The sequence below is a fragment of the Schistocerca gregaria genome, chromosome 1 (assembly GCF_023897955.1).
Source record: "Schistocerca gregaria isolate iqSchGreg1 chromosome 1, iqSchGreg1.2, whole genome shotgun sequence".
Classification (NCBI taxonomy): Eukaryota; Metazoa; Arthropoda; class Insecta; order Orthoptera; family Acrididae; genus Schistocerca; species Schistocerca gregaria.
In genome coordinates this window covers 256,874,708-256,946,796 of record NC_064920.1, presented here as the reverse complement: position 1 = coordinate 256,946,796, position 72,089 = coordinate 256,874,708, and the positions used below count along the sequence as shown (strand labels likewise).

Here is a 72,089-nt window from a genome sequence, read left to right as displayed (position 1 = left end):
CATTGTTGGATAAACCATTCGCAGAAGTGTACCCGTGGAGGCCAATCAGCTGCTGATAGTGCCTGCACACGCTGTACATGGTACGGGAACAACTGGTTCTCCAGTAGCACTCTCCATACAGTGACGTGGTCAACGTTACCTTGTACAGCAGCAACTTCTCTGACGCTGACATTAGGCTTATCGTCAACTGCACGAAGAATTGCCTTGTCCATTGTAGGTGTCCTCGTCGTTCTAGGTCTTCCCCAGTCGCGAGTCATAGGCTAGATTGTTGCGTGCTCCCTAAGACGCCGATCAATAGCTTCGAACGTCTTCCTGTCGGGACCCCTTCGTTCTGGAAATCTGTCTCGATACAAACGTATCGCGCCACGGCTATTGCCTCGTGCTAATCCACACATCAAATGGGCATCTGCCAACTCCGCATTTGTAAACACTGCACTCACTGCAAAACCACGTTCGTGATGAACACTAACCTGTTGATGCTACGTTCTGATGTGCTTGATGCTAGTACTGTAGAGCAATGAGTCGCATGTCAACACAAGCACTGAAGCCAACATTACCTTCCTTCAATTGGGCCAACTGGCGGTGAATAGAGGAAGTACAGAACACACTGACGAAACTAAAATGAGCTCTAACATGGAAATTAAGCGTTTCCGGACATATGTCCACATAACAGCTTTTCTTTATTTGTGTGTGAGGAATGTTTCCTGAAAGTTTGGCCGTACCTTTTTGTAACACCCTGTATACAGTCTATGTTTTTAGAATTTAAACACAGCAAATGTTAAGTGTCTTTTGCTTAAATCATGTTCATACAAATGTTTCTCGTGATATTTTATTTCGATAGTTTTGGCAAATGTTTAACTTCGACAACGACATATTCGTGGAGCGGCGTGAAGTAATTGTTGCACTGCGCTCGGCGCTCTCGTCGTGTCGCTCCCCACTGAGGTCGATGCCCGCGGTGTTGACAGCCAAGGCGCGGAGAGGCGTGGCGCTGTCGCATCTGCTTCGTGCCGCCACGGTCACTGCGGGATCGAAGTTACCGCAGACGCGTGTTGCAGTCCAGACTCCCAGCGTGCCCTCTTCTTGTGGTGCTCCATCAAACATGGAACAAATTCACACGCAGTGTACTATTCTTACTGATATTAAGTTTTAGCTGTGGGAGAGAAAGCACGCGGTTAGCAGTAGCTATCCCTGAGTAGGCCTTCACTGATCTGGTTTGCACAATGTTGTGTTCACTGGGCACACAATATCCCTACAATGTCACGACTCTGTCGTCCGTCACACCCAAGTCTATATCACACTATAAATATATCTCCGCAGTCAATGCGCTGCCACAGTATCCCCTGACATACAAAGAGTTTCTTAGACATACAAAGAGTTTCTTAGAAGTAGATACCTTAGGGGTTGCGAAGCAACTCAAATCGCTTGATACAGGCAAGTCTTCAGGTCCAGATTGTATACCGATTAGGTTCCTTTCAGATTACGCTGATACTATAGCTCCCTACTTAGCACTCATATACAACCGCTCGCTCACCGAGAGATCTGTACCTACAGATTGGAAAATTGCGCAGGTCGCACCAGTGTTCAAGAAGGGTAGTAGGAGTAATCCATTTAACTACAGACCTATATCATTGACGTCGGTTTGCAGTAGGGTTTTGGAGCATATACTGTATTCAAACATTATGAATCACCTCGAAGGGAACGATCTATTGACACGTAATCAGCATGGCTTCAGAAAACATCGCTCTTGTGCAACGCAGCTAGCTCTATGTTCGCACGAAGTAATGGCCGCTATCGACAGGGGATCTCAAGTTGATTCCGTATTTCTAGATTTCCGGAAAGCTTTTGACACCGTTCCTCACAAGAGACTTCTAATCAAGCTGCGGAGCTATGGGGTATCGTCTCAGTTGTGCGACTGGATTCGTGATTTCCTGTCAGGAAGGTCGCAGTTCGTAGTAATAGACGGCAAATCATCGAGTAAAACTGAAGTGATATCAGGTGTTCCCCAGGGAAGCGTCCTGGGACCTCTACTGTTCCTGATCTATATAAATGACCTGGGTGACAATCTGAGCAGTTCTCTTAGACTGTTCGCAGATGATGCTGTAATTTACCGTCTAGTAAGGTCATCCGAAGACCAGTATAAGCTGCAAAGCGATTTAGAAAAGATTGCTGTATGGTGTGTCAGGTTGCAGTTGACGCTAAATAACGAAAAGTGTGAGATGATCCACATGAGTTCCAAAAGAAATCCGTTGGAATTCGATTACTCGATAAATAGTACAATTCTCAAGGCTGTCAATTCAACTAAGTACCTGGGTGTTAAAATTACTAACAACTTCAGTTGGAAGGACCACATAGATAATATTGTCGGGAAGGCGAGCCAAAGGTTGCGTTTCATTGGCAGGACAGTTAGAAGATGCAACAAGTCCACTAAAGAGACAGCTTACACTACACTCGTTCGTCCTCTGTTAGAATATTGCTGCGCGGTGTGGGATCCTTACCAGGTGGGATTGACGGAGGACATCGAGAGGGTGCAAAGAAGGGCAGCTCGTTTTATATTATCGCGTTATAGGGGAGAGAGTGTGGCAGATATGATACACGAGTTGGGATGGAAGTCATTACAGCATAGACGTTTTTCGTCGCGGCGAGACCTTTTTACGAAATTTCAGTCACCAACTTTCTCTTCCGAATGCGAAAATATTTTGTTGAGCCAAACCTACATAGGTAGGAATGATCATCAAAATAAAATAAGAGAAATCAGAGCTCGAACAGAAAGGTTTAGGTGTTCGTTTTTCCCGCTCGCTGTTCGGGAGTGGAATAGTAGAGAGATAGTATAATTGTGGTTCGATGAACCCTCTGCCAAGCACTTAAATGTGAATTGCAGAGTAGTCATGTAGATGTAGATGTAGACCTTTTATTCGGTTCACAGACTCTGTAAATGTTGCTGTTAGACACTAATTTGTTTCATCGTCTCCTTACGAATCCCTGTTTGTGTCTTGTGGATTACTTATTTCCCTATGAACACTGCAATGACCCAGTTTTCTTTTGATTTGCATTAATAATCTCGCGACGTATTGCTCTAGTCTTAACAGTCACTATCTGTCTCTGCTACACAACACTTCGTTCGTTCTCATAGGTCTTTGGGTACAATGTCCATTATGCCATCTTTGTAACAGTACAATTGTAACTTAGTTATAGTAAAGGTGTGTGACATTTACATACATGGTCACATTTCCAGTATTTTTCCTTTCTCAGTTTGCCCGGTTATCACCCATTTTATTCTTAAGCAGACTTCACTTGCGCATCCCAGCCGGATTCAGGCGTATTGTTCAATAACATAAACAACATCACGTTTCATTTACAGGTTCCTGCATGACTACAGTGTAGTTTCTGTAGGGGAAGGCTGGTTTCATAAGTTTTGGCTAGCTAGTCTTACGTGTTCAATTCACACGTACTCCAATTGGAGCTTTAATTATTCGTGACTTTATGTTACCTCAATGGGGTTTACTGCCATTGAATTTGTCTCCAGTGGTGTACTCAGATCACTATTGGTTGCATTACTGCCTTTCATAATAACTTCAAAACATACTTGTCTCAAGGTTTCTTAACACTAAAATCGTTCTGGGTTTAATGAAAATCTAATATCTTACATCTACACACACATAATAGAAACATTGTTCCAACAAATGCTTTAGCTTTTTACACATATTAAATGTTGTCCATCACTTAAACTATTTACTAGTGAATTATTTATTTCGACTGTCCTCCTTAATATCTTTACACAACAAACTATTGCACCTTGACATCAGCTTAGCTTTGTGCAATCATTTAGAGCATGTCAATTTTATCATCATTCAAACTAGAAAAACACAAATAATCCTAGAAAAAGGGAAACACAAACATATCCTTATAGCTAAATATTTCTACACTCTAGTACAGGGCTTCCCAGGCTTTTCAGCTGGCGGACCCCTTCTTCAGTCGAAAATCCATGGCGGACCCCTAGTCAGTCAAGAGCATAGTAACTTTAAATCAATAGTGTTTGGTTTAGAGATGAATGAAAACAACTTGAAATTAACGATCCAATTTGAATTCCCACTGTATCCAGACACTTACTAGTGGATTTAACCCCCTTGTTCAACACACTACAGCCCGATTAAAATTACTTGGTAATTGAAATTTCACGCGTTGGAGCTTCCTTCCTCCAAGAGCAATCAACGTCACGTCCAAACTGTTTGCTGTTGACAAGCTGCCGCTTGTGGTCTGTTCACTTTCACTGTTTGGCTACTGTTGTGTAAGGAGCATGCGTATTTCGTAACAGTCGTGTGTGTGTGTGTGTGTGTTAAAAAGTATGTAATGTCTACGGGACTAGTCTTACACACTATTAATATAAGTTTTAATCTAAGTTTAACTCCCGCTAAGGACAAAATACACACACACACACACACACACACACACACACACACACACACACACACACACACACACACACACACATGCCCGAGGGAGAACTCTAACCTCCTGCGGGAGGGGCCGCGCAATCTACACTAAGACTGCGCGGCCAATTGCGCGAGGGAGTGGAAGAAAAGAGGCACACCCATGATTCGGGATACTAACACATCACGAAAGAAAAGAGGCCAAGGAATTGCCTTTAAAGGACTATTGTGGCATCTGTTGTGCAATGTATGGGAACACATTCATCCAGTTTAAATGCGTTTCCAAAACTGGATTTCGTAAGACGATGTCCCAGTTCCGCTTTTTGTTGGTCAGGTAAACACTTCAAAATCGATCCTGGAAATCGGCTTTTATAAAGTCGTTTTCCAGTTCCTCTGTCGATTTTCGGGCCCATGTAAACAGATCGGAAAGTCTAGTTATTTCTAAGTCTTTGCGTATCTACTTATCGGCAGCTGTCAGTCCATAGCCGGCAGCTAGCAGGCTGCGGTCCAACAGTGTACTGTTAATTGCTGGCTGGCAACTGGCAAGCGGCGTGGCTACAGTTTAGCCACAGCTGACAACTTCAACTACCATTTGGACACTGTATCGTGGCAGTCAGCCTCGACTGTAAACAAATTAGGAAAACAAACAAACAGACACTCTTATTTCTATATAAGAAGACAAAGCATATCACAGAACGGAAGATTTTTTTTCTCAAAGGAAACAACTCTGGCAGAGGACGTTTTCCTAATACAAGGTGGCACATGAAAAGTCCTCATTTGTTTACGCTCGCAGCCAGTTGCCACAATATAGTGTCAGAGTAGTAGCAAGAAATTTTAATTGAAGTACAGACAGGCCATATTGATAACTGAGAGGACGGAATATATTATAAAGAAAATAAATTAGCTTTAGAGATCATTTTAATTTTCGTACCAAAAATATCAATGCAAACAGAATTCCATTAATAATTACTTTGTAAATCATAGAAGACAGAAACAAAAGTCCTAAGAGTTTATAGTTCAGGTACGTTCACTGAGCATCTAGGAAGAGAACTATAGATGAGTCTGTAGGAATAATAATGGAATCCTAATGTGGTCGTTGAGGGTGCTTCTGCTGACACAATTTTGAAAAGTTGGGTTCAGTTCTTGACAACTGGAGATGGATGTCTGGTTCCGCATCTAGACAGCTTCAGCACTTAGTTTCGTGGGCAGCATAGATAGAGAATCCAGATTCACACATGTATGTTTTGGCAAACGGAAGAAGTACACGTCTTGCTTTTCAACAAAGGGGTAGTATTTCTTGTTATCCGAACGGATCCAAAACTACTTCATTTCAAGGTAGGGTCTGTGGCAATTTCTATCAACAACACATATTCATTCGATAATAGAATGTTCAGGTTTTTGGATACAGTGAATGTGTTGACCACCTATTCGTATTTCTGCAGCTTCTTATCTTCAGCTGTTGGGAAATAATGCTCCAACAATGAAATCAAGCTTTGGAGATGTTCCAGGATTTGATGAAACAAATTCTTCCCAAGCGCCAATGTTTTGTATTTCAAAAAATCCTTGAGAAGAGGAAAACAGTATCTCCCGCTCCTCGACACTCTCTGCTCAAAAATTGATTTTACTCTTGAATGCTCGAACTTTGTCGATAGCAGTGACCTTTGTTTCACTTTGCCATTGGAGTGAAGTATACATTTCGTCCATTTTGGATAAATATCTGACAAATAAGTATACACTGCTAATTTTCATCATTAACTAGGACTGCTAATTTTCATCATTAACTAGGACTGCTAATTTGGTGTTACGTTCCAAAAGGAAAGCTAAGACTTCCAATCTTAATTCGTACAACCGAGAGAGTGCATTCCCACGTGAGAGCCCCTCACTTCTGTGTGAAGAAACAGGAAACGCTGAAGGCTTCCCATATCTTCACACAATATTTTGAAAAGTCTTGCTTCAACGGCCTTGATCTTCTGTAGTTAATTATTGGAATGGGTTCGTCTAAAACTTTCTTGAACGAAACAGACATTTGTTTCTTAGCTAACGTGTATCTGTGAAGAGCACAATGACAACTGCTGCAATTCTTCCAATACACGGAATATTTCAGCATCTGTTGTGTTGGCAGGTAGTGGTCTGCAGAATAAGAGGTCCTCTTCAAAACATCCAGAATATTCATAACGGACAAAAGCCAATAAAATTGCTAATCCTGCAAAATGAATTGTGTTCGATGCGAGAAACAAGAGTGTCTTTCACATCATTTGACATGTCAACAGTGTATCTTTTGACAGTATTGTTTGATAATGGCACCGAAGATACAAGCTTTACTGCCTTTTCGTCTAGCATGCAAGAAACAATATCACATGGCTTTATGAGATTTTCTGCAATGGTATGAGATTTGCCTGTTTTTGTCACTCGATAACTAACCAAGAAAGAAGCTTTTAATGAATTTTATTTAATTGTTTTTGCACCAGTTTTCATGCAATGCTGAGAAGCAGCTAGTTCAGCAATCTTCCTTTTAAGAAAATCGATGTCTTTAGCCCGGAAATCCGGGTGAGTACCTTCAAAATGACGGCGCAGTTTAACTGCAACCATTGAACTGTTCGGAAGGACTCATTCACAAATTACACACTGAGCTTTGTCTCCATGAAGCCCATTTCTAAATAGCTTCCGTTGTACTTAAGCTTCTTGGTTATTCCACTTCCACAGAATATTGCAACCAATGCAGTACTTGCAACGTTTTCACATAATAAATCCAGCTGTGGAGCTTCTGGTGATTGTTCTTCCTTTGGTCGTCCTCCCTTCTCATTCATTTCAACTTGAAACTTCCCTTGTTGTGAAGGCGATGGAGAAACTGCACCCCTCTTCAATGCCACCGATCCATGTTAGAAGTAATAAACTGCTCAAAAATCGATTTATGAAATAAGTAGTGCACTGACAAGGAAAGTTTAACAGTTAATGATGCCTGGAGCCGCATACGTGCCAGCGAGCGCTGTGGTCGACAAAGCTCGCTCCGCGCACGCGTAAAATGCCGTGAGCCGGCGCACAAACGACCCCCGTATTGTTGCGAAACAGTCGATCAGAGAAGCCGCATTCTCCGGCACGAAACTGTGTATGCGTTCTCACTTAGGAACGCAAAGGCTGCTTGGGAATACGACCTGAAGTAAAAGTACACATGTTTTCCACACGAAAAAAATAGTGATGGATTTGATTTGCACATTTTTATTCAATAATTTTACTCATTATTTTAGACGATTTGGTTAAAGGTGGTCGCGGACCCCTAAGGGATCCGCGGACCACACGTTGGTAAGCTCTGCTCTAGTATATGCTCTATACACATTATATATTTCTACTGGTCATTCATTGTACGAATAATTTTACATCCTTTCGAGGGTGCAGCCCCAGCACTTTCCCTGACTGAGGATCTGCTAATAAGTAACTACACTCATGTGGCACTGATTATTTTAAAAGGTGCAGTATATACTAACTGCCTCTTGCCGTTTCTTTTTTTTCTTTTTTTTGTGGCTACCTCTCTCTCTCTCTCTCTCTCTCTCTCTCTCTCTCTCTCTCTCTCTCTCGGACCAAGGAATGCAATACGACGCACGACAGTATGTTTCATGTGGTTTCACTTCGATATTGTAGTGATACCCTTTTACGATTCCAGGTCGGTCAGAAAACACTTACGTGTAGTCAAATAACAGCTGTACTAAATCTCCGTGCCGTGCTAAATTTAAATTCTCTGATTGAGTCACTTTATCCATAGGAGCGTCTCCATTTGCAGTGAATTGACCACTTTGTACATCCGGATAATAGAGACCCCTTCTTAGTGAGTGATTATCTAAATGTAGTATCCATTGATTCCCACATTTGACAATCTCATTACGGCTGGGCACAAGTACCTCCTCAGATTTCAGCATGGGAAATTCCACTCTTCTACCTGAATTCATTAAACTTAATTATCCCAGAGAAAGGTCAATAACTGCGCCCCTTTCTATCAAGAAATCTACACCCAAGATGCAGGCTACCTTCAAACTCTTTACTTTTAAGAACGAGCACGCTATGGCTTCGCTTCCTATATACATTTCCACCCGCGCTTGTTGTTTGATTATCTGTCCCTGTGCACTAATGGCTCCAGTGATTCTACAATTATTTACGGGAGAAGTCGGCATATTCCTCTCTCTTCCCAGCATCTTGAATAACTACATGCTCATAACGCTGACAGTGGCACCTGTATCCACTACAGCCTTCACTTCAAGTCATTGATTTTGAGCTCTAGTGTCGCCTGTACCTTTTCATTATGTTCTCTTGAACATATGTGTTTCAATCAATAGCTCCTGTCCCATCTGTATTCCGTCACTGTATTTTAGGACATAGATTTCAGGTATGTGGTATTGCGTTGAATTGCTCTAGCTCCATTCCTCGGCCGAAGATGGAGAGCGAATCTCGGCCACACTTAGTTTGTTCGATTGCTGGTTGTCGACGTGCAAGGTCGTTCCGAGTCGTTGACGTCCACTAGATGTACAGTCTGGTGCGCCGGCCGCCACGGTTGCGCAATTGGCGCATTTTGTGTTCTCGGCCTGCAATTTTCGAATAGCTCGCCGTTTTGCCGCTCCGGGCTAGGCCTGCGATTCTGTTGCCAGGTTCGGTTTCCGTCACTGTAATTATTGTTATTTCATGGCCCTCAGGAGTTTTTAAACGGCTATTTCCTTGGTGTCCAGCTTCGTACCGGTCATCGAACCTCCGTTTCCTATCGTTATCATTGCCGTTTCGGTTTTTCTCATTATTCCCGTTCTGCACAAATTCTTGCCGTTTATTGTTTCCTCCGCCGTTTCCACAATTAGTGTTTGGCGTATTATTATTTCGGTCATTTCTGTATCCGGATCCGTTATTTCTCGACTGATCAGATGCTGCCTTTACGTCTTATTGAATAAGGTCAATGGAGTCAAGAACGGACAAAAAAATGCTCCATGTCGTTTCTGGCACATGTATGAGTTTTTCTTTTACATCGATTGGTACGTGCGACTTTAATAGTCTTATCAGATCTCTTGCTGAATTTGGTTCATCCCAGTAGCTGGTTTTATTTATATATTTTTCGAAATATTTCCTTAAATTTCCTAGGCGTGGGGGATATAGCTCCGGATTGTAAACTTCTTTACGCATTCGCTCTTGTATGCATGCTGACCAGTATTTAGCCAAAAATGCTTTCTCAAATTGTTCGTAGGTTGTGCAGTTGTCAGCTGCTTCAGTCGCCCACAATGCGGCATCCCCTTGTATATATGATATCACTTACAGTATTTTTTGAGCATGGCTCCATACACTGGGTAGGATGTTTCTAAATCCCTTTGTAGACACGACGGGGTCGACAGATTTTTTTTGTCTGTGGTAAAGAACTGAAACTGTCTGTTCTTTATGAGACTTTTTTCGATCACCATTTTCGACTGATACTTACTTACTTCACCCGCGTCAGTCGCCTGCTCCATCTCGCAGTCATGTCTTTTCGCTTCAGTATTTAAATTCTCGCCAGTACAGGGCCTTGAAATCGTACGTACAGTTCCGTACGCGCTCGTACTCGTCGAATGACCTTCGCAAGTTGCGTTTGTCACACTACAACCGTTCTCTCTCGAGTTCATTCACATGTCTGCTGTTATTCCACTGCCATTGTGTATTAACATTGTGCTGTAATCGTTTAAGGTTCTGCACTTCTTTATTCTATCCTAAATCGTTTCCTTCTACTGCTGCTTGTATATATTCATTTTTTTGTCAATGTCAGTATCTTTCGTCTCTAACCACGTATTAAATTCCTTTTCAATTTTATTGGCTGGTTCACACAGTTTTTATTCTATGACGTGTCGTGTCTATTTCTAGTTTCTCCATACGGTTGGCCAGAACACCTATATCAACAGCTATGCTGGTGTTGGCCACCTGTAGGTTATTAACGTTTTCGCCCAGTTCTTGTTCGGCTTTCTGGATTGCTTCATAATTCTGCATGAAGCTAGCAATCTAGTTCTGCATAAGTTCTAGCGACTGCATTAGTTGCAGGTCTCTCTCTTGTTGTTTCCGATCACGTTCTGCCTGCTTTTGGATAAACTCAGCTATTTCTTGTTCATATTCAGCCAGCTTAGCGTCACGCTCTGCCTGTTGTTGGAAAAACCTAACCTGAAAATTGAGCATGCGTTCTAACATTGCTTGTACCGACGGCCCCTCTGACTCACCACTCTCTGGTTCGTGTCCTGTTTGCGTAGGTGGTACAGTTTCTTTACTTCCTACTGGAGCTCTGGTAGGCAGTGGCACCGTTCCTAGGGCCTCTGGCCCCAGATTCTCACATTATATATCCTTGAATAAATTGCTAGTACTACACAGAGCCCCACCTACTTCAACATCACTGCTTACTGATTGCTGTTCCGAATCCATACTGACGTTCCTTTGGCTACGTAACTTAACCATAGTCAGGTAAAAATTAACTTAAATATTCTGACACTCAGATTTGAAGTGCCTTATCACACACAAAAAATGGTCATTCCTTGTAAACACACTACACACTAAGATAACTAATTACTTTCACTTGGTCCTGTTGAATTCACTGTTCACAAACTACAAGCACACCATTAATAATTTGAGAACACTGCACTGGAGCTACTACACTACCAACAGGACAACTACACCGTAGTCGTACCTTTCGTTGATTTATCTTCTGGTGCAGCTGCCCCCTGGTACTGTGGTAGGTACTATTTCTTAATGGTATGAGATCTTGTCTTCAGCCTCTCTCTCGATGTTGATTTTCCCGCGTAAAAGATCAGTTACACAGATTACCACGCCGTATGGGTTTATTAACACAGAGAACACATTTGAAAGCAATTAATCTTTTTACAACAAACTTCAATCGCAACGATTCCCAAACTATTTCTCCGATATTGTGGCCACTGCATACTCGGGTGCCATGGTGGGCCCAAGTTTAATGCAATTCTGTCTGTTTTAATTATTCGGGAGTTGACCGTCTGGTTTTAAACTTTCTTTGCTTTTTGCGTTTAATTTGATCGGGAAACCGTTGATACTGAACTTAACATGTACATGAATGAACATGAGACATGAAAGGTTGCAATAAATTTTTCATCTGTGATTATTACTTTATGAAATATTCTGTTGCAGATTAATAAAAATGAATTTCTTTGAATATTCAAATATAATTATTCAAGTTTTACTTTTATTCAGGTACTAAAGCTGTTTGTGCAAGAATGAAATATCGAACTTAGCAAACATTTTCACGTTGCAGCGGATTTTTGTTTAACTGGATATACCCCGACTAGCTTTGAAGCATAAGACTATCCTCATTATATGAAAACGTTTTCTTTTTTTATTGCTAAGCTCTCATGGAAATTTATCACTTTTTTGAATGAAAATTTACAATTTACAAAAGCTGCAGCTTGTATCCGCCTGTGAATGCACAAGATAAAATCTACTATCTCTTTTTATTCTGCGTCTGGAATGCTGTGAAAAGAAACACTTTATTATTTTTGTTCGCCTCTAGCTGTACCCTTTTTGGGGTGTGGTCGTTATTGCGATCGTATGTTTAAATCTGCCGCTGCTGCAGACTGCTCGCTCGCGGCGCAGCTCCACACCGCCAGCGATACCCAATAAAATGCTAAAATTTCTTAAATAAAATGGCTAATGTCCGGTGCAAACATTGCAGTAATTGTGACAAAAAGATTTTACTAGATAAATGTATTTGAACAGAAACAAAATCTTTACACACCTTTTACAGTCTCAGCTACAAATGGCGTCGATCACCGACTTATGACAAATGAAGACTACGTAAGAGCCTAATGCAACGTCACGGGCTCCTCTCCCATTCAGTCCGAGCTGAAGACAAGCGATTCTATTGCCTATTTATATCTTAAATAATTCTTGTACAGTCTTTGCCTGTTTTGACTACAGATCGTTTCTTCTGTGGTCGTTTTCATATCCTCCGCCACAGATAGTATTTCACACTCTCTGAATAATCATTTATAATAGCAAAATTCATAATTACCGTTTTCCTCAAAAATTAAATGTCCATTTGAAATTTAATTAACAGAAATACATATAAATTATTTTTTGCAGTGAGCATTATACATCGAAATGTTCTTTTAACTTTCACTTTGGATGCGTGCTGCCAGAGATCGTTACAACTACCAGAATCTCCAGTAGAGTAAAATTAACCCTGAAACCACGAAAGAATATAGATCCATTTAATATAACTGCTTGGGCTGTTCCATTTCCTCCAAGTTTATTCTCGAGGTAGACAGGGATGCGGTGGCGCCGTTGACACGTCGGCGAGGCATAGTGCTTCAATGCTGTTGCAAGTAGAGCTCACAGCGGAATGATTCCGCTGGCGTGCAATGCCCGCTTGTATACAAGAGGAGTGACCCTGACTACGTAACATGCTGATAACGGACTTAGCCTCTGCAGGCACCAGCAGGAGTGGGATATCCCGTTCGCGCGCAGTAGCCTTGGTTCCAGCGCGCTCCGCCGGTGCAGGGGGGGGGGGGGGGTTCTGGTACCGAGCCAAGTCGGGCGGGTTGCGTCACCGACTCGCTAGGGGACCCTAAGACGCAAAGCAAACCCAGTTATGTGTATAGTAATATACCATTAACTTTGTATATGCGCTCATGTAGAAAAAGTTAGTAATGATGAAAAAATACATGTATGGATGAAGGGCCTTGGTGTACTTGCTGAAAATGTAACTAAAATTATTAATAAAGTGTGATCCCTGACTTCTGTAACCGGGGAGCGTACATCGCGAACCGGAGGCTCAAAGATGCAACAATTTTAAAAAAATTCTTCAACATACTGCCGCACTGCCCGAACTTTCATGAATTTGTAGAGACATGCTACATGGCAATGGTGTATGGAACGACGTAACTGGGGACAGGAATGGCTTCAGATAGTGTTTTCGGACAAATTCAGGTTCTGTTTGTTTCATAGTGATGGCCACATTTTGATTCGCCGCAGAGAGGGAGAGCGGCGTCACAGGGACTGCATTGGCACAAGACATACAGCGGCAACTCAATGCCTTATGGTATGGGGTGCTATTGGGTACAATCACAATTCACAACAGATGCTTGTTCAGGGCACTGTGACCTACTTGAATGACATGCTGCGACCTGTAGCCACATCATGTTTGCACAACACCCCAGACAACATTTTTCAGCACAACAATGCATGACCACCTGTTGCCGCACGAACATGCACCTCCTTGGTGTCACAGGATGTCAGCATTTTGCCCTCGCCCACCAGATCACCTGACTCGTCGTCAATCGAAAACGTGTGGGATGTAGTGACACGACGGGTGCAGTGCTGTGACCCAATGCCAACCACCGCATATGAACTTTGGAACAAGGTGAATGCAGCATGGATGGCTATACCACAGGATGCCTTTCCGCATCTGATATTCGTTGGTGCCATCACGCATGGAACAAGTTATCAGGGTCCTCTGCTGACCCTGGGCCTAGGAGGCAATAGGACATGTCGAATCAAGGTGAAAGAAATGTTAATCATTTCTGTAGAACGTAGTAATTTATATGCCCTGTGAATATGAACGTCTTATCTCTAGTCATGCAAAGTGTTCTGTTTTTACTTAGTAAATATTAACTAAACTAAACGCCATCCGAAGAGGTTTTGGGAAACCCTAACAGAGCTTACAACCGCTGTGTTATTCTCAGTCTGTAGGCGTCACTGGATGCGGGTAAGCAGGGACGTATGGTCAGCACACCGCTCTCCCGGCCGTCGTCAGCTTTCGTGACCGGAGTCGCTACTTCTCAATCAAGTAGATCCTCAATTTGCCTCACAAGGGCTGAGTTGCCTACGCTTGGCAGCAGCATTCGGCAGCCCGAACGATCACCCATCTAAGTGTCAGTCAAGCTCGACAACGCTTAACTTCGGTCATCAGACTGGGATCTATGTTGCTTCTGGCATTCAACCCTTATACTGTTAAATAAAACAGCAGAATTTATTTATACATTTATTTTATATAAAAGAAAAAACGCAGCAAGTATCAGGATAAAAACTTCACCATTCAAGACATATTTTACTTAAGAATTAAATCGTGTGGGTCTCAAGATATGGTACAGAAAAAACGTTATTAAAGCTGTAATACATGTGTGGTGGAATAGAACACGAAGATCACTTGAATAGATTGAAACAATTTACCCATTGATTCATTAGATCATCAATAAACTGCAGTAACATTTATAGATCATTAAGACGCATTTATCTAGTAAACAAACATTCTCTATTGAAAACTCTTTTCGCCGCTTAATTTGCCATGATCTGGCTGGACAAAACCGCTTTGCCACTGGAATGGTCCCATGAACATGGAACGAAAGATTCAAAAAGGTAAGTGAATGTTTTATTTACGTGACTTATTTCATACCCTGTGTACACCCAATAATGAAATGCTTGTTGGTGATGTTCCTGTATTGTCAGTAGGCGGCGCTTCGTTACAAGATCGAATATTAGTCTCCCTCCTCGTAAAAGTTTCAGTTAAGTTCGTTACGTTAACATAAAATGCTTAGGTGGTTTGATTGCTTTATGAAATCGAAGATATGAAATTTAATGGGCAAGAGTGTAACGGTTCATGAAGAACATGATTTTATTGAAGGTTAATTGTAAGCGTCTAGTTTAGCTATGTATTTGTGTATGACTCAACACTTCTGAGAACCACGAAAATTAGCTCCAAAGTCTCCAAATTGATGAGCTCCTAAATAGGCATTTCCCATTTACTGAAAAGACGGTATAATGTTCTATTTCTCTTTAATTCAAAGTTCACTTCCGTAAATTTAGATCTAGAACTAAAGATAAATTCCAACATCACAGATCATCACATTAGCACGTTCCCTTGCACACTCCATACTCAGTGATTAATGACACATATCCCCAATACCGCCTCTGAATTGTGGGTTTGTATCATTCGAGTTTTGGAAAAGTAGATCCAGAAAATGATGACCCAAGAACAACTAATGAAGTTTGATTTGAAATCGAGACTATACTCAAAATATATCGATGAATAATGCACAGTTACACATGAACAGAAACATTACATAAATGTTTAGGATTTTTTTTGTTGGTAACGCCACGTAGTGCTCTGTATGAAAATCACTGACTGATGTGTGCAGTCTGTGGCTGCTTGGACTCATTGTTGTGATATTCGCTTGTTTAGTGTTGGGCAGTTGGATGTGAACAGCGCGTAGCATTGTGCAGTTGGAGGTGGAGGTGAGCCATCAGCAGTGGTGGATGCAGAGAGACAGATGCCCGAGTTTTGAGAGTTCACTATAAGCTGACGACCTGGACGTGTATCCGCCATAAAAAGGAAATTTGTAAAGATGGATGTCATAAATTGATAGGTACATGTATGATGACTTTTGAACATTATTATGGTTAATACATTGTTTGTTTTCTATCAAAATCTTTCATTTGCGAACTATGCCTATCAATAGTTAGTGCCTTCAGTAATTAGAATCTATCATTTAGCTGGCAGTATTGGCGCTCGGTGTATTGCATTAGTTCGAGTAACGAAGATTTTTATGAGGTAAGTGATTCATGAAAGGTATAGGTTATTGTTATTCAGGTCCATTCTTTTGTAGGGATTATTGAAAGTCAGACTGCGTTGCGCTAAAAATAATGTGCGTCAGTTTAGTGATGATAAGAATAAGTTACGTCTGAGTACATTCAGTTTTGGTCAGCTGTTTGAAAATCAAATAACGTAAGAGGTTTACCATCACAGTGTTTCCTTAGTTTGAAATAGTTCTGAAAAGGAAAGCAGAAATTGCCGAGAAGAGAAAGAGGAATCTTAGGATGAAACTCCGTAAGCAGTCCTTTCACACTGAGACGTAAGGATTAGGACCAAACCATCCACATTACAATTTTACCGCCAGGCTAAAAGCCGGAGAACAAACTTAACATTCTGTATACAACCATAAGAAAGAACAATCGCAACCACACGTTAAACATATACGGAAAACCCACAACAGACGCCATACAGAATGGAACCTCAAAACACCTACAGACTCACTAACATGCCGCCTCAAGATACATGTTAGACATAGTAAGGTTTCCCTAAACACATAATTTTCAAAACGAACTAGTCCCTACAAACAAGCTTAAGACAAACGAAACAAGAAACCAACAGAAGATGCAAAGAAACCACACAAAAGCAGACATACTAACGTACTGAAAATACTTAAACAAGCTATCACAACAGTAAAACGAGCAACACAATGGTACGAAACTGGAATACAATGATCAACCACAATAAACTCACAATATAGGTAACATATTAAGATGCGAGGAATAAAGGTCACGTACAAACTCGTAATTCGATGCAGAATACATCTGAAAACTAAACTACACAGATACCAACAATATGAAATCTACTGGCTCACTTACAGAGAATGTGACCAAATCTACATCGTGGTCATTGATACACTCTTCGATGAGTTGTTAAACTTGTAAATACCGTACAAACCTTTCCACATTTTGAAGACCACCTGATGGAAGAATGCCAAAGGCCAGCCACAATACAAAAGTACACCAGCATTATAAAAATCAGTAAGAACTAGTATCTAATAATTCAAGGAAACTACCATATTCACCAAGAACACATACACATCTCATTAATGATAATATAAATGTTGGAAACTATACAGAGAATTAACCGACTCTGGTAATGGTACACTGGAAATATCACGAAAAACGTTTCGAGAAAAGGAAATTTGTCAACATCTTACTACTAGTAATAAAAGGAGGCCAAAATAAGAGAGGCCACATGTCCTATACACAACATACAGGCAATTCACTCGTTTATTGTAAATAAAAATAAATGAAAGTTTTGAGGTTCGCCGATGACATTGTAATTCTGTCAGAGACAGCAAAGGACGTGGAAGAGCAGCTGAACAGAATGGACAGTGTCTTGAAAGGAGGATATAAGATGAACATCAACAAAAGCAAAACGAGGATAATGGAATGTAGTCGAATTAAATCGGGTGATGCTGAATGAATTAGATTAGGAAATGAGACGCTTAAAGTAGTAGATGAGTTTTGCTATTTGGGGAGCAAAATAACTGATGCTGTTCGAAGTAGAGAAGGTATAAAATGTAGACTGGCAATGGCAAAGAAAACGTTTCTGAAGAAGAGAAATTTGTTAACATCGAGTATAGATTTGCGTCAGGAAATCGTTGCTGAAAGTACACTCCTGGAAATTGAAATAAGAACACCGTGAATTCATTGTCCCAGGAAGGGGAAACTTTATTGACACATTCCTGGGGTCAGATACATCACATGATCACACTGACAGAACCACAGGTACATAGACACAGTCAACAGAGCATGCACAATGTCGGCACTAGTACAGTGTATATCCAACTTTCGCAGCAATGCAGGCTGCTATTCTCCCATGGAGACGATCGTAGAGATGCTGGATGTAGTCCTGTGGAACGGCTTGCCATGCCATTTCCACCTGGCGCCTCAGTTGGACCAGGGTTCGTGCTGGACGTGCAGACCGCGTGAGACGACGCTTTATCCAGTCCCAAACATGCTCAATGGGGGACAGATCCGGAGATCTTGCTGGCCAGGGTAGTTGACTTACACCTTCTAGAGCACGTTGGGTGGCACGGGATACATGCGGACGTGCATTGTCCTGTTGGAACAGCAAGTTCCCTTGCCGGTCTAGGAATGGTAGAACGATGGGTACGATGACGGTTTGGATGTACCGTGCACTATTCAGTGTCCCCTCGACGATCACCAGAGGTGTACGGCCAGTGTAGGAGATCGCTCCCCACACCATGATGCCGGGTGTTGGCCCTGTGTGTCTCGGTCGTATGCAGTCCTGATTGTGGCGCTCACCTGCACGGCGCCAAACACGCATACGACCATCATTGGCACCAAGGCAGAAGCGACTCTCATCGCTGAAGACTACACGTCTCCATTCATCCCTCCATTCACGCCTGTCGCGACACCACTGGAGGCGGGCTGCACGATGTTGGGGCGTGAGCGGAAGACGGCCTAACGGTGTGCGGGACCGTAGCCCAGCTTCATGGAGACGGTTGCGAATGGTCCTCGCCGATACCCCAGGAGCAACAGTGTCCCTAATTTGCTGGGAAGTGGCGGTGCGGTCCCCTACGGCACTGCGTAGGATCCTACGGACTTGGCGTGCATCTGTGCGTCGCTGCGGTCCGGTCCCAGGTCGACCGGCACGTGCACCTTCCGCCGACCACTGGCGACAACATCGATGTACTGTGGAGACCTCAGGCCCCACGTGTTGAGCAATTCGGCGGTACGTCCACCCGGCCTCCCGCATGCCCACTATACGCCCTCGCTCAAAGTCCGTCAACTGCACATACGGTTCACGTCCACGCTGTCGCGGCATGCTACCAGTGTTAAATACTGCGATGGAGCTCCGTATGCCACGGCAAACTGGCTGACACTGACGGCGGCGGTGCACAAATGCTGCGCAGCTAGCGCCATTCGACGGCCAACACCGCGGTTCCTGGTGTGTCCACTGTGCCGTGCGTGTGATCATTGCTTGTACAGCCCTCTCGCAGTGTCCGGAGCAAGTATAGTGGGTCTGACACACCGGTGTCAATGTGTTCTTTTTTCCATTTCCAGGAGTGTATTTGTATGGAGTGTAGCCATGTATGGAAGTGAAATGTGGGCGATAAATAGTTTAGACAAGAAAAGAATAGAAGCTTTCGAAATGTGGTGCTACAGAAGAATGCTGAAGATTAGATGAGTAGACCACGTAACAAATGAGGAGGTATTGAATAGAACCGGGGAGAAGAGGAGCTTGTGGCACAACTTGACTAGAAGAAGGGATCGGTTTATTATTATGAAAAACAACGTAGTGAACATTGTCTTGGCCACTCCGTAGTAAAGATACGACGACAATAGCAATTGAAACGTTGTGCTGTAACAGAATGAAGATTGGATGGATGGATCGGGTAAGTAATGTAAATAATGGGGATGTACTGAACGGAATTGGAGAGGAATACATGTGGCATAACGTGTCTAAAAGAAAGGATCAGTTGCTAGGAAACATTCTCTCACATCAAGAAATTGTTAGTTTAATACTATAGAGGAGTGTGGGAGGTATAACTTACAGACGGAGACCAAGGCTCCGCTACAAGACGCAGTAAAAGAGTAGGAACTTTAATGAGTAGGTTGCAGTGGTAATACTGAGTTACAGGCTTGCACATGGTAGACTACCACGAAGAGTTTATTCTGACAAGTCTTCCGACTGAATACCACTACAACAACAAAAGTTCATCAACAGAATACCTAGTGCTTTCAATTGCATACAGTTACGAACAAATATGTGGTTTTCGTCGATATTACCAAACACGTAAAAACACGGTAAACTCCGTGGTCCTATACGTTCAGCTTTGAAAGTACATTAATGTATAAGATTCGACGTATTGTAGGCTGAAATGTGTGGAAGTTGTTTTTAAAAATCTTTGAAACAGCTTCTGCATTTGAAGTAAATGATGAAAAACGCATTTTTGGTCTGGAATTGGTATATCTGTAAGGAAGTTCGTCGTGTGGTTGCAGTACATGAATGTTCAGAGATTGCAGTCCTGTCGGAGCTTCCAAGAGATTTCGCCAGTAGCTTATTTTTGTCTGTAACCCTGTATTGTGAGCCAGAGTTTTTATTCAGGATTAATAGACAGATTAGACAGAATATCTGTGGTAAAATTGATTCAAATTTCATCAAAATCTAGTAAAAATACTGGCACAAAATCGGTTTTTTTATGAAGTGATAACTAGCAGAACTTGCAAAATACTTTAAGTGAGGTTATATTCACCCAAAAGAGAAACATTCTGTCTCAGAAAAAGAAAGCTGTAGCATGTTAACAGGACAGACAGAGTGTACACGTATTTTCATTGACTATCCAAAGCCACGAGGTCATAGCTGTACGAGGTTTGTGGCAGAGAGTTGACACTGCGAACGGTTGTTGAATGCATTTGATTTATAGACTAAACGTAGTTCCATCTGAGTGAGGTCATGAATGAAGGAAACTAGACATTTTGAAATTCCGAAAATCCCTTCTGTGTGAAGCGAAATCACTGTACTCAACCAAAGTTAGTGTTTGTGCTGCGGTGTACAACAGAGGGATTACTGGCACTTCTTTCATACTGAAAAGTATCGCTAGTGAACAGTCTGTATCCACATAGTTAGTGTTGGAAGACCGCCCAGGTACCAAGTGATTCATGGAGCATGGGGCCAGACCACATAGCACTGAACAGGCGTTTCGCTTTCTTGCGGAATACGTCGGGAACAGATTTTTTGCAAATTTATTGGCGCATAGATGGATTGGACTGCATGTTCGCCCGATGTGATCCTTGAGGCTACTTTCAGTGGGGTACTGTGAAAGATACTGTCTCCAGGAACCAACCCATCATGCTGAAAGTGTTTGAATCGATTTCCGTTGAGACATTGCAAGGTGTTGTGCCAGATTCAGTTATTCATTTGCGCCACCGCCGTGTGCCGCTGGTGGTTTCGGAAAGACTGTGATGGGATTGCAAAGACAGCTTGCAGAGGGCGAGTTTAATTATACTCGTCGAGAGTGTACGAACTGCACAGCGTGTAGCTCTATCTGGTAACAGCTTTCCGAACTATTTCGATTCTTTTGTGTGACTTCTGTATAAAGTTCTTGTATATTTCACAACAAACATACATCTTTAACTGCATGAAATGTATTTGCAGTTGCGAATATGGACAATCATTAGCTGTACAGTAGTTGACAATGTATGGAAGTTTAGGTCTGGCCGTGAAGGACTCACCACTCCGGGTTTGAGTCCCAGTGCAACACAAATTTTCGTTGGAATTTCACCATTCGCAAATGTGAATACATTTGTATGTCCGAATGGACACTGCATTGTACGTCTGAATAACAGAGGTCCTACAGTATCGTATTTTGTTGAACTAGCCTGTCGATCTTCTCTGTCGAGATATTTATTTTGAAATCAAGTACTTCTTCGTTGGGCAGCCCGTATTTCCGAAAAACTTTCATCCTTATAATGAGCACAATAGTGCTACAGATTTTACCACACTATTCTCTCACAGTCGACAAAATTAAAATTAAGCTCATTCCGAGTTCCTTAACAAAAGTAAAACAAGTGTAACGGAATCAAGTGGAATCAAATCAGGCTATGCTGAGGGATTTAGATAAGGAAACGGGAAACTAGAGGTAGTAAGACGATTTCTACTATGTGGGCAGTAAAAAACTGATGATGGCCGCAGTAAAAAGGAATAAATTGTAGATTGGAAATGGGAAGAAAAGCATTTCAGAAGAGGAGTATTTTCTTATATCATATATATATATATATATATATATATATATATATATATATATATATATATATATATATATATATATATATATATATATATATATATATATATATATTGAGACACGAAGAGAATAGAAGCTCTTGAAATGTCATGCTACGGAAGATTGCGGAAGAATAGATGGTAGATCTAGTAAATAATGATGAGCTACTGGACATAACTGGGAAGAAATGAAACTTGTAGCACAACTTGATTAAAAATGGGATCGGTTATAGGACACATTATGGAACATCGAGAGATCGGAGATGAACACAGTAAGCAGGTTATTTGGAGATCAAGAGGCTTGCACAGGGTAGTGTAGCATGAAGAGCTGCATCAAAACGAAATGTCGCGCACATTTTAAAGCTAGACAAGAAATGGTCACGATTAGTGTGGACAAAAATTTGTAATTGGTAGCCATTGAAATAACATCCATATGAAAATTATTCTTTGTATGGACCTGTCACTTTCTTCAACAAATTAATCTAAGTCACGGTAAGTCTAAAGTTTCAGAACTGAACACAAGGGGTACATGAGACATGAGTATTTACACAGATGTTAGGGGTGGAACGAGTAATAACATTGCGAACGTTGTACACTTTTCATGTGACACTAGTGATAAAGGCTGCTACTAGGCTACCAAACAGCTCAACATCAGCCTTAGACAGTATTCTTACAGATGTCAACAAGAAATGCAATCTTCTCCTAACGTGAAAATTACTTACGGTAGCCCCCAACACGGGGCTTAGCTTCACGTTTACGAGCCTGAAGTTGATACAAGGGGCACAGCGGTATGGTCGTGATCCAGGGGTCACCAGTGGGTCTCATTATGTGCTGCCAGTATGTGCAAAGCTATATTCCATAATATTACTTACTCAGAGCAAATGGTTTGTTAATCACATAATACTATACAACCGAATGAGTCACTGTTAAGCCAGTGACCTTGTTTTCGGGAGGGTGGTGCCTGCTCTATCCAGAAACTTGATTTAGGTTTTCTGTGGTTTTCTTAAATCATTTTAGTCAAATGCTAGCGTAGTTCTTCATCAAGGCCACAGCTGTATGTTCTATCATCATAAAAGCTTATATATTCTGTTTGTATGTATACCTCGATCTATTTATTTTCATTTTATTGTGATAAATCCTTCATCACTGAAATAATCCCTGGATAAAAAAAAATCAAATCAAACGTGTTTGAGATATGAGCCTTACAACAAAAGAACGCTTGCTGTCACTGACAACACGAAAATATCAGGAAAGTTAAGTCGGACTTACGGACCTGTATGGGAACAAAGGACTCGCGGCCGGAAATGTTATTAACGCTTTCTACCACATTAAAAACTAGGTAAAACCAGATTACATTTTGAATATAAGAGTTTACATCAAGAGCGAGTGTGTATACATGAACTCAGCGATGTATAGAGAGAGGGATAAAAGGCTGCCACCTTCCAATCTAAGCAAAAATAGGGCAACACTACAGTTCAGATATAAACTTTGACGTTTGTAGCTACAGTAATTCTATCAGTGACGAAAATAATCGCAAGAACAGTTGAATAGAATGGATAGTTTCTTGAAGAAAGGTTAAAAGATGAACATGCTGAGGACATCAAACTTGTAACAAATGTGTATTACTACTTACATAGGCAAATAACTGAACATCGCCGAAGTTGAACGGTGTAAAATGTACAGCAGCAACAGCAAGAAAAGCATTTCTGACTAAGCGAAATTTGTTCAACACGAAGATAAATGTTAGGAAATTATTTTGAAGATATTTGTCTAGAGACTGGCCTTGTACGGAGGTGAAACGTAGACGATAAATAGTACAGACAAGAAAAGAAGTCTCTGAAATGTGCTGCTGCAGAAGAATGGTGAAGATTGGAGGGGATAAATGATGAATGATACTTAATATAATGGAGAGAAAAGAAATTTATGAGAGAACGTGATTAAAAGAAGGGGCATGTTGACGGGACACAGCCAGATTCACAAGGAAATAGTCATTTCGGTAATCGAGCGAAGTGAGGGTGAGGATTAACTTTGTATAGGATGTACAACAAGGTTCCAAGAGATGTAGGATGGGCCATCTATGCGAAAGTGAAGAGTCTTGTTCAGCCTAGCTTAGAACTACATCGAACCAGTCTTCGGACTGAAGATCATCACCATTAGTACCACCGACAACGACAACGGCAACAACAATAATAATACAATAATAAACAAAACACACGGCTGACATTTACAAGTGGAACATACTCACCAGAACATCCTACTCATACCGACTATAGTTATGTTTGTAACTTGTTATAAACGAGGATGACACGAAGAAACTGAATAATTAAAAAGAAAATTCAGGCATGTAGCATACCTAACTCTCTTTACTTATGTTTCGTATACCGTATTTACTCGAATCTAGGCCGCACTTTTTTTTCCGGCTTTTGTAATCCAAAAAACCGCCTGTTGTTTAGAATCGAGTGCAAAGTAAGCAGAAGTTCTGAAAAATGTTTGTAGGTGCCGCCACAACTAACTTCTGCCGTCGAATATATGTAGCGCTACACAGGCATGCTTTGCAGGCACAAAGATAAACACTAGCGTGCCAAAACCTCTGCGTCAGTAAATAAATTTAAAAAAAGGTGGACGACGCGCTTTTTTCTCCGTCCGAAGTTTCGTCCACTGCATTTTCATACATTATCCAACGAAGTAAATACAAAATCCGTATTGTTCATCTTCGAATGTTGCAGCATTTCAATGTACTACCAAAAAACGACTGGCAAGGCTTTGGGATGTTTGTCAATATGGCCAACTCGACGGTCTGTATTGTTTCCTACCTATGAGAAGAGATGGTTGCTAATAGGAACTTTTATGAATTGTTAATCACATGCAGTATTCTCTTCACCATAAGAATAATACGAATATAAACATTTGGTCTTTTATTCTTTTGTGTTTGCTGCTATCTCATTTAAATCCTGTCTGCTAATAAACTACGAAACTAGAGTGAGACAACAGCAAACGCGGAAGAATCATGTCATGTTTATATTCGTATTATTCTTATGCCTAATAGTGATAGAGTCAAAAATGAAGCCCGGCAATTGACTAAATTTTTAAATCTAAGATGACTAATTTCTGTGCAGAATGTAATGTACTAAAGAGGCGTCTGCAAAGATTTTCAAACGGAGAAAAATTTTCGCCTAACTCAAGTTCAGAACATCTATCATACACAGTCTATTATTTGGTTCTTGTTGATCATTATCAAAGAAAGCAGCAGTGAAAGTAACAACAATTAGCAGTCTCTTTTCAATGTTTCACTAATTAGACAATACCTCTTTTTATTGTAAGCGGCGGTAGCGCACACAAAAACTAGCCATGCCGCGAGCGACTACAGGTCGTAAACACTCATTATCAGAATGTGACAAACAATGCATGACAGTACAGTAACGCATTTTCAGCTTAGAGTGACGTAAACACCTATAACAAAGAGAACGGCACTTATAAGATCAAAGAAAAATAAGCGAACAATTCAAACCAGACGAAGCACGTAAAAAAGGAAAGGTACCCGTATAAATACGGACGGAGCGCCTGACGCATAGCAATGGCTACCTGGTAAAGCTTAACTGCTAAGCTTACGACTCGAACCAAACTACTGTAGCCGTATTGTCATTCATTCGACCTAAATTGTGTCTCATATTACAATCGACCAACTTTGTTGATTTGGATATGCGGCCTAAAAGTTTTCTCTCCCCTTGAATTTTGAGTCTCAAATTTCAGGTGCGGCTTAGATTCGAGTGAATGCGGTAGATTTGTGAATTCTTCATCAACAAGTAGTTCCACGACACGAAGCAGTACTTTAACGCAATCTTAATAAAGAATACACTACTCTCGTCTAAAGAAGTCCTAATGTCCGAAACAGAGTGTATAAACTTGAAATCTTCGTCCACTTTACGCGAAATATGAAAATAGTTCTTAGAAGCGAAATCCGAAAAACAAAATCTCTTGTGTGAGGTCTCCTAATTGTAATGTTATTGAACATAGAAATATTGCAAGTATCCAATTCTGGTAAAAGTTATTTACCGCCCGGTCCTTCCTCATTGCAGTTTCCATAGTTTACGTAGACAATATACACCAAAATCCGTATTCGATGGATAACTATTGTTTCATAGAGGTTTTCAGAATTTACTCTGCCTTAGTAGCTACAACAAAAATCGCGTGATATACGGTGTTGACTCAGACGTCAGGCAACACTACACATAAAAATTATATAAAAAAACACTTATTTCCCATTCATTTTTGTTGATTCCGACGAACAACCAAATTGTCAATTTCTGCCCTAAAACAAACTTCATCCTACGATACAGATCACCAAAACAAAGCAACTGTATTTAGTTGGTAGTTGTTTTTCTGAAGTACAATGCAACGAAAGTGATCTGAAGGGAGGGTAGGACTTTCAGTTGATAACTAAATCATAAAAGACGGAGCATAGTTTCGCATTGGAAGGAAATCGATCGTACCCTCTTAAAGGAATCACCTTGGCATTTGCTTTAAGCGATTTATGAGGAGAATAAGCTGAGAGGGATACGAACATCCGACGTTCCAAAAGCATCATATCACTGTTACATCACAGTCGGTAAGTAAAATATCAAAGAAAACCAAGTTATATCACACCCCTCAATACTCTTTTGAGTAAATCTCCTTACGTTAAATAACATGATACGTTCCATACCTAACAAAATTCTTCACATCTTGTTCGAGCTAACCTTTCATGTCTACTCAGATTCACATAGCAAACGACTAATGGTGTTATATAGTATGTCGGTGCAAAACACCACATGTTTTTACAGTATCAAGCGACAGTTCTAAATACCAGAAAGAATAAGATAGAAAACCATAACTTATCCAATTATCCTCACGTTCCAGACACGTCAGCAGAGTAACGTCTAGACAGCTAAGAGTTTTGTATTACAACTCCTAGTATTGAAATAGATCATTAGGAGCATCACATTTTTCGGGCACTGTATACTACATTTTGTCAAAAGGGCACCTGACACCCAGACTTTTAAGGAACAAGTACCGGTGGCCAACTAGACCTGAAATATGTCTTACTAACACTGAACTTTTAGAATTCCCTTCAGATCTGTGTAACTAACGCAATTACTCTGCGTTTACATCTAGACTCCAAGAAATTCTCGCCTGAAGTTCCTAGCAATATAAAATCTGCGTTTCCTCAACGAAGAGGCTTTTCTACTGGGGAAGTATACACGAAGTGCTACCTGGAAACGGTTGGCCATTATCACTTTTCCTTTAGCGTGTAGCACACGAAATTTTTTCCGTGATGGATAGTTAACATCTGCGGCTGTTTAAATGCACTTCCAACAAAATCTTCCGTTGCATCAATGTATGCTACCGTAGAAGACTTATCCAACACTCCGCGATACCTTTTTCAGCCGCTTCTGCTTCAATTGTTATACATATGCCCATCATAATATCTATCTTGTACGTTACACTCTGAATTGTTTTACTAGAAACATTTATGAGTACGTAAGATGACACGTGGAAATGAGTCCAACAATTTCGAAATTCTGGATCGCTACACTATCTTCAGCACAATTAATGGAATGACTGAAGGACTCACACTTTAATGAAGACATCACTATGCGTTTACCTACGGCAGCCACTAGTGTGGGAAGTGGCAGTGATGTCTACAGTGTGATGACGTCACCAACCGCGACGCTAGTATAAGAGGTCACTCAGCGGCAGAGTTCGCCATTTGCTCGTTGACTGTGGAGTGCACCAGTAGTAGTCGAGTGTCGCTATGGAGCCATTCTACTCGCTGCTGTGTTTCGTGGGATTGTCTAGTGTTTGTCCAAGCCCTGGAGCGTTGGACATCGTTGGGATGCTCCCACCAGAGATAGCCGTGATGATTCTCAGGTACGTTTCCCTCAAAGTGCTTAGCCTGCCGATAATTATACGTATAGCATTCTGGCCAGAGTGTGATACCTAGGTTGTGGTGACAGACTGATGTGTGTCACCTAAATTACCGTTATATTTTTCAAAGTTTGCCATATTGCATGCAGTGTTAGTTATATAAATCAGATTTTCTCCGCCAGTTCTAAATATTTGTATTAGATAATGGCTAAGTCTCAGATAAGTATTTGGATGCCTGTAGAATAATGCGCGATGGAGAGGGATGCTCACTCGCCGCTGTCATTACGCCTTAGTCTGAATCTATTTGTTCCTACATATATTAAGTAGCGTAGTTCATGGAAATTTTATCCAGGAGTTACGTTATAAGTAATTCTCTCAAAAGAGCTATGAATTTTTAATTTTGGTAGCGATTGCAAGGAAATACTTGCGGTCAACATATTTTCTCTACTTGCCTCTCCATTAGGAAGAAATAAACTGTCCACAGTAATGTCACTAGAGGAAAAGTTAGCTATTCTTGTTGCATGATGCATTTATTACTACGTTAAACAATGCGTTGCTATTCAGTGCGTCGAATTACACGGCAAAGTTGATTTTTCTGAAACTGTAATTCTTTTCTACGATTATATGGTTGGCGCTGCTAGTGTTCTGAGGAACCCAAGTACACATGTAATTCGCCAGAGGTTATAAGCTAAATAGTAGCTGCTGTTCTCGTAATAGTAAGTTGCTGTTAAGGGAGCAATTCAGAAGTGAGCCAAGTATGCATACGTTGTAAGGTTGAGTAAGATGCTGCGCTTGTGTGTATCCTTCCCACTGAACACTTCAGCTCTTTGAAGTGTAGCATTTCGGATACTGTCTCTAGAAATACGTAAACACACGGTTTTCATGCATGCTTTTGGTATTAGATGCTACTGGAGTTCTGATTTGGTATTTGACAAAATTCATTACTGAAAAAGACAGCTCATATTTCTGTGTACTACATTTGAAAGAAGTGACGAATGAAGCCAGACTCTATACAGTTTATACACGCAATGTTCCCTGTCTTTTTTTTTTTTTTCTCGTTAGCTTCAAATAAGTGTATAAATTATATTGGATGAAGTTGCTCGTTAACGCGATGTGGACATTGCGGGATGTCTGTTTTCGTTTGAAGCGATAGATACTATTGGAATGCCTATATAAGCAGACACACAATGTGCTACTTTTGACGATTATCATATGAACAGTGATTACTATATGTTTCATTTCACGATGTGTTTCACTGATGCCCTCGTTTCAATTGGAACACCGTGATTACTGGGAGAATATGTGAAGAAACTTACCCTGTATCCCGTCTTATGGATTTTGCGAAGAAAAATACTTACTATGAACTAAACCAAAATTGTAGAAACTATTGCTTATGAATCGGTAATTTGGCTTGCTTTGCTTTTTAGATGGTGGGGGAGCCATTCTGAAACGTTTTCTGTATGATACTGATGTGTGTACAATGGTTATATTAATAGTAATCTGACGCATTGCAGTAGACATGGTTGTAATCTTACTAATGGAAGTCGAGAAAATCTCAGTAAGGAGTAATTGTACGTTCTGTACATTGTGTTCAGATGATTTACTACTGAAGACACTTTTTCTCGATAATGTTACACATTCAGTCCAATGTTTAGAAACAGCAGGTGTGTTTAGTAAGATGCTTCGTGGTTTAATGTGTAGCAGAAAGGCTGTGATTGTTATGAACGTTTTCTATAGTTCATGGATGATCTTGAGTCGGTTAGGAGAGTGTCTTAAAGGGGCACCTGTTTCTTGCACTTACTAAAAATAGGATGGAATACGAAACAAATGAATCTAAATCGTTTATCGTAATTTAACATTACTGCTAGTATTTCTTCAGTGCATATCCGCATTTCCTAATTTATTTTACGTGACTAGATGACATGATGTATTTTCCGTGGGGTATTTGCGTGTACGCTGTTTGGATCATGTAACGTAACGTTACTATTGACTTCAGGAAGGAAAGCGGCTTTGATACAGCTTTCTACGCTATTTCCATCTAGTAATAAGTACAACTTCACGTATCCTCTAGAACCTGCTTACTGTAATCATTCGTTGATTTCCGTCTACGATTCTCCCCGCGCCCACCACAGCTTACTTGCATTATCAAATTCACATTTTCGTGGTGTCAGAATGAGTTCTATCAATCGTTCCCTCTTTAAGGCATGCAATAAATTTTTATTTCTAATTCTGTTCCCTTCTTGTCTTGCTATACAGTTACCATTTAATGTCCTCTCACTTTCCTGCATAAATAACTAAACATATCTAGCACCTTTATTGGCGTCCCATTTCGTAATCTAATTCTTTCAGCTTCGCTTGATTAATTTGACTAATCTTATTGACATTTTTCATTAATTAATGCTCATTTTATTACCTCTTTCCAAGACACTATCTATACCGTTAGGATGCTCTTAAGTCGTTGCTGTGTCTGATATTTAGTGTCATTGACAAACCCAAAATTTTTTCTTTTCCCTGAAATTTTCTTTACCTCCCATTACAACTTGGGAACTACCATTAAGATGGGAACACTGATAAAATTTGAGGTGCAGAAGTTGATGTATCTTACCGTTATTCATTTTGAAACTGATGTGCGGACAGCAGAAGTGACTTTCCTTCCTTCTTTACACATTTTATGTGCTTCGTTCAATTTATTTCGGCGTATATTCAGGTGACTGTGATACACATGTTGAAGTACATATTGATGATTCTTTTGTTATGCATACACCAGAGGTACGTTGTGATGCAGTGCGGTCGTAGTAGTGTGTTAATGATTACCATAACGGACCAGAACACTGTTAAGTCAGTAAATATCTACGAATTTCTTGACGTTGACGGTAATCTGTGAGTAGGAAAGCGTTATCATAAGCTGAGGCATGTCAGATGTCCATGATGTTTAAATGGATGTTGCTGAAATACTGCGTCGATATAAATTGCATTTCCCAGCTGTGCTCATACGTTTTGCTTCAGTCGTCTTTATTTCTGCGACTGTGGTTTGGCATATCGTTAGTAACTATTTCCTCGTGAAAGTATGTTAGGGTAAGAATGCTAAAAGAAATGACTGGTGAAGACACGTAACTGCGTTCTTATGTTCAGTCCCTGTGTGATATTACAGTGCAGTGAACTTCGAACTATAACGCATGTGCTGTGAGCGTACTTATTATATGGAGACCACAGACCGTAGTAACAGCATCGTATTGTATGGGTTTGTGGAGGGTATTACGGGCGGTCGTGCGGCTGTACACTTGACCTTCCACTGAACTAAAGTTTGTTTTACTTAAGGTACCGTGAGATATGAAATTCCTTATTGTGCTATTTATATATCGACTGTCCTTGCAGAACCATGTTAATTTGTTTGGAATTACATCAAGCATAGCAAATTTCCTAGCTATAATTGTAAGGTTACATTTTCGATCATGCTGTGTAGATGTCAGACAAGGAGCTGTGGTCATCTTGGATATTCGGGAACCCAGCCGGATGTTCGCGTCCAGTCTCAGATAGCACCTGAAGAAGACAGTGAGGCACGCTGTTGAAATATCGTGCGAGAACGATGCGAGCATCCGGCTGGATTCCCGAATATCCAAGATGTCAACAGATCGCCGGGAAAGCATGAAGAATTACAAGGAGCTGTGGTGTTACATTTTGTCACTGTTGGTGTGCGTGTATTACCTCTTTTTAATTATTTCATGTGGAATAACTTGGTTATTGGAATACACAGCGTACATTACAATACGACATAAGCAGTGGTTACACATTCTATGCGTACTAATCTAAGGGGTAGTTTTGCAAGAAATTTTTTAATGTATTTCTCAGTCTTGGGTCAAACAACTAGTATTTTAAAGGGTAAGCCTGTTGGGCTTCATGTCACTGCTTGCTCGCTCTTGGCTTGTTAGCTTCAACAGTCGTTTCATTCTGGTTGCTTTCTGCGCGCTTCAGACCGCTAACTACCAGTTGGTAAGTCGTTCACTGCGTCAGCACTTTGGCCTCACCTGTCCTAGTGCAATTTCAGTTTACCTTCACCATAGTTACGCAATGTATGCATGCTACTGACATTTTGTGAACCAGCTTTGCCTATATCTGTAGCAGCACACTGTGTATGTGAACATCCACGAAAAGCTGTCTCAGCAATTTCTCGCATATTCATTTCTATATGAGCACAAAGCATAATTTTCTTGATCTGTGCTGCTGAATCTTTACCTAGTGTTGACAACATGTTTTGTCTTACATCCTGTGCGTATCAGTAATACGTCATAAACGGAGTTTTATCCGAACATCAAGCCACAAAATGTGCTGAACCTAAATACCTAGGGGCATGAAATGTTGGGATAGATCGTAATTGCGTATGTGGTGCATTTGGTATTAGTTCTTATTGGACTTCTGTTGTTAGTAGCCTATATATGGACGTTTGAGAATTAAAGTTGATAAAATCTTAAATATTAATATTTCGTAACAAAGTGGGTACATAAATTCTTCATAGGAAGTATAGGCTGTCGAGACTTGATGAAACACCTTCAGACGTAGGAGACTAGTGGTTGGTCTATAAATTTTACTTTCACAAACATGTATATTTCTCAAATTTGTTTCTGTACTTAGTGTCTTAATGGTTCTCAATTTTGTATTTTGCTTGGTTGTAATCTTCTATTTACGATTCAAGACTTACTGATGCACGATGTTTCAAGAATCCGCCGAGTAATCACAGAAAGCTGTAATGTTTGTGGCGAGTACTATCTCACGTACTAATCTGGTATAAATTGCAATTTAGCCGTCCAGTATTTTAGTGTATCCCCTTCTCTTTTCAGAGAAATCATCTGACGACTTGCTTCTAAGTTGGAACCGGTCATTATATTTGTGTGTCGAAAGGCTGAGAAACAAAGTACAAAAATATTGCCTCGCACAACTCGCATTTGGTTGTGCTGGGACAAACTTGCCGACGAGAGTAAAATTATCCCGTTATAAATAACTAACAGAAACTGTAACCACATGTCAAAGGCTTCTGCTGCTGGTGGGCATTTTTCAGACGCAACACCGGGAAACTGGAACACATTCAGCTCAGGTCATCAGTACGACTGGCGCTGTTCCGCATTCCTGTCATTCCGCCCAAGATGTTAACAAGCTTGGAGATTTCCTCACACGGTATGTATATAGCCTGGTCTGATTAGGTAACTTTGGTTAAACAAAGGCTGTCTGTTGGCATACGTTACATTTTCTCCTGTAATTTTAGACTGTTAATTATTGTTGGGTTCTCAGAGTTCTCCGTTAGTCGCAGGCTTTGATTCATGTTTCGAAAGTTCCCAAATATTTCAGCGTCACATTGTGATTAACATCTAATTCCTTCTTTGAGATTTACTATCAGAATAATTAGGTTAATCAAAACTAGACATGATTGTCTTAATGGCATTTCCGCGATCGTTCTTTAAATAAAAATATGGCATTTGTCTTTGATCGCTATTTTTTATTTTCTATTACCGGTTTCAGGCTAGCTGGCCATCTTCAGATCATATATTACCGTTACAGAGTAACTTGACAGTACAGAACTATCAGTTCACTGTCATAACACAGTACTGACAAGTTACTTTGTAACTGCAATATTTGATCTGAAAGGGGGGGGGGGGGGGCAGCTAGCCTGAAACCGGTAATTGAAAATAAAAAATAGCGATCAAAGACTGAAATGCCATATTTTTAATTAAATTAAAACTAGGGCAGTGATTTTATAACTACATTTTAGTTTCTTAAATACTGAGTGTTCCTCAAATCATATTAAATTGATTTTATTTGTGCTCATTGAGTTTATAGATGTGATGCCGAAGACAGTTAAAAAGTTATTCTAATAACAATTTAGGTGATAGATCAATTTTACTTCTTGTCGATTGCTATTTTCGTAAATGCTGTAATTGTGTTGTATACATATTTTTGTGCACGTTCAGTAGGAGAAATTTAAGGTTTGGGCCGTTATCTCGTTTCTAAGTTTCTGTTTGACTGTATTGCAGAACATCCTATATTTGACTAGTTAACACTTAAAGTAAATTTTATCTCGTGAAAAGTAAGTATCTTGAATGAAAACCTCTTCCGAACGGCAATCTTCTATCGAAGGGCGCTGTCTGTTGACGAGGAATATCCAAGGCTATACAACTGAATGTTCACTCAGTATGTTACACAGAACCACAAAGTGGTCTATACTTCAACGTGAGAAGATAGCCAGTATTCGCAGCTTACAGATTAACGTAAACCTTGCATTCACGATATTTCCCAGCTACCTTACAAACCAGTTTCACTCGGAAACTGGCTATATTATAGTGTTATTTTTTTCGGAACTCTTGAATGACCTTAAAGAAACGGTAGTTTATTTTTCTGGGAAAATCCACATGATTAACGATAGGTTCATTTGCATAGTGCCACTACCTATTGTCGTTCGGTGTGTGTTGTCGTTCGGTGTGTGTTGTCGTTCGGTGTGTGTTGTCGTTCGGTGTGTGTTGTCGTTCGGTGTGTGTTGTCGTTCGGTGTGTGTTGTCGTTCGGTGTGTGTTGTCGTTCGGTGTGTGTTGTCGTTCGGTGTGTGTTGTCGTTCGGTGTGTGTTGTCGTTCGGTGTGTGTTGTCGTTCGGTGTGTGTTGTCGTTCGGTGTGTGTTGTCGTTCGGTGTGTGTTGTCGTTCGGTGTGTGTTGTCGTTCGGTGTGTGTTGTCGTTCGGTGTGTGTTGTCGTTCGGTGTGTGTTGTCGTTCGGTGTGTGTTGTCGTTCGGTGTGTGTTGTCGTTCGGTGTGTGTTGTCGTTCGGTGTGTGTTGTCGTTCGGTGTGTGTTGTCGTTCGGTGTGTGTTGTCGTTCGGTGTGTGTTGTCGTTCGGTGTGTGTTGTCGTTCGGTGTGTGTTGTCGTTCGGTGTGTGTTGTCGTTCGGTGTGTGTTGTCGTTCGGTGTGTGTTGTCGTTCGGTGTGTGTTGTCGTTCGGTGTGTGTTGTCGTTCGGTGTGTGTTGTCGTTCGGTGTGTGTTGTCGTTCGGTGTGTGTTGTCGTTCGGTGTGTGTTGTCGTAACAGCGAGTAAAATTGCTTCACAAAATAACATTATTTACTATGTCAACTGTCTCAGTAGCTTTAGCAAATCACACTGCACTTTGAACAACTACTCTCTAAACACACTCTTGTTATTAGCAGGCGTATGTACCCATATAAAAACCATGTATAATATACATTCAATATTTAACCTAAACCTGGTAAGTAAACTGCTTTTAATTAAGCACTATCCAAGGCTTTGACCGGTCTACTACTCGAAACTTCAGGCAACGTTACTTTTTTCTCTGACTTCACGCGAGCTAAGACCGCAAAATTAAACATAATTTATCAAAGTAAAATACATCAGTTACGTCCTTAACAATCAATTCTACCTGTATTGCACAGAACTGTACTGTCATTTAATTACATTCGCTAGCAGTCATCCAGCAAAAAGTCGCTTCACTGTTTATTAAATCTGCTGAATCTCCAGATTCACATACCGTCTGTATGTAGTCAAACAGCTGCAGGTCCCTCTGTCCTGTGGGTCGACGCACTGTAGTACGGGATAGTCGTGCAGCGACTGACGGATGCCCTTTCGATCTCCGCGTCGTCCGAGACGCTGCCGGCTGCTCGCCACGTGTGTCAGCTGTTACCAGGGGCAGCGTACTGCTCGGCTCCGTGCCCCCGTCTCTTGGTGACCCCGCAGTTAGTTGCAGACAGCCACGCTACGTTCATGACTGTCAGGTCCCTCTAACCCCCCCCCCCCCCTCTACAGTACACATGTATCTATTATGGACACTGATGTGAGAAGCGGCGGTAGTATCGCGTAAACAATATATAAAAGTGCAGTCCATAAGCGGAGCACTCAATTGTATTAACGTGATTCAGTTGAAGACGTTACCGAATTGGTTATGGCCGCAAGGCGAGAATTAAGACTTCGTATGTGGAATGATAGTTAAATCTGACGCATGAGACATTCCATTTTGGAAATTCAGGGAATTCAGTATTCCGAAATCCATAGTATCAAGAGTGTTCCGAGAACAGCAAATTTCAGGCATTACCTCTCTACACGGATAACACAATGACAGAGTGCCTTCACTCAACGACCGAGAGCGGCGGTTTTTGCGTCGGGTTGTCAGTACTAACCTACACACACTGTTTGTAACAAGGGGAAAAATCAGTGTCGGATGTATGACGAACGGATCGTATGGTGCAGGGTAGCGAAATTACCGTTAATTGGCACACCACGCACACATTTTTATACGTTAATGGGTTAGGCAGCAGACGACCGACACGAGTGGCTTAGCTAACAACACATCACCTGCACCTCCTCTTCTCGGGTCATGAAGGTTTCTTTCGGACGCTAGGCGACTGTAAATCTGTGGTACGGTCAGATGGGCACCAATTTCAGTTGGTAAGAGCTGATGATAGTGAGCGTATTGCGTAGACAACACAAAGCACTCGATCCAGGTTGTCAACAAGGCTTTGTGCAAGGTGGTGGTGGCTACAACATGTATGCTGTGTCTGCATGGAATGCACTGGGTCCTCTGGACGTTCGGGTACTTAAGACTATTTGCAGCCATTAATGGACGTTATGTCCGCAAACAGTGATGTAACTTTTATGGATGACAATCCACCATGTCAGTGCGCCACAATTGTTCACGATTGGTTTGAAGAACATTCTGGATAATTCCAGCGACTTATTTGCCACCCGGATCGCCCGACGTGAATTCCACCGAACATTTGTGGGTCATAAGCGAGAAGTCAGTTCTTGCACAAAATGTTACACTGGCAACAATTCCGCAATATGAACGACTGGAGATCATGGCTCAATATTTCCGTGGGGGACTCCCAATGGCATGTTGAGTGCGTACCATGGCGAGTTGCTCCACTGCACCAGGCAGGCGGTCTGATGCCGTATTAAGAGCTGTCCCAAGACTTGTCGCCTCAGTGCAGACCGGCTGTTTACCTTCTGTGTGTCTGAAAAACAGCCGAAAAATGCTCCTCGATCTAGCAATGTCGGTACTTCGACACGGCTTGCACATGGAATGGCCTCTGTCATATTTGCAATATTTGGCTCATATTCCCTTGTGTATTATGGCTGAAACGTTAGTTTCGGTGAGAAGTTTTATAAAAAAAATTACGTTCTTTACTGATATTGTAACGCAGTAGACGATATGTCTGATAGTTAAGAAATCTCAAAACTGTTTAATTCGGAAGAACTTCGAGAAAAATTTGGCAAGTGCTGGATACCATGTGCTTATCTAGTAAAGATAGATCAGTTTTCAGAGTTAACAGCTGTCACTTTTCTTTTGCAGGAAGCTGGACGGCCCATCGCTGTTAGCAGCAAGTGGAGTCAGCTCCCGCTGGCTGAGCCTCGTGCAGTCGGACAGTGTGCTGGCGCGCAGACTCGGCAGACAGAAGAAGATCGGGAGGCGCCTCCGCGAGGCCCGGGTGTTCGCTTCCGGCTGCCAGCCGCTGAGGACGCCGGGCGCCGTGCAGAAACCGCTCGCAGACCGGAACGGCCGATTCGCCCCCACAAGACCTGACAGTGGTGAGTACCAGACGCGTCCCAGTGAAATCCGTGATTACTTGGAGCGGGAGTCCGCATCTCCATCATTGCCTTACTCTGCATGGAAGGTGAACGCGTTGTAAATTAGTTGTACTTTTGAAATGAAATTACTTAAGTAAATCATTGCTCAAGAAGGTGCAGATTCAATTTAACCTGTCATCTTTCAAACATGAGAATTGTGTATCAGGAAAATGCAAGAAAAACGGTGAGATAGTACCTGGAACTTAATATCGTATATTCTGAGTGTCATTCGTTTAGAATTCGTCGATAATGGGATGCATTTAACTTAATTACAAGAGTGCCAAGATGTTTTACAGCGATAGTATATTACCGCGATTGCGTCCTATATGTACCGACTGCACAAATGCACAGAGCGTCGTCCTCTTAAATCACCACAGTTTTTTCTTAATTCTAAAATTGCATTTAATATCCTCATTTTCCAGAGAGCACAGAGCTCTTTTGCAATAGCCTGTAGTATGTTACCGCTGGTTGCTCACAACTGCGAAGACTACCATTACATAAAGTAAAGGATTCTCAAATTTTCAACATAACTTATACCTTTTCAGCTTCTTCACATACAAATCAAATTTATTGGGAAGGCATAGAGCAGTAAAGGGATAGCTTAGTGGTTAGACACTATAAAAAACAATTGGACGTACTGCAGAGTATTTATGGTAGGGCGAAAGAAATGACAACACTTTTCATCTCTAGAAATTGCACATCTTATCTGCAGCTGATATTTCACTGTAGTTTCTTGGAGTTGATGGGGGAAGCTTACATTGCTCATGCTGTCTACAGCCATGAAGTCAGTTATACTCTCATTTCGATAGTACTTGTTGTCTCGGTGATCTACGTGGCCACAGTACGGTGTGATGTGGTTCCCGCCAACGCGGGAAAGATCAGCAGGTTGGTGTGTGCTGTGCTTCCTTTGGATTCAATGAACCCATATTCACGGTGCATGTCGCTAAACTATACACCAGTCAACAGAGACACACGGAGCTTTCCATACCGCCACAGACTGTGAACCATGTATTGTATCGTAGCCTGTTTCGCCCCCAATTCATGGTCGGCTGTGTATATTAAACCGCTAGGTAGCTCCTTTTCCAATTTCCTGTGAAGATGTGACCCAGTCCAAAACAATGGACTATACTAGATACATGATACAGAGTTTTACCAGTTACGTGGCAGGGGCAGCGAAATGAAAGTAGTCCACATGAAAGTAAAGAGTGATCACCAAGGATCGGAAATACGCGAATATGTTAGAGGATAAACGGATCGAATCGTATACGAGAAACATATACATCTACGAGAATTCATGGACTGTAGTCTGCACTGGGCGTCAGGAACGTCATCACAAGGATAGTATTTATTTATACTGTAATCACAGAGCTGGAATTTCGTTATGTTTATTTTAGAGGCCCTAGGTGTAATTTTGAGTCGGCCGATATGGCCGAGCGGTTCTAGGCGCTTCAGTCCGGAACCGCGCTGCTGCCACGGTCGCAGGTTCGAATCCTGCCTCGGGCATGGATGTGTGTGATGTCCTTAGGTTAGTTAGGTTTAAGTAGTTCTACGTTCTAGGGGACTGATGACCTCAGAAGTCCCATAGTGCTCAGAGCCATTTGAACCATTTCTGTAATTTTGATGCTGGCTTTCATTACGATTAATTCTTGTTGATGTAGAAAGCTTAAGCTTTATATTCTGTCAATCAGTAGCTGAAGTATAATGGCCTCAAAAAATAATTTTTAGTAAGAAGGAATAGTTGAAGTCATGTTCTTAATTTTCAGTTGCTTATGAAAACCGATGTCGGTAATATTTGTACATTAATAATGTATCGTCATAACCATTGTATGTGTAGTGATGTGTGGCTTTATTGTTAGAAAATCCGTGTCGTAAGATGCGCTGACTGATTCACACATTCTGTGCTGTTTTAGGTGGTGTGCAGCTGCTGGCCGCGCCGCTGGGGGTCCACAAGGCCGCCAAGAGGAAGAGCTCCTGCACCCTGCAGTCGGCCAAGCAGAGGTTTGCAGCGGATCGCCGTGCTGTGACGTCAGACGTCACGGTGCAACCTGTGAGGAAGGCGATGAGGATCTGACAACTCTGTATTTTCTGTGGCCAATAAACTGTTTTAACCAAATAATGTTTCTTTATTTCTATAGCCTCATCCCATATAACTTTTTCAGTACATAAACTACGGATTCAGTCCCCTTCCTTTCGGGACATCTGAATACAACCTCCTCCTGAAATTTGGGTAATAAACTACATGTAAATACTGCAGTGCTGCCAGGTACATTGTTTCTGCTTTGTTATAATAGCAAGTTTTGTATCAAATTTTACATATCACTATTTCGAACTCGTAAAGTTCGATGAAGAGCCTCCAAACTGCCGATCCCGCAAACAGGCAGTTCTGAGTTACCGAAAGAAGACCATATACTGTTCCTCCATTTCTGCTAAATTCAAAATTCATCCGTATTAATTTATATGTAAGTACACACCTGCAACATTACACATAATTATTGTACGTTAACTTGACAGCACACACAGTGAATAGAATATCTGCACAGATCTTTTCTTTACCATGCTTTGTTTGATGTCAAAAATCTAAATGTTTTGTCATCAGCATTCACTCGGGCTAAGTGGATTCTACAACAACCATATTATAATTAATTTCTCTTACCAAAAATGCATTTGTAATAGGGAATTCTTTATAGATTCATTTCGGTCTGCAGTGATAAATGTGAGTAAATTGCGGCAGTTGGTTCCGATAGTACGCTATCGCAGAATTGTCTCCAAATGGGTTATGTAAGTGTTGCTTATTAATGGCACTAACTGATCTCTAGTGAGGAAGTACCGAAAATCTGGCCAGTAAATATAAAAGAATACATTTACAATCAAATAGCACAAATAAACTACGTAAATATGGCAAGTCAATGTCCTTAGTTTTTTTGTTTTTTCAAGTAACCCTGGTAACTGGAATCGACAAAAGTTAGGGATGCTCGAGAAAAATCAAGAAAACACCCAAAACATCTACACAAAGACACAAAGGGGAACGAAAATCGTACATTTGGACCACAATGCCTCCTTGCTTCGGTTTGGTTCCCAACAAGAAAGCAGACACATATGGAAAGAACAGAAAATCTTCAGACCAAAATCTTTAACCAATCCGTAAAGGATAACTGGTAATGAATAAGATGCAAGTGTGAATACAAATGTTTTGCAGCCATTCCAAAAGAAGCCCGAAAATAACCTTCGTATATGCAACCGTAACAAAGGATAGTCACAACCCCACATTTGACAGACACACGAAACCTTCAACAGCTGACAGCATAATGAATGCAATCTCGAACCACCCACAGAATCACAAACAGGACGTCTTCAGGTAAATAATAAATTGACTCTGTAACATTCTTGTAAATATATTTCATTATGAAAAAAGAGCCACTACATAAGATAACATTTAAATCGATACAAAGAAACAGAAAAACAAACAAGATTAAACAAAGTAAATCACACCAACACAAACATGCAGATACACTGACATCACAGATACGAATAATGTTGAAACTAAAATGGGGTTCAGAATAGGTAATATAAAAACATACAAGGTATAAGCATCACATACACAAACTTAATAATTTATTCAATGTAGAAACGCAGAACTAGAAGAAGACATGGAAACAATATGAAATACACCAGCTTAGTTTCAGGACTGACAAACTGTTCATCGAAAAGACTGGCAGACACTGCCACAGTGCATAAGGAAAACACCAAGACATGAAAATACAATACAAGCCTCTTGTACCTTGAAGATCACTTTAACCAGGAATGTCATTGGGGAATCACAATAGAAAAGGATTTTACCATCCTATAAATCAGTAAGACATCTCACTTTTCAAGAAAGCCACGACATACACGAAGCAGTGACACACAGCTGGTTAGTCACTGGATAAATATCGGTAATAATACAGAAAGATAACTGTGGTCTAAGTAAACGGCCACCATAAAGAAATTTGTCTTTGAAAGAGGGAAATTTCACATTGAATATAAATTTACGTTTCAGGAAGACGCATAGTACAGATAAGAGATGAGAAGCTATTTAAATGTGGTGTTGCAAAAGAATTCGGAAGATTATATTGGTGGAGCAGGTAACTAATAATGATGCACTGGGTCGCACTGGGGAGAAAAGTTGATGGTATAAAAGAAGGGATCAATTGTTCAGACACATTCTGTGACAACAAAATGCACATATAGTAGTGAATGCAATGTATGAAAGAACCAGGGCTTGACTAAAGTAAGAAAGTTAAAGAGTAGGTTGCAGTAGTAATATTGAGAACAAATAAGAGTTCTATAAAACAGTTTTGAGGCTGAAAGCAACACTAATATGCATTCATCAACTCAGTCGCATATAATTTAGAATAAGTACGTGTATTTAATTGATGCAACGATACATCTAACATCATGACAAACTCTGTCACCCGGAATGTTCAGCTTGTTATTGTATCGAGGTATTACGTATGTCGACTGAAAAATGTGAAACGTACTTTTAAAAACGCATGAAAAAGTTCCTGCATTTGAAGCAAACGCATTAAACACATGGTTATGGTACTGGAATTGGCTTAACTGTAAGATGTTTCGTCGTGTAGTTTTAACTAATGGATATTCAGTGATTACCGAGTGAGGCGGCGCAGTGGTTTGCACACAGAAGGCGCATTCGGGAGGAAAGGCTTCAAACACGTGTCTGCCATCTAGATTTAGGTTTCTCGTGATTTATCTAAATCGCTCCAGGCAGATACTGGGATAGTTCCTTCGAAAGGGCACGGCCGATTTTCTTCTCCATCCTTGATATAATCCGAGCTTGTGCTGAAGTCTCTAATAACTACTATGTCGACGAAACGTTAAACAAATCTTCCTTCCTTCCTTATCCAGTGATTGCAGTCCTGTCGGAGTTACCTGAAAATTACTCCCATACCTAATGGTTCTGCTTATAACTTTGTGTTTCTTGTTGTTGTTGTTGGCATTCAATCTCGATAGCTAGCTAGCCTTTTTTTTTTAAAAAAAAGAATTAATTTTGACGGAATGAAAATACTGACAAAAAAAGAAAGGTTTCCTTTTGGCGACGACTAATAACAATTGAAACGTAAGTGACGTGACATTAAATTGTTTTTAGAAAAGGGAATATTCAGTATGAAGTAAAGAAAGCTGGGGCAAATTAAGTGCTTGTTCTGACAATCAATTACGTTCGTTAAGTTTCTATATAGTAGTTGAAAATTATGTACCAAATACGAAGATCATTGAATGCTACTTTAACGTTGCAGTAAGTGAACTTGAGAAAAGACGAAGGCAACTGCTAATCTAATTTCGCTTCCAGACTCATAACCCACTGTAAAACTTATTGACACTCAGGAAGCGAAAAGACTATAAAATAAAGTTGGCGAATTCGTGAAACTTAGTGAGTCCAAAATTATTGGCATCACCCTAACAACCAAGTAGAAACTATGAGAAAGAAAATAAAGGCAATAAGATTTAACTACTGCGATGAACATAGAATGCATGTGTTTTTATCACAACTACTGCTCATCGGGTTTCAAAACTAAACCAGACTTCGTCCGAAATGGTCTCAGAAGAGACTAAAGATACTGCCCGACCGCTGTGTCGGCCTGCAGGCGTCACTGGATGTGGATATATATGAGCGTGCGGTCAGCATACCACTCTCCAGAGCCGCTACTTCTCAGTCAGGTTGCTCAACACTTTGCCTCACAAGGGCTGAGTGCACCCCGCCTGCCAACAGCGCTCAGCAGACCAGAGGGTCACCCATAGAAGTGCTAGTCAAGCCCGACAGCGCTTAGCTTCGGTGATCTGAAGGGAGCCAGGGTTAGGAGTGCGGCAAGGCCGTTGGCTATCGGATTTCAAAATCTGAAATTCGTGAAAGGAAGGAATGTCCGTGAACTTGCCTACGAGACAGGGAAACGAGACAACTGGGTACGAATTCGCGCCCTGATTGACGACGACTGGCATAGCTAATAAGCCAGCTAAAACACACGACACGCAAAAAGTTAAAGAAAGATCAAACAACCTCAGGTGACGAGCTGAAATTCAGCACACAAGTGGGTTCCGACCTGAATTCCCTTCATTTCAGTGCACATGCACCTATTACGCGTGCGGTCTGGACTGTATAGAAGTATCAGCTCAGACTGTCATATTAACGCTCAGCCACAGAACAAAACTACCACGGCTCACAGACGGATGGTGTTCACAGCTTTCTGTATCAGATTACTTTTTTTTTAATGCAAAACACACACTCGTGGTCAGACAAAGCAAAACACATTGGACGACTAGAGATAGGGTTTTCATATCCACAGGACATGCACATTAGTATGTTCTACAGAAATGATTAGCATTTGAACCACTCAGGCCCGCGGGTTCAAGGGTAACACCGATATTACAATGCAACACCGCTTACAGGTAACATCTACGTGCAGCTCTGGTCCCTAGCAAGCGAAGGAATTGGATTAGTGTGACTTGAGCAGACGTATGCACGAACCCTACCGTCAAATTAATGAGTTTGAAAAAGGGTGTGTCATTGGCATGAGAGAATCCACCCAGGACGTGGCAGAATGGTTTACGGAAGGCCGTCGAGGACGGCGAGATGGGTCAGGTCACACCGCCCAGATCACCCCGAGAAGATCGACATTTCATCCGAATGGTATTGCAGGTGAGATCCGCGTCTTCTTCGGCTTTTCCGCAACAGTGGAAAAGTTTAACACATCGTACTCTATGAGGGGTGACAGTCCAACGCTGTTTATTACGGTATGGGCTACCTGTGCGTCGTCAACTTCTAGAGACACGTATCATGAATGTGCAGAGACATGCTACATGGCAATGGTGTATGGAAAGACGTCACTGGAGACAGTAATGGCTTCAGACAGTGTTTTCGGACGAACTCAGGTTGTGTTTGTTTGCTAATGATGGCCTCATTTTGGTTCGCCACAGACAGGGGAAGCGTTGTCACAAGGACTGCTTTTGCACAAGACATATAGCGCCAACTCAATGCTTTATGGTATGGGGTGCTATTGGGTACAACCAAAAATCACACCTGGTTCGTGTCCAGGGCACTGTGACCTGATTGAATGATATGCTGCAACCTGTAGCCACACCCCAGCAGAACACCTCAGACACCATTTTTCAGCAAGACAATGCATGCCCATCTGTTGTTGCACGAACACGTACCTTCTTGGTGTCACAGGATGTCAGCATTTTGCCCTCGCCCGTCAGATCAACAGACTCGCCGTCATTTGAAAACGTGTGGTATGTGGTGACACGACGGGTGCAGCGCTGTGACCCAATGCCAACCACCACAGATGAACTTTGGAACAATGTGAATGCAGCATGAATGGCTACATCATAGGATGCCTTTCGCATCTTATATGCGTCGCTGCCAGCTCGCGTGGAACAAGTTATCAGGGTTCTCTGCTGACCCTGGGCCTAGGAGGCAATAGGACATGTCGAATCAAGGTGAAAGAAATGCTAATCACTTCTGTAGAACGTACTAATGTACATGTCCTGTGAATATGAACGTCATATCTCTAGTCATACAAGGTGTTCTGTTTTTTTTCTGAAGGTGAGATGCGAATTACCGTACGTTGTAAATATTAACTAAACTTAGCGTCATCCGAGCACGTCGTGTCATTATGAGCCTGTAGGCGTCAGTGGAAGCGGATATGGAGGGGCGTACGGTCAGCACACGGCTCTCCCGGCCGTTGTCAGATTTCGTGGCTAAAGTCGCTACTTCTCAATCAAGTAGATCCTCTATTTGCCTCACAAGGGCTGAGTTCACCCAAATAGGCAACAGCATTCGGTAGCCCGAACGGTCACCCATCCAAATGTTAGTCCAGCCCGACAAGGCTTAACTTCGGTGATCTGACAGAAATCTGTGTTGCTACTGGCATCCAACCCTTATACTGTTAAATAATATAGCAGAATTTATTTATACACTTGTTTTATATAAAAGAAAAAAAAAACGCGGAATGTGTCAGGATAGCCGGCCGCGGTGGACTCGCGGTTCTAGGCGCGCAGTCCGGAACCGTGCGACTGCTACAGTCGCAGGTTCGAATCCTGCCTCGGGCATGGATGTGTGTGATGTCCTTAGGTTAGTTAGGTTTAAGTAGTTCTAAATTTCGAGACACGTTTTACTTAAGCTGTAAATCATGTAGATATCCAGATATGGTGCAGAAACAACCTTATTACAAGCCGTGGAATAAAGCACGAAGAACATTTGCATAGATACCAGAATGAAACAATTTTCCCATCCTTCATGCACTGATCAATATACTGCACTGACATTTATAAATCATTAAGACGCAAACAAATATTCTAAATTGAAAACACTTTTCCCCGCTTCATTTGCTACGATTTTCCTGGACAAACAGCTCTACATGACTCCGCAATGGTCCAATGAACTGGGAATGAAAATTGCAAGAAGATAAGTAAATGTTTAATTTACGTGGCTTATTTCATACCTTGTGTACACCCAGAAATGAAATGCTCGGTCGTGCTGTTCCTGTAATGTCAGTAAGTGGCGCTCCGTTACAAGATTGACTATTAGTATCCCTCCTCCTAAACGTATCAGTGAAAATCGTTACGTTAACGTAATATGCTTAGGTGGTATGATTGCTATATGAAAGATCGAAAAAATGAGATTTAATGGGCAACAGTGTAACGGTTCAGGAAGAGCATGATTTTATTGAAATTTAATTGTAAGCGTCCAGTTTGGCTGTGTATTTGTGTATGATGCAACATTTCTGGGAACCACAAAAATTAGCTAAAATGTTTCCAAATTGCTTAGCCCCTACATAGGCAAATCACATTTACTAAAAGGACAGTATACTGTTCCTCCATTTCTCCTGAATTCAGAGTTCACTCCCGTAATATTAGATGTAGAATTAAAGATACATCTCCAAAGTTACAGCTCATCACGACGACAGCACGTACCCTTGTACACTCCACACTCACTGGTTAATTACACGTATCGTCAATACCGCCTCTGCATTGCAGGCTTATATCATGTGGGTTCCGGAAAAGTAGCTCCAGAAAATGGGGTCCCAAGAACAATTAATGAAGTGTGATATGAAATCGAGGCTATACTCAAAACATTTCGATGAAGACATGCACAGTGAAACATGGAACACAAACATTACATAAATTTCAGAACAGTGTTTCCTTACTTTGAGATAGGTCTGAAAAAGAAAGCAGAATTCGCCGAGAAGCAATTGAGAAATCTTAGGATCAAAATCCGTAAGCAGTCCGTTCACACTGATACGTAAGGATTAGGACCAAACCATCCACATTACAATTTTACCGCCAATCTAAACGCCAGAGAACAAACTTAACATTCTGTAAACACCATTACAAAGAGCAATCACAACCACACTTTTAACATATACGGAAGACCGACAAAAGACGCCATACTGAATTGAACCTCAGACCACGTACAGACTCACTGATATGCCGCCTTCAGTACATGTTAGACTTAGTAATGTTTCCCTTAACACATAATTATCAAAACGAACTAGTCCCTACAAACACACTGCATTCAACATGGATTCGAAGAAACACTAAACACTGGAAGAAAAGCTTAGGAGAAACGAAACAAAAAAATCACAGAACACTGCAATGAAAAAGCCACACATGATGACGTACTGAAAGTACTTAAATGAGTTATAGTAACAGTTAAACGAGCAACATAATGGTACGAAACTGGAATACAATGACCTGCCACAATAGACTCACAATATAGGTACCATTTTAAGATGCGAGGTATAAATGTCGGGTACAAACTCGTAATTCGTTCCGGAACACATCTGAAAGCTAAACTAGACAGATAGCAACAGTATGAAATCTTCTGGCTCAGTTACAGGGACTGTGACCAAATCTACATCGTTGTCACTGATACGCTCTTCAATGTGGTGTTAAGAACGCAGAGCATATAAATACCGTACAAACCTTTCAATATTTTGCAGACCACCTTATGGAAGAATGCCAAAGTACATCAGCATTATAAAAATCAGTAAGAACTGGGATCTAACGTTTCAAGGAAACAACCATATTCACCGAGAACTAACACACATCTCGTTCGTAATCATATAAATGTTGGAAACTATACAGAGAATTAATTAAATCTGGCAGTGGTACTCTGGCAATACCACGAAAAGCGTTTCGAGAAAGGGAAATTTGTTAACATCTTATGACGATTAATAAAAGGTGGCCAAAATGAACAACATACAGAGAGATCACTCGTTTATTGTAAATAAAGAATACAGAGTAGAAAATTGTTGTGAAAAACAACGTATTGAACATTGTGTATATCAATAGTTCACAGGAAGTACCGGAAATGTTCACCATAAACATTGAGTTTATTCTAAAACGTCTTCCGACTGAATACGATTACAGCAACAAAAATCCGTCAACAAAGTACCTCTTGCTTTCAATTGCATACAGTTCCGAGCAAGCACGTGGTTTTCATCGATATTACGAAACACGTAAAAGTACTCTAAAAGTTCAGCTTTGAAAGAGCATTATTGTATGAGGTCCAATGTATTGTATACTGAAAAGTGTGGAAATTGTTGTTAAAAATCTTTGAAACAGTTCCTGCATTTAACGCAAATGTTTAAAAACGTATTTATGATGCTCGAATCGGTGTATCTGTAAGAAAGTTCGTCGTGTGGCTGAAGCACATAGATGTTCAGAGATTGCAGCTCTGTCTGAGCTTCCATGAGGTTTCGCCAGTAGTTTATTGTTCTGTCTGTAACATAATATTGTGTGCCAAAGTTGTTATTCAGGATCAATAGACAGAATACCGGTGCTAAAATTTATTCAAGATTCAACGAAATCCAGTAAAAATACTGGCAATCAGGTTTTTTTATGAAGCGATATCTAGCGGCAAGTGCAGTATACATTATGTGAGGTTACATTTATCCGAAAGGGAAACACTGTCTCAGAAAAAGAAAGCTTCAGCACGTTAACAGGACAGACAGCGTACATGTATTTTCATTGACTGTCCAAAGCCACCAGGCTATAGCTGTACGAGGTGTGTGACAGAGAGCTGACACTGCGAACGGTTGCTGCCTGCAGTTGGTTCACATGCGAAACGTAGTTCTACCTAAGTGAGGTTCTGAATAAACAAAACTAGCTATTTTGGAGTTCCGAAAATTCCCTTTTGTGTGAAGCGGAATCATTGTACTCCACCAAAGTTACAACAGAGGTATTATTGGCCCTTTATTCATACGCAAAAGGATCTCTAGTGAACAGTTTGTACCCACACAGCTAATGTTGGAAGATTGATCAGTTACCAAGTGGTTCATGGAACATGGGGCCAGACAACATCGCACTGAACAGGCGTTTCGCGTTCTTGGTGAATACGTCGGGAACGGATTATTGTAAATTTACAGGCGCATAGGTGGATTGGCCTCCGTGTTCGCCAGATCTGATCCTTGTGTTTACTTTCAGTAGGGTACTGTGAAAGATACTGTCTCCAGGAACCAACCCATCATGCTGAAAGTGTTTGAATCGATTTCCGTTGAGACATTGCATGGTGTTGTGCCAGATTTAATTATTCATTTGCGCCACCGCCGTGTGCCGCTGGTGGTTTCGGAAAGACTGTGATGTGATTGCAAAGACAGCTTGCAGAGGGCGAGTTTAATTATGCTCTTCGAGAGTGTACGAACTGCACAGCGTATAGCTCCATCTGGTAATAGCTTTTCGAACTATTTCGATTCTTTTGTGTAACTTCTGTATAAAGTTCTTGTATCTTCCACAATAAACATACATCTCGTTGAACTACATGAAATGTATTCGCAGTTGCGAATGTGGGCAACCGTTAGCTGTATAAAGATTGACGATGTATGGCCGTTTTGGTCTGGCTGTGAAGCGCTTACCATCAGAGTTAAAGTCCGGTTTCGAGTCCCGACCGAACCCAAATTTTCGTTGGAATTTCAATATATAGCTAATGGTTGTCACCATTCGCAAATGTGAATACATTTGTATGTCCGAACGGACACTGCATCGTACTTCTGAACAACACAGGTCCTGCAATATCATATTTTGTTGAACTAGTCTATCGAACTTCGCATTCGAGATATTTAATTTTGAAATCAAGTATTTCTTCGCTGGTCAGCCCGTATTTCCGAAAACCTTTCATCCTTACAATGCAGCACAATAGTGCTACAGATTTTACCACAACGTTCTCTCACTATCGGCAACCATTAAAATTAAACTCGTTCCGACTTCCTTAACAAAACAGGGAATCAGCGATCACAAAGCGGTTACTGCATCGATGATTGCAGCTGTAAATAGAAATATTAAAAAAGGTAGGAAGATTTTTCTGTTTAGCAAAAGTGACAAAAGCAGATTACAGAGTACCTGACGGCTCAACACAAAAGTTTTGTCTCAAGTACAGATACTGTTGAGGACCATTGGACAAAGTTCAAAACCATCGTACAATATGCGTTAGATGAGTATGTGCCAAGCACGACCTTAAGAGATGGAAAAGAGCCACCGTGATACAACAACCGAGTTAGAAAACTGCTGCGGAAGCAAAGGGAACTCCACAGCAAACATAAACATAGCGAAAGCCATGCAGACAAACAAAAATTACGCGAAGCGAAATGTAGTGTGAGGAGGGCTATGCGAGAGGCGTTCAATGAATTCCAAAGCAAATTTCTATGTACTGACTTGTCGGAAAATCCCAAGAAATTTTGGTCTTATGTCAAAGCGGTAGGTGGGTCAAAACAAAATGTCCAGACACTCTGTGACCAAAATGGTGCTGAAACAGAGGATGACAGACTAAAGGCCGAATTACTAAATGTCTTCTTCCAAAGCTGTTTCACAGAGGAAGGATGCACTGTAGTTCCTTCTCTAGATTGTCACACAGATGACAAAATGGAGCGTAGCGTTCCAAAGGATTGAAAACGGGCACAGGTCATCCCCGTTTTCAAGTAGGGACGTCGAACAGATGTGCAGAACTATAGACCTATATCTCTAACGTCTATCAGTTGTAGAATTTTGGAGCAAGTATGTTCGAGTGTAATAACTTTTCTGGAGACTAGAAATCTACTCTGTAGGAATCAGAATGGATTTCGAAAAAGACGATTGTGTGAAACCCAGCTCGCGCTATTCGTCCACGAGACTCAGAGAGCCATAGACACGGGTTCCAAGGTAGATGCGGTGTTTCTTGACTTCCGCAAGGCGTTCGATACAGTTCCCCACAGTCGTTTAATGAACAAAGTAAGAGCATATGAAACATCAGACTAATTGTGTGACTGGATTGAAGAGTTCCTAGATAACAGAACGCAGCATTTCATTCTCAATGGAGAGAAGTCTTCTGAAGTAAGAGTGATTTAGGGTGTGCCGCAGGGAAGTGTCATAGGACCGTTGCTATTCACAATATACATAAATGACCTGGTGGATGACATCGGAAGTTCACTGAGCCTTTTTGCAGATGATTCTGTGGTGTATCGAGAGGTTCTAACAATGGAAAATTGTACTGAAATGCAGGAGGATCTGCAGCTAATTGACGCATGGTGCAGGGAATGGCAATTGAATCTCAATATAGACAAGTGTAATGTGCTGCGAATACATAGAAAGATAGATCCCTTATCATTTAGCTACAATATAGCAGGTCAGCAACTGGAAGCAGTTAATTCCTTAAATTATCTGGGAGTAGGCATTAGGAGTGATTTAAAATGGAATGATCATATAAAGTCGATCGTCGGTGAAGCAGATGCCAGACTGAGATTCATTGGAAGAATCCTAAGGAAATGCAATCCGAAAGCAAAGGAAGAAGGTTACAGTACGCTTGTTCGCCCACTGCTTGAATACTGCTCAGCAGTGTGGGATCCGTACCAGATAGGGTTGATAGAAGAGATAGAGAAGATCCAACGGAGAGCAGCGTGCTATGTTACAGGATCATTTAGTAATCGCGAAAGCGTTTCGGAGATGATAGATAAACACCAGTGGAAGACTCTGCAGGAGAGACGCTCAGTACGGGCTTTTGTTAAGGTGAGGAGCTATTAGGCAGAACTGGGAAGAAAAGGAACTTGAAGCACAACTTGACTAAAAGAAGGGATCGGCTGATAGGACACATTATGAGATATCGATGGATCAGAGATGAACACTATAAGCAGGTTCAAAAGGATGTAGGATGCAGTAGCTGTTCAGAGATGAAGAGGCTTGCACAAGATAGAGTAGCATGAAGAGCTGCATCAAAATGAAATGTAGCACACATTTTGAAGCTAGGCAAGAAATGGTCACAATTAGTGTAGATAAACATTTTTGATTAGTAGCCATCGAAATAACATCCATATGACATTTATTCTTTGTGTGTTGCGCTCACCTTCTTCAACAAATTAACTGAAGTCACGGTAAGTCTCAGGTCTCAAAACTGAACAGAGTAACATGTGGAGACATGAGTATTTACACAGATGTTACGGCTGGAACTAGTAATAACTTCCCGAGCGTTGTACACTTTTAATGTGACACTAGTGATAAAGACTGCTACTAGGCAACCAGACAGTTGTACATCAGCCTCAGACCGTGTTCTTATAGATGCCGACAAGGAAAAGGGAATCTCTCCGAATGTAAAATATCACTTAAGACAGTGCGCCGAACACGGGGCATATCTTCATATTTACGGGCCTGAGGTTGGTACAAGGGGCACAGTAGTGTGTTCGTGATCCAGGGGTCACCAGTGGGTCTCATTATGTGCTGCCAGCATGTGCAAAGCTATATTCCATAATATTACTTAATCAGAGCAAATTGTTTGTTAATCACATGATACTATACAAATGGAAGTAACCGAATGAGGCACTACTAAGCCAGTGACCGTATTTTCGAGAGGGTGGAGCTTGCTCTATCCAGAAACCTGATTTAGGTTTCCTGTGGTTTTCCTAAATCATTTTAGTCAAATGCTAGGGTGGTTCCTCATCAAGGCCACTGCCGATGATCTGTTCTATCCTCATAGAAGCATATATATTTTGTTCGTATGCATACCTTGAGTTATTTATTTTCATTTTATTGTGATAAATCCTTCATCACTGAGATAATCCCTGGGTAAAAAAAAAAACAATCAAATCAAACGTGTCTGAGATATGAGCCTTAAAACCAACGAACGCTTGCTCTAATTGACAACACGAAAATATTAGGGAAGTTAAATCCGACTTATGGACCTACATGGCAACAGAGGACTCGCAGCCGGAAATGTTATTAACGCTTTCTACCACATTAAAAACTTGAACATATCAGATTAAATTTTGAATATAAGGGTTTACACCAAGGGCGAAAATGTATGTATGAAGTCAGCGAGAGAGGGAAAAAAGGCTGCCATCTTCCAATCTAAGACATAAATCGACAACACTACAGTTCAGTAATAAAATTTGACGTATGTGGCTACTGTAATGCTATCAGAGACGAAAATAATCGCAAGATCATTTGAATAGAATGGATACTTTCTTGAAGACAAGTTGAAAGGTGAACATCAACAAAAATATAACTGGGCTAATGGAATGTCATCTAATCAAATCATGTGATGTACAGTAGCAACAGGAAGAAAAGCATTTCTGACTAAGCGATATTTGTTTAACACAAAGATATACGATAATGTTAGGAAATCTTTTTGAAGGTAATTGTCTAGAGACTAGCCTTGTACGGAGGTGAAACGTAGACGATAAGTAGTACAGACAAGAAAAGAAGTCTCTGAAATGTGCTGCTGCAGAAGAATGGTGAAGACTGGGGCGGATAAATGATGAATGATACTCATTCGAAACGGAGAGAAAAGAAATTTATGACACAAGGAGAGTAAAAGAACGGGTATGTCGAAGGGACACAACCTTACTCATAAGGAAAAAGTCATTTCGGTAGTCGAGCGAAGTGAGCGTGAGGATTAAGTTTATGTATGAAGATCAAGCGGGTTTAAACAGACGTAGGATGCGTCATTTATACAGAGGTGCAGAGTCTTTGTTGAGCATAGATTAGAACTGCATCGAACCAGGGTTTGGACTGAAGATCACCACCACTAGTGCCAACGACAATGACGACGACGATGACTACAACAACAACAAAAACAACAACGACAACATTAAGAACAAAACACAGGGCTGACATTTACAACTGAAACATACACACCAGAACATCCCAGTCATACCGACTATAATTATGGTTGTAGCTTGTTGTAAACGTGGATTACACGAAGAAACTGAATAACTAAAGAGAAAATTCAGGCATGTTGCATACCTAATGCTCTTTGCTTAATTTTCGAATACATTTGTGAATTATTCAGCAGCAAGTAGTACGACGACACGAAGGAGTACGTTAATGCACTCGTAATGGAGGATACACTACTTCCGTCGACGAAAGGCCTCATAATGTCCGAAACAGTGTGTATAAACTTGGAATCTTCGTCCACCTTATGTGAAATGTCAAAATGATTCCTAGAAGCGAAATCTGCACACATAATCGCGTGCCTGGGGACCCTTGATTGTAGTGTTATTAAACTCAGAAATAGTTTAAAGTACCCACTTCTGGTAAAAATAAACGGCCGCCCGGTCCTTCCTCATTGCAGTTTCCATAGTTGACGTGCGAGGCATGATGAAAAACTAATGTTTAACAGCGGTTTTCAGAGTTTACTCTGCCTAAGTAACAATAACGAAATGTGCGTAATATATGCTGTGGACTCAGATATCAGGATACGCTACAGATAAAAATAACAAACCCTTATTTCACATTCATTATTGTTGATTTCGCCAAACGACAACCAAATCGGTAATTTCTGCCCTAACATAGACTTCATCCTACGATACAGATCACCACAACAAAGTAGCTGTATTTAGTTCGAGGTTGTTTCTCTTAAATACAAAGCAATGAAAGCGAAGTGAACGAAGGGGCGGGGTGGGGGGGGGGGGGGTGGGGGGTAGGGACCTTCAGTTGATAACTAAATCATTAAAGTGGGATCACTGTCTCGGATTGGAATGAAATCGGTCATACCCTCTTATCGGTTTCATCCTAGCTTTTGGGGGTTGGGGTTGTTCGAGGGAACGGACCAAACGCCGAGGTCACCGGTCTCATCGGATTAGGGAAGGATGGGGAAGGAAGTCGGCCGTGTCCTTTCAGAAGAACCATCCCGGAAATCGCATGGAGCGATTTAGGGAAATCACGGAAAACCTAAACCAGGATGGCCCAACGCGGGATTGAACCGTCGTCCTCCCTAATGAGGGTCCGGTATGCTAACCACTGCGCCACCTCGCTCTGTCCCTGGCATTTGCTTTAAGCGATTTATGCAGAGAATGCCCTGATAAAGATGCGAGCATCCGACTTCTCAAATGCGTTAAGTAAAATGTCTACGAAATTAAAGTTATATCATCCTCCTGAATACTCTTTTGCGTAAATCCCCTTACGTTAAATAATTACCGGAATGACACGGTCAATACCTAACAAAATTCTTCACATCTTGTTCCAGCTAACATTCCATGTCTAAGAGTAGACTCACATCAAGAATCACTAATAATGTTATATAGTATATTGCTGCAAAACACTACATATTTTTACAAGATCAGACAACAGTTCAAAATAACAGAAAGAAGAAGAAAGATAACAAGCTTATCCAATTAATTTCATGTTTCCGGGACTTCAGCACAATAACATCTAGACAGCTAAGACCTTTGTACTAGAACTCCTAGTAATTAAATAAATTATCATGAGCATCAAACTTGTCGGGCACCGTATACTACATTTCATCACAAGGTCTGTTGCCAGGCCTACTTTTAAGAAGCTAGGAGTGGGGGCCAGCTACACCTGAAACATGTCCTACTAACAATGAACTTTTAGAATTTCCTTCACACCAATGTGACTAACGCAATTACTAATCGTGTGTAAATCTGCGTTTATATCTACACCGCTAGAAATTCTTGCCTGAAATTCCTAGCAATATAAAAGCTGCATTCCATATACGTCGAGGTTTTTATATTGAGGAAATATACATGAAATGCTGGCTGGGAACAGTTGGCCATTATCACTTTTGCTTTCGGGTGTAACACACGAAATTTTTATGTGACGATTCCGTGATGGAAAGTTAACATATGGGGCTGTTCACAAGCACTTCCAACAAAATCTGCCATTACAATCACTGTAAACTACCGTAAAAGACTTATTCAGCTCCTTGCGATATCTTTTCAGCCGGTTCTGCCGCAATTTTGATGCATAAACCCCTCATGTGTTTCTAGAAACATTAATTAGTACATAAGACAACACATCTTGAAGTGATGAGTCCCAATAATTTCGAAATTCTGGATCGCTACACTATCTTCAGCACAATTAATGGAATGACTGAAGGACTCACACTTTAATGTAGACATCACTACTCGTTTACCTACGGCAGCCACTAGTGTGGGAAGTGGCAGTACTGTCTACAGTGCGATGACGTCACCAAACACGACGCTAGTATAAGAGGTCACTCAGCGGCAGAGTTCGCCATTTGCTCGTTGACTGTGCAGTGCACCAGTAGTAGTCGAGTGTCGCTATGGAGCCATTCTACTCCTTGCTGTGTGTCGTGGGACTGTCGAGTCTTTCTTCAAGCCTTGAAGCCTTGGATATCGTAGGGATGCTGCCACCAGAGGTAGCCGTGATGATTCTCAGGTACGTTTTTCTCGAAGTGCTTCACCTGCCGATAATTATACGTATAGCATTCTGGGCAGAGTGTGTTACCCTGTTCGTTGTGACTAATACGTGTCGTGGTCGATCACCTAAATTAACGTTATATGTAACCAATTTTGCCGTATTGTGTAAAGTGTTGGTTATAAAAATCAGATTTGCAATTCTAAATATTTGTAATATATAATGGCTAAGTCTACGACAAGTATTTGGACGCATATAAACTACGAAAAATGCGGGAGGGAGAAGGGTGCTCACTCGCCACTGCCATTAATCCTTAGTCTGAATTAATTTGTTCCTACCTTGCGGTAGAGATTTTCAGTAGCATGGTTCATGGAAATTTTATTCGGGAGTAACCTCGTAAGTTAGTTTTGTCTCAAACGTTAGGCAGAATTAAGGTGTGGCTGATATTGACTGTATATCATCGAGACATTGAACTTGAATTTTCTTCAACGATATGTGCTGTTACACTAACTAGAATTAAACCATGTGGCTATTAATTCACAAGAGCTATGAATTTTTAATTTTGGTAGCGACTGAAAGGAAATATTTGCGTTCAACGTATTTTCTTTCGTTGCCTTTTTGATTGCTGGGATAATATGGACCCCTGCACGCCGTCCTATGGATTTTGCGAAGCAAAATAGTTTGAACTAAACAACCAAACTGTAGAAAGTATTGCTTATGGATGGATAATATGGCTTGCTTTAGTTGTTAGAGGGTGGGCATTCTGAAACGTTTTCTCTATCGTATTGATATGTGGTAAAACAGTTATATTCATAGTAATCTGACGCTTTGCAGCAGACATGGTTTTAATCTTACTAATGGAAGTCGAGAAAATCTCAGTAGGGAGTATTGTGCATTCTGCACATTGTATTCAGATGATTCACTACTGAAGACACTTTTTTTTCTCGATATACGTTTAGTCCAATGTTTAGAAATAGCAAGTATGTGTAGTAAGGTACATCGTTGTTCAGGTACACGCAGAAAGACTCGGCAGTTATGTTTTCTATAGTTTATGGATGATCTTGATTCGTTTAGGAGAGAGAGCTTTATGGGAGAAACTGCTGTTGTGCACCGGTTTCTTGCCCTTGTGAAAAGTAGTGACATACACGAAAGATTCGATGTAATATGGAACAGAGGAATCTGAATTGTTTATCGTAATTTTCTAATATAACTGCTAGTGTTACTTCAGTTCCTAACCGCGTTTCCAAATTAATTTTCCGGGTCTAGATGACATGTTTTTTCCGCGGGATATTTGCATTATGTCACGTAACATTACGTTACTATGGTCTTCAGTCAGTAGCTGTTGAGCAAGTTGTGTACCCTTGCCTTTCGGCTGGACCAAGCTCTGTGTTCTTATTTGTGGTACCGTGAGATATGAAATTTCTTATTGTACTATTTGTATATCAACTGTCCTTGTAGAAACATGTTCATTTGTTTGGAATTATATCAAGCTTAGTAAATTTCCTAGCTCAAATTCTAAGGTTATTTTTTCGATCATGCTGTGTAGACGTCAGACAAGGAGCTGTGGTGTTACATTTTGTCACTGTTGGTGTGCGTGTATTCCCTCTTTTTAATTATTTCGTGTGGAATGACTTGGTTATTGGAATACACAGCGTACATCACAATACGACATAAGCAGTGGTTACATATTGTATGCGTGCATACATTGACTGCGTCAGCACTGTGGCCTCACCTATTTTGGTGTACTTTCAGCGTACCTTCACCATAGTTACCCAATTAATGACTACGTTCTCACACAATCGAGGCGCAGAGAACCATACAGATCTAAACTACACGGTTCATCGATTCTGAGATGGTAGCATGTATGCGTGCTGCTGATATTTGGTGAACCAGCTTTGTCTACATCTGTAACAGAACACTGTATATGCGAACATCCACGAAAGGCTGTCTCAGCAATTTCTCGGATATTCATATCTATATGAGCACAAAGCATAGTTTTCCTGCCCTGTGCTCCTCAACTTTTACCTACGGGTGAAAACATAATTTAGTGTCTTACATCATGTCCGTAGTAGTAATACATCATGAGTTGATTTTTATCCGAACATCAAGCCACAAAATGTGCTGAATCTGAATACTGAGGACCGTGAAATGTTGGAATAGATCGTAATTGCGTATGTGGCGCATTTAGTATTTTTTTCTTGTTGGGGTTCTGTTGTTGGTAGCTTCTATATTTGTGTGACGCAAGGCTGAGAAAAAAAAAAATTAAAATGTTGCCTCGTGAACTGGTATTGGGTTCTGCTGGGACTGACTTGCCGACGAGAGTGACATTCTTATCCCGTTACAAATAACTAACATAAACTGTACCCATATGTTAAAGGCTTCTGCTGGTGGGCATTTTCAGACGCAGCGCCAGGAAGCTGGAACACTTTCAGCTCAGGTGACCGGTGGGAGTGCTGTTGTTCGCATTCTTGTCTGTGGGTCACCACCGCCAAAGATGTTGGCAAGCTTGGAGTATTCCTTACGGTATGTAAAAAGCCTCGTCTGTTTATATAACTGACAACGTCCCCGTATTTTCCTTGGTTTGTTAGAGTACCCTTATCCTTTTGATAAAAAAGGCTGTGTGTGGGCATACGTTGCATTTTCTCTTGTAATTTTACACTGTTAATTATTACTGGATTCTCAGAGTCCTCCGCTATTCTCAGGCTTTGTTTCATGTTTCCGAAATTCACAGAGATTTCTGCATCACGTGGTGATTAAGATCTAGTTTCGTGTTCGAGATTTAGTACCAAAGTAATTACATTAACGCTACGCCAGTGGTGTCATATTTAAATTTTAGTTCCTTAAATACTTACTGATTTTCGCTCAAATCACGTTAAATTTCTTTTATTTGTGCTCATTGAGTTAGTAGATTGCAAAACTTGTATTAAAATTAGCTGTTATTGTTGCTAGAAGTGTTATGAGATTCAAGTAATGTGTAATTCTGTTGTATCCATGTGTTCGTGTATGTTCAGTACGAGGGAATGTAAGGTTTTGGCCGTTATCTCGATTGTTAGTTCCCGTTGTGAGACTGTTTTGCAGAGCATCCCACATTTGACTTGCCAACACTTAAATTTTATCTTGTGAAAACCATATTTCTTGAATGAAAACCTCTTCCGCGTCGCAATCTTCTATCGAAGGGCGCTGTATGTTGACGAGGAATATCCGAGGCTATACAACTGAATGTTCAGCCACAGAGTCTTAGTCTACGTTATACAGAACCACAAAGTGGTGAGGAAACCTGTATTCGCAGTTCAGAGGCTAATGTAAACATTGCACTCCTTATGTAATGTTTCACTCGAAAACTGGCTATATTACGATTTTTTTCTCCCCGTAACTCTTGAATGTTCTTAAAGGTATTTATTTTTCTGCGAGAAACATTCCTTAAATGTATTCGCATCATTAATGATAGGTTCATTTGCATAGTGCCACTACCTGCAAACTGCGTTGACGTTGAAACTTCTATCTACCGGACCTGGACTGTAATCCGGAGTCGAGACGAGCTTGGGAACACAGTTTCTCACAGGAAGTTTCAAAGCGGCACACTCCAGTGCAGATTGAAACTTCATTGTTTGTATACACTGGTAGATCAGAACGTTGCTATGGGTATACAAAAGTGCCGGCTTTATTTGCGAATTTCGCCGTTGTGTTGTAGTCATCCTTCGTTGATACTGCTCTATCAGTACATGATGTGTGCGCGAAAGTGCAGTCTTTATAGGCAGATTTTACCATCGTGTTTTAGGCAGAAACAGCTTCCAGAAACTATATTTTTCCAAATTCCCATTTAGTCTTCAGGTTCTCATAGTCGACATCGCTTCATAAAACGTTTAGTGTTTGCACAGTGAACAGTGACAGGACACGAATTTAAAAATGAAGTGGAACGTACTGCAGGTTTAGTGCATGTTGAACGAAACTTTTAAAAAATATTGGACGTCAGTAGCCCAAACAAGAATAAACCACTACTGCACACTTGTGTGGTGCTCTATCGGATTACTCAGTTATGAGCAAAGATGAATCCTCGAAATAATGTCTACACAAGTAAGTTGTTCGAATTTACAGACTTCGATTGTGGAGTGATAGTTGAAGCTGCACTCATGAGGCATTCCATTTTCGGAAACGTTATGGAATTCAGTATTCAGAGATAGACAGTGTCAAGTGTCTCCCGAGAACATCAAATTTCAGGCATTAGGTCTCACCACGGATAACACAGTGAGCGACTGCCTTCACTTAACGACCGATAGCATCGGAATTTGCGTGGAGTTACGAGTAGTAACATACAAACACTGCTTTTAATAACGGCAAAAATCAGTGTGGGAGATAGGGCGAACGCATCCATTGGTGTAGGGCGTCGAAATTTAGCTTCAATGAGTTTGGAAACAGACGACCGACACGGGTGTCTTAGCTAACAACGTATCAGCCGCAGCTCCTCTCCTCGGTGCGTGACCGTTTCTCTTGGACGCTAGACGACTGTAAAACATTGGCCTGGTCAGATGAGCCCCGAATTAAGTTGGTAAGAGCTGATGGTAGGATTAGCATATTGCGTAGACACCACAAAGCAATGAAACTAGGTTGTCAACAACGCTTTTTGCAAGCTGGTGGTGGCTGCATAATGATGTCTGCTGTTTTTACATAGAATGGATGTTTGGGTGCTTGGAGACCACTTGCAGACATTAATAGACGTTATGTTACCAAACTACGATGGAATTTCTATGGATGACAGTCCACGTCAGTTCACAAAAAATGGTTCTGACTACTATTGGACTTAACATCTGTGGTCATCAGTCCTCTAGAACTTAGAACTACTTAAACCTAACTAACGTAAGGGCATCACACACATCCATGCCCGAGGCAGGATTCAAAGCTGCGACCGTAGCGATCACGCGGATCCAGACTGAAGCGCCTAGAACGGCACGGCCACACCGGCCGGCCAGTTGTTCACAAGAACATTATGGATTATTCGAGCGAATTATTTGCCACTCGGATCGCCCGACGTGAATCCTAGTGAACATTTGTGGGTCATAATCGAGAACTCAGTTTGTGCACAAAATCTCGCACCGGCAACACTTCAGCAATATGAACGACTAGAGATCATGGCTCAATATTTCTGTAGGGACTTCGAAGGACTCGTTGAGGGCGCAATATGGTGAGTTGCTTCACTACACCAGGCACATGGTATGATGGGTGACTTTTGGCACCTCAGTGGAGGCCGGCTGTTTACATTGGGTCTCTGAAATAAAAAGCCGAGAAACTTCGGCTCCACCACGATCTAGCAATGTCGGTACTACGACACGTATCACACATGGAACGGCCTCTGTAATTTTTCCAATATTTGGGTCATATACACTTGGGTGTTATGGTCGAAACGTTAGTTTCGCTGAAAAGTTTTATAAGAAAAATTGTCGTTTACTGAGATTGTAATGTTGAAATGAAATGTCGTGTGACGAGGGCCTTTCGTCGGGTAGACCGTTCGCCTGGTGCAAGTCTTTGAATTTGACGCCACTTCGGCGACTTGCGCGTCGTAGACGATATATCTGATGGTTAAGAAATCGCAAACAGGTGAATTCGGAAGAGCTTTGAGAATAATTTATCAAGTGCTGGATATCATGTGCTTATCTACCAGAGATTGATAAGTTTTTAGTGTTAACAGCTGGTACTCTTACTTTGCAGGAATCTGGACGGCCCGTCGCTGTTGGCAGCAACTGGAGTCAGCTCCCGCTGGCTGAGCCTCGTCCAGTCGGACTGTGCGCTGGCGCGCAGACTCAGCAGACAAAGGAAAATAAAGAGGCGCCTCCGCGAGGCCCGGGTGTTCGCCGCCGTCTGCCAACCGCTGAGGACGCCGGGCGCCGTGCACAAACCGCTCGCAGACCGAAACGGCCGATTCGCCACCACAAGACCTGACATTGGTGAGTACCAGACGCGTCCCAGTAAAATTCGTGTAACCTCTGAAGCTTGTTGTTTAGACATCTTCTGTCGTAGTTGGTGGTGTTACCTAACGATGTAAGTAGCTGAAAATGAAACTCTGAAAATTATCTAAATCTTGTAAAAATACTGTGACTGAATGAAAACTAACTCCTACAAATTTGATAAGTTCAGTTCAATTAACTGCCACTGAAACCTGGTTCTTAGTTCTGAAATGCTCTATATTTAGCACATTTGCCCAAGTGTTCACTTTGAATTAATAGTTCCGTACCGTCATTACAAGTAGCAGCGGTCCGCATCAATTCCATACTTGAGCAGAAATAAATCTTCGAACACGAGAATTGTGAATCCGGAAGATGCGAGAAAAACGATAAGTACCTGAAACTTAATACCGTGCATTCCCAAAATCATTGGTTAACAGTTCCAAACGATTTGTCACGTTGTCTGTTAACAATTCGTCCATAATCGGATGCATTTATCTTAATTACAAAATTGTCAAGATGTTTTACAACGATAGTATATTATCGCGATTGCGTCCGATATGTACCGACTGCCCAAAAGCTCAGAGCGTCGTCTTCTTAAATCACCACAGTTCTTTCTTAATTTTAAAATTGCAGTCAATAAGATCTCTCTATTTTCGAGAGTGCCCAGCGCTCTTTTGCAGTTGTCTGTGGTATGTTACTGATGATTGTAGGCCTTAGCGAAGCGTATCATTACATAAACTAAAGGGTACTCATATTTTCAAAATACTTCATAGCTTCTTGACACACAGAATTAACATGAAATCAAAATTATTCGGGAGACATGAAACTGGAAAGGGGATAGCTTAGTGGTTCGACATTAAAAACAACAAATGTACGTGCTGCAGAGTATTTATGGTAGGACGAAAGAAATTACAGCACTTCTCATCGCTGGAAATTGCATATCTTAATTGCAGCTGTTATTTCTTTGTAGTTTCTTGGAATTGATGTAGGAAGGTTACAGTTATCAACGTTATCTACAGCCATTACGACAGTTATAGTCTTATTTCGATAACAACTCTTCTCTCAGCGATATATGTGGCCACAGTGCCGTGAGATGCGGTCCCCGCAAATGCGGGAAGGTCATCGGGAGACTGGTGTACTGTCCTTCCTTTTGGATTCACTGAACCCACATTGACGGTGCATGTCGATCAACGTTTCACCAATCAACAGCGACCTATGATCTTTCGATACCGCCCGTCGGCTTTGAGACGTGACGTAGTACTCTTGTAGTGGCGACCTCATTTACGTTATTTGTTACCGGATTTACGCCGCTAATCAGTTGAAGATTACCTTCGATTGTCCTAGAAAGGAGCGAAAATAGTGACTGCAATATACGTGAACGTGGAATTCTTTTTAAATAATTTTCATTTTAAACATAAAATTTTTGTCCGGTGTGCTACTTATTTTTAGAGACCGAGGCTCATTTTCACGTTACAGTGATGTTAACCTATCTGTCATGTATTTCAACACTGCGTTGTAATAGTTAGGGCTATTATTGGCTATGTGAATTGTTACGGCCATTTAGATATTTGTACTGCTATGATTTTGGCTTGCTATCAACATCTTACTTACATAAGTCAGGCGGTGCTTTCGTTACTATTTATAGCTGACTCTCTCTAATCACTTTTTCTAGACTTCGAGTGCAACCACTGAACAGTGTTCCTCTGATGGCTTCATTTTGTACATTTTTCTATTATTGTGCTGTTGGGGTTAATTTACAGTTTTGTTGTCCCTGTGCAGAACCTCCATTCTGGTTCTCAACTATAGGTATAGTGAGTTGTCCGAGCTAGTTAGTTTCCAAACAAGATACGCCTTCTTTCGGCATTTCCTCAGTGGAGTGATTTCCAGTGCGTAGGAGTGGAGATATGTAAGTGAGGGTTACAAATCGAACCGCTTTTCCTCTGTAGCGTCAAAATATCCCTAAACAATTGTGATAGTTTGCTTAGCAGTCTATATGTTCGAAATGTGTTGACGCAATAGCGCATTTCCTCCATCCGTGACACAGTAGTAAGAAGCCGGTGTTTCAGTAGTCTCCTTGTGCACAACTGGCGTTCACTGACAAGAAGCAGATACCTTTTTCACCCCGTTTCTTCTTCGTGGAAGAGAGTGTAAACGAACAGTGTCCTCGTCTCATGACTGATGGCTGTTTAGATAAGTTCATCGTAATGCCTGTGCGATGTTGTAGCTGGTGACTGTGAACCATGTGTTGTATCGTTGCCTGTTTCGCCTCCAATTCATGAACGATTGTGTACATTAAACCGCTGGGCAGCTCCAATTCTAATTTCCTGTGAACATATAACTCCGTCCAAAACAATGCACTATGTTAGGTATATGATTAAGGGCTTTACCAGTTAGGTGGCATGGGCAGCCAAATGAAAGTAGTCCACGTGGGAAAGTAATGAGTGATCAGCAAGGATCGGATATACGCGAATATGTTCGAGGATAAACGGATCGAAGCTTTCACCAGAAACATTTACATCGTAATCTACGAGAATTTTGAGCTGTCGTCTGCACTGGATGTCAGGACGTCAGAAGGATAGTATTTGCCTTACACTGTAATCAGAGCTGGAATTCCATTGTCACGTTTATCTTAGAGGTTCTAGACATAATTTTGAAGCTGGCTTTAATTGTGATTAATTCTTGTCAACATTATAAAGCGCAAACTTCAAATTGTGCCAAAGAGCAGCAGAAGTATAATGGCCTCAAAAAATATTTTGTAACGATAAGCGAAAGTTCAGGTCATGTTCTTAGTATTCAGCTTCTTATGAACACCGATGTCGGTAATATTTGAACATTAATAATGTATCGTCGTAACCATTGTGTGTGTAATGATGCGTAGTTTTAGGGTTAGAAAAGCAGTGTCTTAAGATGCGCTCGCTGATTCACACATTCTGTGCTGTTTCAGGTGGTGTGCAGTTGCTGGCCGCGCCGCTGGGCGTCCACAAGGCCGCCAAGAGGAAGAGCTCCTGCACCCTGCAGTCGGCTAAGCTGAGGTTTGCAGCGGATAGCCGTGTTGTGACGTCAGACGTCACGGTGCAGCCTGTGAGGAAGGCGATGAGGATCTGACAACTCTGCATTCTCTGTGGCCAATAAACTGTCTTAACAAAATAATGTTTATTTCTATAGCCTCATCCCATATAACTTCTTCGTTAAACAAGTTACAGATCCTGTGTAATAATGTTTCCTTTTTTTCGGGACATCTGATAGCAACTAATCTGAATGCAACCGCCTCCTGCAGTTTTGGTAATAACCTACATGTAAATACTGCAGGTACATTGTTTTTGATGTGTTATAACGGCGGTTTGTATGTAAAGTATTTTAAACGTAACTATTTCGAATACCTACAGTTCGGTGAAACGCCTCCTAAATGCTGCTCCCCCAAACAGGTAGTTCTGAGTTGCCGAAAGAAGACCACTTTTCTTCCATTCCTGCTGAATTCAGAATTCATTCCGTATCATTTTATATGTAAATACACACCTCCAACTCTTCACATCACAAGAATCGTACTCTCACATGTCAACACACACGAAGTGATTTACACATTTCGTAAATAGCGTATCTGCACCGATCTTTCCTTTCATTGCTTTGTTTGACGTCAAGCAATTTAAATTTGTCTTGTCATGTGTATGAACTCAGGCTAAGTGGATTCAGCAACAACCATACTACAGTGTAATTTCTCTTACCAAAATTCATTTCTGACAGGGAATTCCTTGTAGATTCAGTTCGGTCTTCAGTGACAAATATAATTAAATGGCGGCAGTTGGCTCCGATAGTAGGTTATTGCAGAATTCTAGTCTCCAAACTTGTTACGTAAGTTTTACTTGTTAACGGTATTAACACTGACCTCTAGATTGAATGTGACCAGTAAATATCAACAGAAGAATACAACATTTGCAATCAAATAGCACAAATATACTAAGTAAATATGACAGTCAAGTAGGTCAATGTGTTCAGAATTTTGGTCAAATAGCTTTGGTAACTAGAATCCACAGAAGAGCCAAGAAATCCCAATAAAGGGAATCAAGAACACCCAAAATATCTACACCAAGATACACATAGTCAAACAGGAAACCAAAGTCTTGCGTAAATTTTTAGAGCACAATGTCAGCTTGCTTTGAATCTGTTCCCAAGAGCCGGCCGTGGTGGCCGTGCGGTTCTGGCGCCGCAGTCCGGAACCGCGGGGCTGCTACGGTCGCAGGTTCGAATCCTGCCTCGGGTAGTTGTAAGTCCTAGGGGACTGATGACCTCAGATTTTACGTCCCACAGTGCTCAGAGCCATTTGAACCATTTTTTTAAATACAACCTCGAATCACCCACAGAATCACAAACAGCACCCCGTCAGGTAAATAATTAATGGACTCTGTAACATTCTTGTAAACAAATTTAATTAGCAAAATAAGAGAGCTGCTACATAAGAGCACATTATAATTGATACAGAGAAACAAGAGTAGAACAACTTAACTGGAATAAAAGAAACAGAAGAACAAACAAGATGAAACAAAGTAAACCACACCAACACAAACATGCAGGTACACTGACACCACATATACAAATAATGGTAAAATTAAAAACAAGACGTACAATGGCAGGAAAATAGCATTCAGAATAGGTAATACAAAAGCATACAAGGTATAAAAAATGACATACAAAAACTTAATAATTTATTCAGTGTAGAATCACATTAGGGAACTAAAAGTAGTAACACAAGCAACGTGGGATATACTTGCTCAGTTTCAGGCATGTGACAAAATGTACATCGAAAAGACTGGCAGACACTTCCACAGTGCGTAAGGAGAACACCAACACATGGAAATACAATACAAACCACTTTGTACCTTGCAGATCACTTTAAATAGGTATATCACTGGGGAATCAGCAACCTATAAATCAGTAAGAGACATCTCACTTTTCAACAAAATCACCCGATACACAAAGTACCAACACACAACTGCTTAATGACTTGATAAATAACGGAAATAGTACAGAAAAATAGCAGAGTGGTCTAAGTACACGGCCACCATCAAGAATTGGTCTTTGAAAAAGGAGAATTTGTTAACGTCGAACACAAATTTGAAATTCAGGAAGACGAATAGTACAGATAAGAGACGAGAAACTAATTGTAGGTGGTGTTACAAAAGAATACGGAAGATTAGATTGGTGGAACAGATAAGTAATATGAGGTATTGGATAATATAGGGGAGAAAAGTTGACGGTATGAAAGAAGGGGTCAGTTGCTCAGACACATTCTGTAACGTCACGAAATTGCCAGTCTAGTAGTGAATGGAATGGATGAGGGTCTAGATTGTAGACGGAACCAGGACTTGACTAAAGTAAGAAAGTTAAGGAGTAGGTAGTAGTAGTAATACTTAGAACAAATAAGTGTTCTATAAAGCAGTTCTCGGGCTGAAAACAATATGCATTCGTCTTCAACTCAAAAGCGCATAATTCAGAATAAGTACATGTATTTCACTGATACAACCAAACGTGTAACATCATGACTGATTCTGTTACATTTTATGTTCAACTTGTTATTGCACCGAGGTACTACCTATGTCGACTGAAAATGTGGAAGGTACTTTTAAAAATGCATTTGAAGCAAACGCATTAAAGACATGTTTATGGTACTGGAATTGCCTTAACTGTAAGATGCCTCGTGGAGTAGTTGTAACGTATGGATATTCAGTGATTACCGAGTGAGGTGGCTCAGTGGTTTGCACACAGGAGGCGCATTCGGGAGGAAAGGCTTCAAAACCCGCGTTAGCCATCTAGATTTAGGTTTCTCGTGATTTAATCTAAATCGCTCCAGGCAGATACCAGGATAGTTCCTTTTGAAAGCGCACGGCCGACTTTCTTCCCCATCCTTTGACAAAATAAGAGCTTGTGCTGAAGTCTCTAATAACCTCGATGTCGCCGGACGTTAAAACCCAATTTCCTTCCTTATTCAGTGATTGCAGTCCTGTGGGGGGTACCTCACAATTTTCCCCATAAATGATTGTTCTGCCTATAACTTACATGTTGTAGTTGGTATTCAATATCGATAGCTAGATTGACTTTCATAATATTGGCGGCAATTTTTTTACAGATTAATCCCGACGGACTTAGCGATTCACAAAATTATTGGCATCACCTTCACCAACCAAGGAGAAACAATGAGAAAAAAAGAAAGACAGTAAGAATTGACTACTGTGAAGGACAGAGAATGCATGAGTTTGTATCACAACTACTGCTCAGCGGGTTTCAAAAGTAAACCAAACTCCGTCCGAACAGGTACTGACCGACTGCCGTGTCAGCCTACAGGCATCACTGGATGTGGATATGGAGGAGCCTGCGGTCAGCACACCGCACACCCTCCTTGCTCCGTCCGTCATTGGTTATTTTACTGCCTAGGTAGCAGAATTCCTTGACTTCATTGACTTCGTGACCATCAATCCTGATGTTAAGTTTCTCGCTGTTCTCATTTCTACTACTTCTCATTACCTTCGTCTTTCTCCGATTTACTCTCTGTGTACTCATTAAACTGTTCATTCCGTTCAGCAGATCATTTAATTCTTCTTCACTTTCACTCAGGATAGCAATGTCATCAGCGAATCGTATCACTGATATCCTTTCACCTTGTGTTTTAATTCCACTCCTGAACCTTTCTTTTATTTCCGTCATTGCTTCCTCGATGTACAGATTGAAGAGTAGGGGCGAAAGGCTACAGCCTTGTCTTACTCTCTTCTTAATACGAGCACTTCGTTCTTGATCGTCCACTCTTATTATTCCCTCTTGGTTGTTGTACATATTGTATATGACCCGTGTCTTCCTATAGCTTACCCCTACTTGTTTCAGAATCTTGAACAGCTTGCACCATTTTATATTGTCGAACGCTTTTTCCAGGTCGACAAATCCTATGAACGTGTCTTGATTTTTCTTTAGCCTTGCTTCCATTATTAGCCGTAACGTCAGAATTGCCTCTCTCGTGCCTTTACTTTTCCTAAAGCCAAACTGATCGTCACCTAGCGCATTCTCAATTTTCTTCTTTATATTATTCTTGTAAGCAGCTTTGATGCATGAGCTGTTAAGCTGATTGTGCGATAATTCTCGCACTTGTCAGCTCTTGCCGTCTTCGGAATTGTGTGGATGATGCTTTTCCGAAAGTCAGATGGTATGTCACCAGACTCATATACTCTACACACTAACGTGAATAGTCGTTTCGTTGCCACTTCCCCTAATGATTTTAGAAATTCTGATGGAATGTTATCTATCCCTTCTGCCTTATTTGACCGTAAGTCCTCCAAAGGTTTTTTAAATTCCGATTCTAATACTGGATCCCCTTTCTCTTCTAAATCGACTCTTCACCCTCATAGAGGCGTTCAATGTATTCTTTCCACCTATCTGCTCTCTCCTCTGCATTTAACAGTGGAATTCCCGTTGCACTCTTAACGTTACCATCGTTGCTTTTAATGTCACCAAAGGTTGTTTTGACTTTCCTGTATGCTGAGTCTGTCCTTCCGACAATCATATCTTTTTCGATGTCTTCACATTTTTCCTGCAGCCATTTCGTCTTAGCTTCCCTGCAATTCCTATTTATTTCATTCCTCAGCGACTTGTATTTCTGTATTCCTGATTTTCCCTGAACATGTTTGTACTTCCTCCTTTCATCAATCAGCTGAAGTATTTCTTCTGTTACCCATGGTTTCTTCGCAGCTACCTTCTTTGTACCTATGTTTTCCTTCCCAACTTCTGTGATGGTCCTTTTTAGAGACGTCCATTCCTCTTCAACTGTGTTGCCTACTGCGCTTTTCCATATTGCTGTATCTATAGCGTTAGAGAACTTCAAACGTATCTCGTCATTCCTTAGAACTTCCGTATCCCACATCTTAGCGTATTGGTTCTTCCTAACTAATGTCTTGAACTTCAGCCTACTCTTCATCACTACTATATTGTGATCTGAGTCTATATCTGCTCCTGGGTACGCCTTACAATCCAGTATCTGATTTCGGAATCTCTGTCTGACCATGATGTAATCTAATTGAAATCTTCCCGTATCTCCCGGCCTTTTCCAAGTATACCTCCTCCTCTTGTGATTCTTGATCAGGGTATTCGCTATTACTAGCTGAAACTTGTTACAGAACTCAATTAGTCTTTCTCCTCTTTCATTCCTTGTCCCAAGCCCATATTCTCCTGTAACCTCTTCTTCTACTCCTTCCCCTACAACTGCTATGCAATAGAAGAGCGATTCTGCGTGATACTTAGACAAGTCCTTCCCAGGTTTCCTGAGGTAAGTACCATCAGATGTCTACGCACAGGACATAGGACCATAACTTACGGTCAGTAGTGTGAGGGTGTGAAGGAAGCAATAGCGTCCTAGATGTGTTGTATGGGGTTCAGATAAAACCAGACGAATACAGGATAGTATTAACAGCGACACAAAATGGCCTAACAGGAGTAGGATTCGTTAAGAACAAGAAGGTAAGGCAGAGTTACTGTGAAAAGTTAAATTTCGTGGTTGTTCTCATCATAATCGACAACAAGCCAACATCAACAACAATTGTTCAGCTATACCTGCCGACGTCACAAATAGAAGATAAGGAGGTAGACGAGGAACACTATCTGGTCAAAGGTACACATACACGTATTAGGGGATGGGATGTATTCCCACCTTTCGCCTTTATGGCGCTTAAACTCTGCTGAGGACTCTTATAATGAGGTGTCTGTAACGCTGTGGCGGAATGGCAGCCCATCCTTCGACAGGAACGGAAACCAGAGAAGGTAGTGATATTAGATGCTTGCAGCGAATTCTACGCTGTAATTCATTCCAAAGGTGTACTGTAAGGTTTAGGTCTGTGTTCCAAGCAGGTAAGTCAGTTTCAGGAGCGTTATTGTCCACAAACCATTGCCTTACAGATGCTGCTCTATGGCAGCACGCCATGTCATGCTGATACAATTGTCATTTTAACTATTCCTCTACTTTATGCAGTACACACTACCATAAAAAGTATTCACATCCTTTTAGAATTTTCTTAACCATTTGAAGGCACCACATCTTAACCAAGAAAAACACCCTGGCACCATAACGCCATCTCCCGCATACTACACTATTGGCATTACACATGATGGCAAGAAACGTTCTCCAGTAATTCGCCAACTCCAAACCCTTCCATCAGATTGTCACAAGGTTTAGCGTGATTCATCGCTCCAAACTACTCGTTCGCAGTCATCCATTGTCTAGTGTAGTCGATCTTCCCACCACCTCAACTTTCACTTAACATTGAGTAGAGAAATGTGTGGCTCACGTGGATCTGTTCGACCATTGCACCCCAGTCTTTCTTGCCTACCTACATAGCTTGTGCTAATTGGACTGCTGGTAGCATTTTGGAACTCAGGTGTGTTTCTTTCCGCTAATTTCGTGCGATTTTCTTCAACCATTCTCCGTCAGTACATGAGGTCTGCCAGATCTCGTTAAGCCGTAGTTGTTCCTTCACGTTTCCTCTTCACACCGACAACAGTTGACTTCAGATGGGTTGAAATGTCGCTGATGGACTTGTTACTCACGTGACAAGAGATGAACAGTCCACGTTCAAAGTCTGTGAGCTCTACTGACAGACCCATCCTCCTGTTACTGCTTTTCTACTGATAATATTCCCTGTCTCCTTTTATGCTCGTGGCATCTTGGTTCATTCCGAATTACGCAGGGGTTTCCCAATGCAGTTCATTGTGTACATAACGACAACGAGCAGGAAATTAATTGTGACTGTGAAGGGCTTTGCCGATATAATAATCACGGGTGACTCCATCGCTGTGGCCAGGGATAAAACAGAAGCAAGAGCTACTCGAGAAGGTAGGAATGAGAGAGGAGGCAGTGTAATTGAGTTTTGCAGTTAAACTGAGCTAGTACAAAAGTCACAAGAGGAGGAGGTATACTTGTAAAATTACTAGAGACACTGAAAATATCAAGCTGGATTAGATCACGGTCAGACAGAGATTTTGGTATCAGATATTGGATTGAAAGGCGTATTCAAGACCAGATATAAACTCAGATAACAATTAGTAATGGTGAAGAATAGACTGACGTTTATAGGAATCGCCCGGAAGAATCAGTGCGGAAAGGGTTGGGATATTAACCTACTGACAAGGGAACCTCCCCATCGCACCCCTCCCCCCCCCCCCCCTCAGATTTAATTATAAGTTGGACAGTGGAT

The 72,089-nt window shown here is 41.2% G+C and overlaps 1 protein-coding gene across 3 annotated transcripts; it reads left to right on the top strand.

The window, feature by feature from the left end:
* The first annotated feature begins 27,530 nt into the window (after positions 1–27,530).
* On the top strand, positions 27,531–65,003 carry LOC126345891 (uncharacterized). 3 transcript variants are annotated; one of them, XM_050002182.1, is made up of 3 exons: positions 27,531–27,687; positions 61,631–61,866; positions 64,811–65,003. In XM_050002182.1, the coding sequence occupies exons 1-3, from the start codon at positions 27,572–27,574 to the stop codon at positions 64,969–64,971; spliced, it is 513 nt and encodes a 170-aa protein (XP_049858139.1). In that variant the 5' UTR covers positions 27,531–27,571; the 3' UTR covers positions 64,972–65,003. The 3 variants fall into 3 exon arrangements, with proteins under 3 accessions (XP_049858139.1, XP_049858228.1, XP_049858315.1); XM_050002271.1 differs by lacking the exon at positions 27,531–27,687 and adding an exon at positions 55,844–55,948; XM_050002358.1 differs by lacking the exon at positions 27,531–27,687 and adding an exon at positions 58,362–58,450.
* Positions 65,004–72,089: the final 7,086 nt, after the last annotated feature.

Bases quoted from the DNA above. Each gene is read 5' to 3' on its own strand.
- LOC126345891 (XM_050002182.1), top strand. From the start codon at position 27,572: ATGGAGCCATTCTACTCGCTGCTGTGTTTCGTGGGATTGTCTAGTGTT. The intron at 27,688-61,630 runs GTACGTTTCCCT...CTTACTTTGCAG, and splicing joins ATAGCCGTGATGATTCTCAG to GAATCTGGACGGCCCGTCGC. The intron at 61,867-64,810 runs GTGAGTACCAGA...GTGCTGTTTCAG, and splicing joins CACCACAAGACCTGACATTG to GTGGTGTGCAGTTGCTGGCC.